The 72,089-nt window shown below is 44.4% G+C and overlaps 1 protein-coding gene and 1 long non-coding RNA gene across 2 annotated transcripts; both read left to right on the forward strand.

The window, feature by feature from the left end:
• Positions 1-6,210: 6,210 nt before the first annotated feature.
• Positions 6,211-9,229, forward strand: CCN2 (cellular communication network factor 2). Its single transcript, XM_075338268.1, has 5 exons — positions 6,211-6,417; positions 6,561-6,780; positions 7,073-7,324; positions 7,519-7,730; positions 7,941-9,229. The coding sequence occupies exons 1-5, from the start codon at positions 6,367-6,369 to the stop codon at positions 8,235-8,237; spliced, it is 1,032 nt and encodes a 343-aa protein (XP_075194383.1). The 5' UTR covers positions 6,211-6,366; the 3' UTR covers positions 8,238-9,229.
• Positions 9,230-32,551: 23,322 nt separating this feature from the next.
• Positions 32,552-33,038, forward strand: LOC142295193 (uncharacterized). The gene is made up of 3 exons (XR_012751393.1): positions 32,552-32,685; positions 32,771-32,821; positions 32,902-33,038. It is a non-coding gene; the product is annotated as an uncharacterized LOC142295193 (long non-coding RNA).
• Positions 33,039-72,089: the final 39,051 nt, after the last annotated feature.

The following is a 72,089-nucleotide window of genomic DNA, read 5'->3' on the forward strand; positions in this document are numbered from 1 at the left end:
TAATGTTATGTAGTACTTACAACATGTACAAGATGAAGTAATTAGAGCCCTATATACCCCCTACAGCCTTGTTCTATACCTTGTAGTTAAGATTTGGTGTCATACAAATGAAAGCTTCAGAGTAACACTGATCCAATGATGACTTGAAAAATATAATACAGGTCATAAGTCTCATTAGTTTACACTGAAGAAGAATTAGTTCTGTATTATATACCGCTGCCATATTACATGATAGGGACAGCAATAGGAAGTAGCACAACTAGTGCATATCATGGGCAATGTCTACTTGTGTATGCCTCTTTCCGATAAACAGTCAATTGCAGACAATAATGGTTTATTCCGCAAACAGCATTTGTCACCTGTCTATATGATAGGCTAAAAATGTATCATCTCTGCATGGCTTGACTGCAGCGAAGACCACCAATTCCAAGTACAGCACTCTGACATCCCCTGATTGAAGGGGGCAGTAGTGCACCAGTGTGACCACTGCTTTAAGAATTTTTGATTAAAGTGGTGGTCACAGAAGCAAAAAAGTTGCTTACATAGACCTACAAAAGGTAAATTATTTTTTGTGTCTCTTCCAATTCTTAATATTGAAATGAAAGTTCTGACATTATGAGTAGTGATGAGCGATCAAAAACCCACCCTTAATAATAAAGACACAATATACAGCTCTGCTTTAGTCCTTCTCTCTTGTCACCAATGTGGACTCTTCAAAGGTATCTTTGGCACCTTCAGCAATGGCTATGTCTCCAATGACATTGTGTTGCCCCTTGCCGCCATGACATGCGGGGCCTTGTCATTTAAGAGACTGCACTGGTAACAGGAGAGAAGGATTGGAGCAGAGCTGTATGTTGTGTCTTTATTATTAAGGGTTGGTGTTAGGTGGTATAGGGAATAGACAATACCCTTGCTATAGAAGAATATACATAGTTGCTGGTAAGACTAAAGGTAATAAGACATGTTGTCTAGTAGAGGGGGCGGCAAAACAGCAACCTCGCAATACCCCTCAAAGGCAACAATCTGACCTTATATGCTACTGGGTCTCCCAGTGCGTTTCGTAAATAGCTTACTCATCAGGGAACACTGGCCAAGAAAGCAAAAGCTTCAGAGTAGTACGGACCTCCACCATAGTATGTCCGGGCATAACATAGCGCTATGTTATGCCCGGACATACTATGGTGGAGGTCCGTACTAATCTGAAGCTTTCGCTTTCTTGGTCAGTGTTCCCTGATGAATAAGCTATTTACATAAGACTAAAGGGGATCATGACTTGTATGTCAGTGGGTATAGGTAAATATGGATCTAATGCTGGGTTTACGTGCCACAATTAGATGTAGATTCAGGATAGGTAAGTGCAGAATATGTATATTTTTTTGTTTTACCGGTATTTATTATACCCTAGAGATTAGAAAGACCTCAGAGCATAATAATGCAAATTCTAGCCATATGGAATAAATTAATTGAATTCCTGGTCAAGAGAATCTGCCAAAAACAAATTTTTCTGAAATTTTCTCATTCCTATTTATTACCTCTCCCATGGATCAGTTACAAAACATCAAGCAGACAGGTGGTTTCAATGTATTAAAGTTATTGTTTAAGACGTGGAAATTATTTATTTCAAATGTTGCTTCTCCTCTTTATTCCAAAAAGAGGATCATGTTAAAGACTGTGAAAAATTGCCTGGCTGGAAATTAGCTTCTTAGCTTAAGTAGGACCTAAATTAGACACCAACGTCTGCGTTCAGGGGGTTAGCTTAATCGGAAGCCTGGAATAAAACACACACTTCATTCAAGACATTGTGAAAACCTTAAGACAGCTAGAAATAGTACCTGGTTCAGCATTTGGGCTATCACGGAGATAAATAGCACACTGTGCAAATTTCCATATAGGGCCAGACTTCCTCTGTCTGTGCATTGCGTACAGCTTTTGGCCAAAGTCTTGCATTCCTTCGGTATGTTTCTCTGGGAGCTTTTGATTTCCGTTTTGAGGGCTGGCACAGACCTTCAATTGCTCTAATAAGAAAATGTCTGTGACTGAAAGCTGAAAATGTGCAAGATTCCTTCTTTAAGTACACAAACACTTCAAGTCTAGCCACTTTCCTGTAGTTTGTCCAGTTTTCGGTACAGTATGTCTGATACCTGATCAAATGACTTAGAAAAAGCAGGAAAAAACTTAAAGGGAAGGAATGTACTAAGATCTCCACCTGTACAATTTACAAGACCCGACTAAACTAACTGCTGCATTTGAAGCAGATGTAAACCTACTGTATATAGCTGTGTAAATATACATGTGCTGCCAGCGGAGCTAAATTCCTCATTTTACCAGAAAAATATGTGCTTGTGAAGGAATTCTTTATATAAACACCTGCAGGAAAGTCAGGAACACTGAACATTAACTCTTACAGGTATATATAATATAACAACACTGTTCCTTTAATAAGGAACCCTAATAAATGGAAATTATTAATTTGGTTTCATTGTACGCTCTAAAATTGTACGATATATGGGAACAATTCTGTGCCTATGGCAGATCTCAGGAGTTTTGGAACTGATGTGTTTGTGCCCATCCAGGATCCCTATAAATTGCCACACGTACATTCAGTAGACTTATTAAGTGCCAGAGATCACCTCTAACTAGAAGAATTTGCTATACAGCAATTAAATAATGGCGTCAGTAGCATTATTATCTGGGTTGTGACATTGGGTTACATCATATTGAACGTTTTCATGGCTTTCCTATTACAGCCCATTTTTATTGTTGGGCAGTGAGAACTTAGACTAATATGTACTTTGTACTAGATGAAATAATACACATTCCATGTGCTCGTCCTTGCTCCCCTCCCTTCAGCAAGAGAACAGCTGTGTATCAATCAATAGCTGGTGGCTATAGAACTAGGACATCCCCGAGTGACCTCTGACTAGTGAATGACATCATACCTATTAGCAGATATTAGGAAAGCTCCTGGCTATGTCAGTAGTATTCTCCTCCTCACACACATTATCCTGCCCATAAATGTATTTATAGAGAAGTATGTGAGAGTTGTAACCTTTTGTGCACCAAACCCACTGAAGCATTCATGGTTAATAGGCAACGAGTCCTCCTATCAAGTGCCTGCGTGAACACTATCTTGACAGAAGTGTAAATATTGGGATAGTCAATCTCATTTTTTTAATCTGGATATCACGTTGGACAATGTTTTGCATAAAAAGTAATTGCAAAACATTAGAAATCACTTTAAGAATTCTAAAATTGGCATTCTATTATATTTAACATATTTTTTAACATAGATGTGACACCTTGTTTCATTATAGTAAGCACGTTGCGTAACTGCATGCGTCCTGTGTCCCCTGCATAATCTATGGAGATTATACAAGGAGACGTGTGCACGTGGCGTATTAGAGCGCAGCGCTTCGGCTGCTGCCCGAAGCGCGCGTTCTAAAAAGTGACATGTCACTTCTTTCGTGTGCTCTGCATGCAGTCCCCGCTCTGTCTATGGGAGGGGCTGGGAGGGGCTATATGCAGAGCGCATGAAATCGGCTTTTGTTTCTGCAGCGATTTGAAGCGCACGTGTGCTGTTCAAATCGCTGCAGAAATTTCTGCAGGACCAGTACGCAACATGCGCACATAGCCTAATACTTATAATGCTTTAGCCAATTCTAGAAAAAATAGAAATAGTGATGCGCGAGCACTATCATACTCGGGTGCTCGGTCCTCGTAAGACCTCTATTGATGAGCGAGCACTATCATGCTTGGGTGCTTGGTCCTCGTAAGACCTCTATTCATGAGCGAGCACTACCATGCTCGGTTGCTCGGTCCTTGTAAGACCTCTATTGATGACTCATTAATAGAGGTCTTACGAGGATCGAGCACCCAAGCATGGTAGTGCTCAATCAGCACTAACGAGCGTGCACTACCATACTCAGGTGCTTGTCCTCTTAAGACCTCTAGTGATGAGTGAACACTACCATGCTCGAGTGTTCAGTACTCGTAACCAGCAGTTGGACGCTTGGATGGGATCGAATCGTATACCAAAGTATAATAGAAGTCAATGGGGGACACAACCATTTTTCTGGAAGATTTCCCCAGTACACGGTTCTAGCCCGCCCCAATGTCCAACCTCCTTATTTCGAGTACTGAGCATTCGAACATGGTAGTGCTAGATCATCAATAAATAGAATGAAAAGCATGTTAGAAAAGTGAAACATGACTTGTCCAAATGTGAAACCCATGATAGGCTACATATCATAGGCATTGTACAATCTATATACAATTAAAATATAAATTCAAATAAATGTACATTCAACACATAAGTTGTTTGTGAATTTAAGGCATTACTTAATATTTACACTAATTTTCCAGTATGTTCTATAATACTGTATACCAGGAGTTTCAAACAGGTAAATGAGCCGCACATAGAGAAACTTTGAAGTTGATGGACCACATTCCTTGATGAATACCATATTTGTTTCTACGCAACTTTTTGATTCCATTTTTTTATGCAGCCATACAACGAAAAAGCCACATTTTTAGCATTCTTTATATATATTTTTTTTTTTTTTTGTTATAAATGTGTTCATCCAGACACGGCAATGGAAGCGCATGTTTTCTTTATTTCCTTTCACTTTTGCATAAAACAGCATTTTTAATGGCAAAATGTTTTTAATTTTTTGTTACTTTTTCATACTTATTTTGAACATTTTTTTTATTTATTTTTTCAAGTTTTTTCCTTTTCTTTTTTTTTGTTCCTTTTTTGCTTAGCCCCTATATGGGACTTTAACTTTAAGTGATGTGCACATGTTAAATATTTGCAGCACGTTTTTGATGCTCTTTTGTTGCCCACTTACGGTGCAGATTTTTCCCCACTTATTAGTATGGGTGAAATCAGCACCAAAAATGCTGAAAGAATTGACATTCCACAGATTTAAATCTACAGCAAATCTGCAAGGAGATAATACTTCAGATTTCAGAATTGTCATTGACTTTGCCAGCATCAGGATTCCCTGCATGTTTTCTGACAAATCTGTATTGAAAAAATGCATCAAATATGAAACCTGTGCACACAGTCACTTGATTGCTGTACTGCATCATATTTGATCTGTCATTTTTATGCTGACACATCACCTGTTAGGCTCTACTTATTAAAAGGCCTTATGTGCCATAGTGCCTAGTTGCCCAAATGTCATTACTTGGTCTAAACTACCTGCACACTGTGGGTTACCGGAAGATTTAAAGAGGGAGCCTCTTCCTCAACCTCTAGATACCGCCATTATAAAAGGATGCAATTGGGGCTAAAGCCAATCGTGGATGCTGCAACAGTGTCAGCTATGATATACAGCAGACACTCGTTGATGATAGTATCGGCTTTGCTGTGCATGCATAGCAGTTTTCATGAACTCACCTACATGCACAAAGAATGTCGGGAATGGGTTAAAAAAAATCCTCCTCTCCATATTCATCTACCACCCGCGAACCAGCAACATGAGAAAGAGACTCCTCCCTAACGCACTATGCTCCTTCATGATGTCATTAAGGGGTGCCGGCATGCCCCCCCTTCAGCCTGCTGTCTATTGTCCTGGAGACATCTTGGGGGCTACAGTGCCCCACAGGCCGCAGATGACAGCCTCAGGTGTTGAATGTGGCCCACGGGCCTTGTATTTGAGACCCCTGTTGTTTACCTATTACATAAAATACTAGTAATACTATAGGTTTCTTACAACATGATACTTCTAAAATTCTTCCTCACATGGCCCCTCCCTTGAGTAGATTGCTTATGAAACAAGAAAGAAGGTATTTTTACATTGTGGTTACATCTCACAGTTAACATGATTATTGTAACATGAAAGTGTACTGGTAAGTCTGTCTGGAACAGGGGTTAGCCATAGAAAAACAGGGCTGAAACATCCTTTTCATATAAAATTATAGAAGGGAGAGTGGAAATTATATAAAAGCAAGGAGAAAATCCTATTTGATGGTGAGGATACAGCACCTTTTTTGTGCTGTGGAGTGTGCCAGTTTTTTCAGACAGAAGGAATGTGGAGTGTCAAGGGGTCAGGATCAATCCGGTGTGAGCTGATGGGGCAGGAAGGTTGGGAGGAATGTAAGGAATGTCCCTGCTTGTGTAGGACTCCATTCAGCTCATTGGCCTGTCTGGACAGCCAGCAGTGTATAAAAGAGCAGCAGTTCCCTGCTAGACTCACACAACAACTCTTCCAGAACCTGAGAGAGGAATCATATTCAGCAAACAGGGGCTGAGGAACGAGGCTTAGAAACTGCAAGAAGGCAAGCAACCTTAAACCAGATCCCACTGAGATCTACACAGAACGACAGAAGGAGACTTTCTTTTGACTTAAAGAACATTGGACAATGGCTTCAGGAAAAGTGACAGCTGTGCTCTTCTTCGCTCTGCTCTCCTGGGTAAGTTAATATCAGAGTCTACTTAATGGGGTCTGTGTAATTTACTGGGGTACCAAGATTTGGACATGTCATAGCTATGTAATTTTTGTACCCTGAGAAGTATAATTTTCAGCTTACTTATGTTTTTTTCTTATGCATTCCAGGTATGTGATGCCCAAGATTGCAGTGGGGAATGCCAGTGCCCACACAGGGTACCTGAATGTGAACCTGGTGTCAGTCTGGTGCAGGATGGATGTGGCTGCTGTAAAGTTTGTGCTAAACAGCTGGGAGAACTTTGCACTGAGAAAGATGTGTGTGACCCCCATAAAGGACTTTTCTGTGATTTTGGGTCAAGATTGAATCGCAAAATTGGAGTTTGCAGTGGTAAGTGTCTAAATATCAGTCATTTTTGCTTTACTATTAGAAATAGATTGTATAGTCATAAGTAAACAGGTGCTATTGATAATATTTGATAAACTATACTACTCTAGTAATACTGCTAGTTTATTAAAAATCCAATATTATATATCTCAACATGACACAATGCTGGTATAGCATAAGGACAGCACTTGTTTCTATATAGTGAATATATTCAGCACTTGATAAACAGTAATTTGCTTGGTGAAACCTCTTAGAACAAGAATGCTAAACTTTATTATTATTATTGTCGTTCTAGCTAAGGAAGGTGCCCCATGTGTATTTGGAGGCATGGTCTACAGAAGTGGAGAGTCTTTCCAAAGCAGCTGCAAGTACCAGTGCACTTGTCTGGATGGAGGAGTGGGCTGCGTTCCCCTGTGCAGCATGGATATCCGTCTCCCTAGCCCTGACTGTCCATACCCAAGAAGGGTTAAGCTGCCCGGAAAATGCTGTGAAGAATGGGTCTGTGATCAGCCTATGGAGAAGACTATGGTTGGACCTGCTCTTCCTGGTAAGTTGTAATTTATGTCAGCTTTTATAACTTTGTGTTACATACTAGCTACCTTGTGTAAAACATAGCTTTGCCATAATTTAATAAAGACGGTAGCATAGATAATAAAGCTACTGTCCATGATTCCTGAGTTAGAGATGTGAATTCATGGTTCTGGATAAAGTTTTAATGTGTCTTTATTTCTTCTTCCTCAGCTTTCAGAATGGAAGAAACCTATGGTCCTGATCCATCTCTGATTCGTGCCAACTGCTTGGTGCAGACCACTGAGTGGAGTGCTTGCTCCAAGACCTGTGGAATGGGAATCTCCACCCGAGTTACCAATGACAATGAGTACTGCAGACTTGAGAAACAAAGCCGACTCTGCATGGTCAGACCTTGTGAGGCCGATCTTGAGGAAAACATTAAGGTGAGAACTGTTTTCAATGTCATAGATGAAAAAAATATCCTATAAAATGGAGCCTTATGTAGGGGTTGATCAAACATGTTCATGATTACTTATCCTACCTAGTAAAGTTACAACACTTCAAGTTAATAAATAGTTAATTGAAGATCGACTTTAGATTAAAAAATGATAACCAGATTTCTAATGTACAAATATTTCATTTCTTCTCAACAGAAAGGAAAGAAATGTATCCGCACTCCAAAGATCTCCAAACCAATCAAGTTTGAGCTTTCTGGCTGCACAAGTGTGAAAACCTACAGAGCCAAGTTTTGTGGGGTCTGCACAGACGGCCGTTGTTGCACCCCTCACAGAACAGCCACCCTTCCAGTAGAGTTCAAGTGTCCTGATGGTGAGGTCATGAAGAAGAAGATGATGTTCATTAAGACATGCGCATGCCATTACAATTGCCCAGGAGACAATGACATCTTTGAGTCCATGTATTACAGAAAAATGTACGGAGACATGGCATAGATCCGTAGGACCACAGCTAAAAGACTGTATAACTTGAAATGACTTTGCATCTCATTGCTAAACATAATTTTATAGCACAAGAACGTATTTAAGATTGTTTTAAAGGAAGGTCTTTGTTTTTAAGACTTGATTGTTGAATGACCCCAGCCATTGGTTTGAAGAAAGCAAGACGAACCAGACAGCCAAAGCTGCCCTGGGTACAATATAATGTCACTGTACATTTGCTGGCATCACGCAGTACTCACTGAGTATGGTGATCTATGTTGTACCCAGTAATGCAACTGGAAAAAGCTCTTACTATTTTTATATCCAATATATAATGAACCAGCACCGTGGCAGTGACAGCTGGAGTTGACGCTCTGGTTCCATTCTGGTGCTAAATACAGTAAGTTTTCCTCGTGGGATGACTCATTTTTAGCAAATCCTAAGTAAATGTATTGAGTGGAATGGAAACTATGTTTGTAACAAGACTGGAAAGTTTGCAGCACGCTGTAAAGTGTGTCGCAATCTTGCTTTTTATAGTGATTGTATATAATGTATATATATTTTTGTACAGTTATCTAAATTAACTTAAAATTGTTTTGTTCCCGTTTTCCATTTTTATAATGCTTAAATATTTTGATAATCTGTTTGTTTGTTTTTTTTAATTATTATTATTATGTCATTGGTTCCCGATAAGTAATTTTGTAATACTTGTCTGAAGAAATACAAAGGTTAAAATAGATAATCAAGTAAAAATGAGATTCAGTTGCAAGGGACTACCTGTGCGAGAGCGGAAAGTAATACAAGTAATGGACATGTTTGGATTAGCCAAGCTTTGATGATCAAAATCTTGAAACTGTTTGTGATTTTCACTAGGATAATCTGTTTTTGACCTTGTTTATGACTGTACTTTTGTTTTCTACATTTTATATTTGTTGGGAAGTGTGACCAAAAGGTACATGTTTGCACTTTTCTAGATGAAAAATAAAATATTTTATTTTTTATAGAAATCCTCTGTCCTTTGCTTTTCTTTCTTTACAAAATGCCACATTATGTGAAGCAAAAATCATTACGTATTTGATATCTTTATAGAAAACAAAGCTTAATATTTGTGTATGGAAAAGTTATACAGTATTTCTATATACTTTCATGTATATAGAAATATTTGTCTTAATCAGTGAGCTGTATATCATGAGATATGGCTACACACATTAGATGGCCATCGGACTAATGATGTTCAGCCAATTGATCAATCAATGGCCATCTCAGCTGACTCTCCCATACACAACTGTGCTCGCTCAGCTGAGCCCTCCTGTGTTGTCTATGAAAAAGCCGCCGGCGGTTGGCAGTCCGGAATCGGAGATGCACAATTGACATCTCTCCTGACTGTCAATCAGCTGGCATCCCTATTGATAATGACAACTTTGGCCAACATTAGTTTAATGTAAATGGGGGCTATACGTTATCATATATTATTGTAATTGGACCAGGACATATTTTATCCACTAGTCCTACTCATATAGGATTACATGACAATTATATGACGCAAGAGGATTCTTAAAAAGACAAGAAAAACACATGAAAATAACATAATTTTTCCTCATACAAAAAATAACATTCATTAGCTAGAAGCATTGATGGGCGAGCACAAAAATGCCACAGTGCTCGTTACTTGAGTTGAGCAGGATGAGCGTTCTGAAGGGCTCAACTAAAGTAATAAGTATAATGGAAGTCAATGACTAGGCAGTCCAGCTCTCAGCCCATCATACACAGCCAGCCATAAACAGAGCATTTCAGGGGGAGGGTGGGCAGGGTTTTTTTTCTTCACACACATAATCCAAACACATTGTTTTTTCCCCCAGTGATAGCTATTCAGGGACTACAAGTGGCTCTCACTGATGTGCCAGCTTCCATCATTCACTGAAGAGAGCCATCATTTTGTGTCCGATCACTCAGGAATGACACATCCGAGCAACCGCAATCCTCGGCGTACCCGAGCACCCCGATACTCAATCAAGTACCAAGCAGTGCCGAAAACACTCGCTCATCATTAATAAAAACCCATAATAATGAAATCATAATTATATTTTACTTTGGATTCTTGTTAGAGGTGACATAATTGTAAGTGATTCACAGATCAAAAACTTGTTTGCAGAATGACATACCACATATCTCAATGAGCAAATACTACTTCCCACTGGTAAACCTAATCCATTGGTCACTGATGGCTTCATATATTTCTTCCTAAAATTGCAGGACACTTTTTTTCAGGGCTGATCCTAAAAACACCAGGAACACCCATAAATTTCTGCCTACTTTCAGGCAAGTCTCTATATATCCACACATTTTGTAAACCATTTTGAGGCTAAACCTGTGAAAAAAAGCTCAAACATGCTAAAAATGGAAGACTTAGTATTATAAGCAAGGTGCTAGTAATGGGGACACTGATATCACCCTGCTTACAATATCAAAGTCGTCTGCTTTTAGTATTGTTTTAAGAACTGTCTTGTAAGCAGAAAAGCAAATCTAAAATAATATGAGCTGCTCATTGGCCAAGTGGGTTATTGGAAGGATAAGAGGATGTGTTCCTTGCTGTGATCCCTAGTTAGAAACTTTTTAAGCTGATCAATCAGACCAGCCATTTTTGCACAGTAAGAAATAAGGCAGAGATGCAACATTGACTTTCTGAGGGTTGTATCTTTTGCTTCTACTCATATCCTTAGGCCTAAAGCTGGTGTCACACTAAGCGACAGCGACAACGACGTCGCTGTTACGTCACCATTTTCGGTGACGTAACAGCGACCTTGTAAGTCGCTGTTATGATCGCTGCTTAGCTGTCAAACACAGCAGAAGCAGCGATCATAACGTCGCTGTGCTGCATGTGCAGAGAGCAGGGAGCCGCGCTTAGCGCTGGCTCCTTGCTCTCCTAGGTACAGTACACATCAGGTTAATTAACCCGATGTGTGCTGCAGCTACATGTCACAGTGCAGAGAGCAGGGAGCCGCGTGCACTGCTTAGCGCTGGCTCCTTGCTCTCCTTGCTACAGTATACATCGGGTTAATTACCCGATGCATACTGCAGCCACATGTCACAGTGCAGAGAGCAAGGAGCCGCGCGCACTGCTTAGCGCTGGCTCCTTGCTCTCCTTGCTACAGTATACATCGGGTTAATTACCCGATGCATACTGCAGCCACATGTCACAGTGCAGGAGCCGGCACTGGCAGCAAGAGCGGAGGCTGGTAACCAGCGTAAACATCGGGTAACTAGGGAAAGGTCTTCCCTTGGTTACCCGATGTTTACGCTGGTTACAGCTTACCGCAGCTGCCAGTGCCGGCTCCTGATCGCTTCATTTCGTCGCTCTCTCGCTGTCACACACAGCGATGTGTGTGTCACAGCGGGAGAGTGACGACCAAAAAATGAAGCTGGACATTCAGCAACGACCGGCGACCTCACAGCAGGGGCCAGGTCGTTGCTGGATGTCACACACAGCGACAGCGACGGGACGTCGCTGCAACGTCACAGAAAATGGTGACGTAGCAGCGACGTCGTTGTCGTCGTCGTTATGTGTGACACCAGCTTAAGCCACAAGGCAAGAAAATTGGAGCCAGTGGAATGTGATAAAACATTGCATTCCACTTGGACCAATATTACCCTATGTGCCAGCACCCATGAGTGATTATTTTCTCAGCCCTAATCGGACTGAGAAAACAGTCGCAGCATGCTGCGGGTGCAATGCAATCCCTGTTTCTCTCACACCCATTCAAGTCTATGGGGCAAGAGAAAAATCGCAGTGCACTCGCATTACACCGGTGTAATGCGAGTGCAGAGCGAGAATAGCAATAGCCGGCAACTGAGGAGAGAGGGAGATAAATCCCTCCCTCTCCTCGTCAGCGCCGGCCCTCCCCTCCTCAGCGCTGGCCCGCCCCTCCTCAGTACCTGCTCGCCCCCTGCAGCTTGGTCCGATCGCACGATCGGACCTCAGTCGCAATGACACTTGCATGACACTCGGCTCCCAATGTGCTGCCAGTGTGAGCCGAGTGTCATGCGAGGATCGCAGTAGCCCCCGTGTTGCCCCGGCCTTAAAGTGGTCATGCAAGGGATAAGAAGACCAGGCTCTGGAAAATATCAGCCAGCTCTGGGCCTCCCTGTGACACGGGTAGAGCATGCACCAGTCAATAAAGCTGCCAATGCATCAGCCCAAAGACTGCACATGAGGGTACAGTGGCTGACATATTCAGGGGGTGAAAGTGGTCAAGTTGTATTTATTGTTCACATCTACTAATTATGTAATATATATTATTGGGAGCACAGTGTTTTGGTTTATATTTGGTTGGTTGGACACAGCCACAATGGTTAAATATACACTCAAGAAAAATATAAATGCAACACTTTTGTTTTTTCTCAAATTTTTCACGAGTTGAACTCTAAGATCTAAACTTTTCTAGGTACAGAAAGGGTCTTTTTCTCTCAAATACAGTTCACAAATTTGTATAAATCAGTGTTATTGAGCACTTCTCCTTTGCTGAGATAATCCATCCACCTCACAGGTGTGACATATCAAGAAGCTGATTAGACAGCATGATTGTTGTACAGGTGTGCCTTAGGCTGGCCATAATAAAAGGCCACTCTACAATGGGTAGTTTTACAGTATTAGGAAGGTCCAAGAGGGGGGGGGCAGAAAATCAGTCAGTATCTGGTTTGACTACCATTTGTCTCTCGCTAGCAACACATATCCTTCTCAAAGAGTTGATCAGGTTGTTGATTGTGATCTGTATAATGTTGTTTCAATGGCTGTGCAAAGTTGCTGGATATTGGCAGGAACTTGAGAACACTCTCATATACGCCAATCCAGAGCATCCCAAACATACTGAATGGGTGACATGTCCAGTGAGTATGCTGGCCATTAAATAATTAGAATGTTTTCAGCTTCCAGGAATTGTGTACAGGCCCTTGCAACTTCAGACAGTGCATTATCATGCTGCAACATGAGATGATGGTCGTGGACGAATGTTATAACAATGGGATGTTGTCACAATGTCTCTGTGCATTCAAACTGGCATCAATAAAATGCAACAAGAAGAAATGATTCAGCTTCCAGATTTCTTTTCTTTATAATAAAATTCCCCTTTATTAGTAACTAGCTGTAGTACCCGGGCGTTGCCCAGGATATTAACTGTCTCTCTGTCTGTCTCCCTGGCTCCGCCTGTCTGTGTCTGTCTGTCTGTGTCTGTCTGTCTGTCTCTGTATGTCTGTCTCTGTCTGTCTCTGTCTGTCTCTGTGTGTCTGTCTCTGTCTGTCTCTGTCTGTGTGTTTGTCTCTGTCTGCCTTTGTCTATCTCTCTGTCTGTCTCTCTTTCTGTCTCTCTGTCTTGGTCTGTCTTTTTCCCTGTTTGTGTGTCTGTCTGTCTGTCACTGTCCCTGTCTGTCTCTGTCTGTGTGTCTGTTTCTATCCATGTATCTCTCTCTATCCATGTCTGTCTGTGTCTATCTCTCTGTCTATCTCTGTATCAATCTCTCTGTCTGTCTCTCTCTATCTCTGTGTCTGTCTGTCTCTCTCTCTGTGTCTGTCTCTCTCTATCTCTGTCTGTCAGTCTCTTTTGCCGTCTTTCTCTTTCCCCATCTGTCTCTTTCTTTATCTATCTCTTTCCTCGTCTGTCTCTTTCCCCATCTGTCTGTCTCTTTCCCTGTCTTTTTCCTTGTCTGTCTCTTTCCCTATCTTTTTCCTTGTCTCTGTCTCTTTCCCTGTTTTTGTCTCTTTCCCTGTCTCTGTCTCTTTCCCTGTCTCTGTCTCTTTCCCTGTCTCTGTCTCTTTCCCTGTCACTTTCCCTGTCTGTCTGTCTCTTTCCCTATCTGTCTTTTTCCTTGTCTCTGTCTGTCTGTTTCCCTGTTTTTGTCTCTTTCCCTGTCTCTGTCTCTTTCCCTGTCACTTTCCCTGTCTGTCTGTCTCTTTCCCTATCTGTCTTTTTCCTTGTCTCTGTCTGTCTCTTTCCCTGTTTTTGTCTCTTTCCCTGTCTCTTTCCCTGTCTCTTTCCTTTTTTTCTGTCTCTTTCCCTGTTTGTCTGTCTCTTTCCCTGTCTGTATGTGTCTGTCTGTGTCTGTCTGCCTCTGTCTGTCTCTTTGACTCTCTGTCTCTCTCTCTGACTCTTTCCCTGCCTGTATGCCTGTCTCTGTCCCTGTCTCCCTCTCTCTCTGTCTGTCTCTTTTTGTCTCTCTCTATCCGTCTCCCCACCGACATCTTATTACCTCACACATAAGATTCTTATACTAACAATTTATTTTGTTCCTACTCACAGCTGCTATTAATAGCCTGTAGCTCCCATCTCCATTCACTTTAATGGAGGCAGATTTCTTGGAGAGTAACTGTAAAGCGCGGGGTTAAATTTTCCGGTCAAAACATAGTCTATGATGTTCCCTAAGTCACATGGGGTGTCTGTGCAAAATTTTGCGATTGTAAATGCAAGGGTGCGGATTCCTTTAGTGGACAGACATACATACATACATACATACATAGACATATACACACACATACATAAACTCAACTTTATATATTAGATTTCTTTAAAATCATCCAAGAAAATATCGCATGATCCGTGATTAATATAGCAGTAATAATCACATTCACCAAGCCGAAGAGTGTTACGCTCAAAACGCGTCTGGTGTGATCCTTACGACTCCTATGGACCTGCTATATTACTCATTGATCTTGCGATATTTTCTTGGATGATTTTAAAGAAATTTAAAAAAAGGATGAATTTTTAGTATAAAGAGAATAAATCTGGAAGCGGGATTATTTTATTTTATTTCACTTGTGCCTGACGTTGAAGCAGCAGCGGGAAACTTTGCTTTCTATTACTGTCAAATCTGAGCAGTCTACGGGTTGAGCTGGATTCTTTTTCTCCCAACTACTTCAATAAAATGCACCTGTGTTCATTGTCCATAATAAATGACTGCCTATAGCATAACCCCACTGCCACCAGGGGGTACTCTATTCACAATGTTGACATCAGCAAACCACACACCCATACGACATCTTACACACAATCTGCCATCTGCCTTCTACGATGAGAACCAGGATTTATCCATGAAGAGAACACCTCTTCAATGTGCCAAAAGCCATAGAATGTGAGCATTTGTCCACACAAGTCGGTTACGACCATCAACTGTAGTCAGATAGAGATCCTAATGAGGATGACAATCATGCACATGAGGTTCCCTGAGATGGTTTCTTACAGCTTTTGAGGAAATTCTTTGGCTATCCAAACCAAATTGTTGCAGCAGCTGTCCAGGTGGCTGTTCTCCAATGATCTTGGAGATGAAGATGCTGAGTGGGCTGGTGCTGGCTACATGTGGTCTTCGTTGTTAGGCTGGTTGGATGTGCTGTTAAATTCTCTGACACACCTTTGTATACGATTTATGGTAGAGAAATGAATATTCAATTCAAGTCTTAAATCTAAAGGGGGCTTTACATGCAATGACATCGCTAACGAGATGTCGTTGGGGTCACGGAATTCGTGACTCACATCCGGCATCGTTAGCGACATCGTTGCATGTGAAACGCACGAACGACAGTTAACGATGATCAAAATGACTCACCTAATCGTTAATCGTTCACACGTCGTTCTAATCCCAAATATCGTTGCTGTTGCAGGACGCAGATTGTTCGTCGTTCCTGCGGCAGCACACATCGCTATGTGTGACACCGGAGGAACGAGGAACAGCACCGTGCCTGCGGCCGCTGGCAATGAGGAAAGAAGAAGGTGGGCAGGATATTCTGGCCACTCATCTCCGCCCCTCTGCTTCTATTGGGCGGCCGCTTAGTGATGCCGCTGTGACGCCGAACAAACCTCCCCCTTAAAGGAGAGATTGTTCGGCGGCCACAGCGATGTCGGTGAAGAGGTAATTGCGTGTGACGCTGCCTTAGCGATATTGTTCGCTACGGCAGCAATCACCCCGTGACGCGGGTGCTATCACTCGCGACATCAATAGCGATGTCGCAGTGTGTAAAGCCCACTTTAGAGTTGATGAAAAAAACAAAAGCATTGCGTTTATATTTTTGTTCAGAGTATATTAAGGAGAAACAACAAAGAGCCAGCACCAATGTGCACTAAGGCATCAAATATTCCAAACTGCATTATAAAAAAATTTTTTTTTGAGATTTTTGGCAAAAAATTGCAATTTCTTGAGCTGCTTCGCCACGTCACGGCAAATCTCATTTGAAGCAGTCCTACACTAAAATATTTTTATAAAATGTGCCATGCGGCCTCACACATGAATAACAGAACTGCTCTCAGCAGCACTCACCTGGTCTATTGCAGTCCCGTACCCATGACTGAGTCACGGTTGTGGGCGGGACAGGTCCAAGCAAATGCTGCATGAAGTATATATATAGCCTGTGGACAAAGCCTGATGACCCAATGTGAACAGTCACCAAACGCCAAAATCTATACAGATGGAATACATCCCAAATTGGGGTGCGTAGCAAGGTGGAGGTCAACCACCGACCAATTCAACAAAGAAACAACAAAGAGCCAGCACCAATGTGCACTAAGGCATCAAATATTCCAAACTGCATTATAAAAAAATTTTTTTGAGATTTTTGGCAAAAAATTGCAATTTCTTGAGCTGCTTCGCCACGTCACGGCAAATCTCATTTGAAGCAGTCCTACACTAAAATATTTTTATAAAATGTGCCATGCGGCCTCACACATGAATAACAGAACTGCTCTCAGCAGCACTCACCTGGTCTATTGCAGTCCCGTACCCATGACTGAGTCACGGTTGTGGGCGGGACAGGTCCAAGCAAATGCTGCATGAAGTATATATATAGCCTGTGGACAAAGCCTGATGACCCAATGTGAACAGTCACCAAACGCCAAAATCTATACAGATGGAATACATCCCAAATTGGGGTGCGTAGCAAGGTGGAGGTCAACCACCGACCAATTCAACAAAGAAACAACAAAGAGCCAGCACCAATGTGCACTAAGGCATCAAATATTCCAAACTGCATTATAAAAAAATTTTTTTGAGATTTTTGGCAAAAAATTGCAATTTCTTGAGCTGCTTCGCCACGTCACGGCAAATCTCATTTGAAGCAGTCCTACACTAAAATATTTTTATAAAATGTGCCATGCGGCCTCACACATGAATAACAGAACTGCTCTCAGCAGCACTCACCTGGTCTATTGCAGTCCCGTACCCATGACTGAGTCACGGTTGTGGGCGGGACAGGTCCAAGCAAATGCTGCATGAAGTATATATATAGCCTGTGGACAAAGCCTGATGACCCAATGTGAACAGTCACCAAACGCCAAAATCTATACAGATGGAATACATCCCAAATTGGGGTGCGTAGCAAGGTGGAGGTCAACCACCGACCAATTCAACAAAGAAACAACAAAGAGCCAGCACCAATGTGCACTAAGGCATCAAATATTCCAAACTGCATTATAAAAAAATTTTTTTGAGATTTTTGGCAAAAAATTGCAATTTCTTGAGCTGCTTCGCCACGTCACGGCAAATCTCATTTGAAGCAGTCCTACACTAAAATATTTTTATAAAATGTGCCATGCGGCCTCACACATGAATAACAGAACTGCTCTCAGCAGCACTCACCTGGTCTATTGCAGTCCCGTACCCATGACTGAGTCACGGTTGTGGGCGGGACAGGTCCAAGCAAATGCTGCATGAAGTATATATATAGCCTGTGGACAAAGCCTGATGACCCAATGTGAACAGTCACCAAACGCCAAAATCTATACAGATGGAATACATCCCAAATTGGGGTGCGTAGCAAGGTGGAGGTCAACCACCGACCAATTCAACAAAGAAACAACAAAGAGCCAGCACCAATGTGCACTAAGGCATCAAATATTCCAAACTGCATTATAAAAAAATTTTTTTTTTGAGATTTTTGGCAAAAAATTGCAATTTCTTGAGCTGCTTCGCCACGTCACGGCAAATCTCATTTGAAGCAGTCCTACACTAAAATATTTTTATAAAATGTGCCATGCGGCCTCACACATGAATAACAGAACTGCTCTCAGCAGCACTCACCTGGTCTATTGCAGTCCCGTACCCATGACTGAGTCACGGTTGTGGGCGGGACAGGTCCAAGCAAATGCTGCATGAAGTATATATATAGCCTGTGGACAAAGCCTGATGACCCAATGTGAACAGTCACCAAACGCCAAAATCTATACAGATGGAATACATCCCAAATTGGGGTGCGTAGCAAGGTGGAGGTCAACCACCGACCAATTCAACAAAGAAACAACAAAGAGCCAGCACCAATGTGCACTAAGGCATCAAATATTCCAAACTGCATTATAAAAAAATTTTTTTGAGATTTTTGGCAAAAAATTGCAATTTCTTGAGCTGCTTCGCCACGTCACGGCAAATCTCATTTGAAGCAGTCCTACACTAAAATATTTTTATAAAATGTGCCATGCGGCCTCACACATGAATAACAGAACTGCTCTCAGCAGCACTCACCTGGTCTATTGCAGTCCCGTACCCATGACTGAGTCACGGTTGTGGGCGGGACAGGTCCAAGCAAATGCTGCATGAAGTATATATATAGCCTGTGGACAAAGCCTGATGACCCAATGTGAACAGTCACCAAACGCCAAAATCTATACAGATGGAATACATCCCAAATTGGGGTGCGTAGCAAGGTGGAGGTCAACCACCGACCAATTCAACAAAGAAACAACAAAGAGCCAGCACCAATGTGCACTAAGGCATCAAATATTCCAAACTGCATTATAAAAAAATTTTTTTGAGATTTTTGGCAAAAAATTGCAATTTCTTGAGCTGCTTCGCCACGTCACGGCAAATCTCATTTGAAGCAGTCCTACACTAAAATATTTTTATAAAATGTGCCATGCGGCCTCACACATGAATAACAGAACTGCTCTCAGCAGCACTCACCTGGTCTATTGCAGTCCCGTACCCATGACTGAGTCACGGTTGTGGGCGGGACAGGTCCAAGCAAATGCTGCATGAAGTATATATATAGCCTGTGGACAAAGCCTGATGACCCAATGTGAACAGTCACCAAACGCCAAAATCTATACAGATGGAATACATCCCAAATTGGGGTGCGTAGCAAGGTGGAGGTCAACCACCGACCAATTCAACAAAGAAACAACAAAGAGCCAGCACCAATGTGCACTAAGGCATCAAATATTCCAAACTGCATTATAAAAAAATTTTTTTGAGATTTTTGGCAAAAAATTGCAATTTCTTGAGCTGCTTCGCCACGTCACGGCAAATCTCATTTGAAGCAGTCCTACACTAAAATATTTTTATAAAATGTGCCATGCGGCCTCACACATGAATAACAGAACTGCTCTCAGCAGCACTCACCTGGTCTATTGCAGTCCCGTACCCATGACTGAGTCACGGTTGTGGGCGGGACAGGTCCAAGCAAATGCTGCATGAAGTATATATATAGCCTGTGGACAAAGCCTGATGACCCAATGTGAACAGTCACCAAACGCCAAAATCTATACAGATGGAATACATCCCAAATTGGGGTGCGTAGCAAGGTGGAGGTCAACCACCGACCAATTCAACAAAGAAACAACAAAGAGCCAGCACCAATGTGCACTAAGGCATCAAATATTCCAAACTGCATTATAAAAAATTTTTTTTGAGATTTTTGGCAAAAAATTGCAATTTCTTGAGCTGCTTCGCCACGTCACGGCAAATCTCATTTGAAGCAGTCCTACACTAAAATATTTTTATAAAATGTGCCATGCGGCCTCACACATGAATAACAGAACTGCTCTCAGCAGCACTCACCTGGTCTATTGCAGTCCCGTACCCATGACTGAGTCACGGTTGTGGGCGGGACAGGTCCAAGCAAATGCTGCATGAAGTATATATATAGCCTGTGGACAAAGCCTGATGACCCAATGTGAACAGTCACCAAACGCCAAAATCTATACAGATGGAATACATCCCAAATTGGGGTGCGTAGCAAGGTGGAGGTCAACCACCGACCAATTCAACAAAGAAACAACAAAGAGCCAGCACCAATGTGCACTAAGGCATCAAATATTCCAAACTGCATTATAAAAAAATTTTTTTGAGATTTTTGGCAAAAAATTGCAATTTCTTGAGCTGCTTCGCCACGTCACGGCAAATCTCATTTGAAGCAGTCCTACACTAAAATATTTTTATAAAATGTGCCATGCGGCCTCACACATGAATAACAGAACTGCTCTCAGCAGCACTCACCTGGTCTATTGCAGTCCCGTACCCATGACTGAGTCACGGTTGTGGGCGGGACAGGTCCAAGCAAATGCTGCATGAAGTATATATATAGCCTGTGGACAAAGCCTGATGACCCAATGTGAACAGTCACCAAACGCCAAAATCTATACAGATGGAATACATCCCAAATTGGGGTGCGTAGCAAGGTGGAGGTCAACCACCGACCAATTCAACAAAGAAACAACAAAGAGCCAGCACCAATGTGCACTAAGGCATCAAATATTCCAAACTGCATTATAAAAAAATTTTTTTGAGATTTTTGGCAAAAAATTGCAATTTCTTGAGCTGCTTCGCCACGTCACGGCAAATCTCATTTGAAGCAGTCCTACACTAAAATATTTTTATAAAATGTGCCATGCGGCCTCACACATGAATAACAGAACTGCTCTCAGCAGCACTCACCTGGTCTATTGCAGTCCCGTACCCATGACTGAGTCACGGTTGTGGGCGGGACAGGTCCAAGCAAATGCTGCATGAAGTATATATATAGCCTGTGGACAAAGCCTGATGACCCAATGTGAACAGTCACCAAACGCCAAAATCTATACAGATGGAATACATCCCAAATTGGGGTGCGTAGCAAGGTGGAGGTCAACCACCGACCAATTCAACAAAGAAACAACAAAGAGCCAGCACCAATGTGCACTAAGGCATCAAATATTCCAAACTGCATTATAAAAAAATTTTTTTGAGATTTTTGGCAAAAAATTGCAATTTCTTGAGCTGCTTCGCCACGTCACGGCAAATCTCATTTGAAGCAGTCCTACACTAAAATATTTTTATAAAATGTGCCATGCGGCCTCACACATGAATAACAGAACTGCTCTCAGCAGCACTCACCTGGTCTATTGCAGTCCCGTACCCATGACTGAGTCACGGTTGTGGGCGGGACAGGTCCAAGCAAATGCTGCATGAAGTATATATATAGCCTGTGGACAATATATATAGCCTGTGGTGCTGGCTCTTTGTTGTTTTGGTCGGTGGTTGACCTCCACCTTGCTATGCACCCCAATTTGGGATGTATTCCATCTGTATAGATTTTGGCGTTTGGTGACTGTTCACATTGGGTCATCAGGCTTTGTCCACAGGCTATATATATACTTCATGCAGCATTTGCTTGGACCTGTCCCGCCCACAGCCATGACTCAGTCATGGGTACGGGACTGCAATAGACCAGGTGAGTGCTGCTGAGAGCAGTTCTGCTATTTATATGTGAGGCCGCATGGCACATTTTATAAAAATATTTTAGTGTAGGACTGCTTCAAATGAGATTTGCCGTGACGTGGCGAAGCAGCTCAAGAAATTGCAATTTTTTGCCAAAAATCTCAAAAAAAAAAAAAAAAAAAATTTTTATAATGCAGTTTGGAATATTTGATGCCTTAGTGCACATTGGTGCTGGCTCTTTGTTGTTTCTTTGTTGAATTGGTCGGTGGTTGACCTCCACCTTGCTATGCACCCCAATTTGGGATGTATTCCATCTGTATAGATTTTGGCGTTTGGTGACTGTTCACATTGGGTCATCAGGCTTTGTCCACAGGCTATATATATACTTCATGCAGCATTTGCTTGGACCTGTCCCGCCCACAGCCATGACTCAGTCATGGGTACGGGACTGCAATAGACCAGGTGAGTGCTGCTGAGAGCAGTTCTGCTATTTATATGTGAGGCCGCATGGCACATTTTATAAAAATATTTTAGTGTAGGACTGCTTCAAATGAGATTTGCCGTGACGTGGCGAAGCAGCTCAAGAAATTGCAATTTTTTGCCAAAAATCTCAAAAAAAAAAAAAAAAAATTTTTATAATGCAGTTTGGAATATTTGATGCCTTAGTGCACATTGGTGCTGGCTCTTTGTTGTTTCTTTATATTAAGGAGAACCCTGGGACTAATTATATTATCAAAGGGCACAAATATTACATTTATATTCAGAGGGGACAGAAGCTAGTAATATATTCAAGGTGACCAAGTAATTAATTATATTTTATGGAAAGGTCATCGGGACTAATTTTGTTGTCAGATGGCACAGTTGCTAATTAGATTTATTTTAGGGAGGCACAGTGGTTAATTCTATATTCAGGGGGCAGAGTGATTAATATTTTCATTTGGCACATTGAATAATTATAAATTGAAGGGAGCTCAGAAACTTACATGTTTAGAGTAAGGGCAGCGTCACACATTACGATATATCGGGCGATATCTCGTCGGGGTCACGGATTCCGTGACGCACATCCGGCATCGTTAGAGATATCGTAGCGTGTGACAGCTACGAACGACTGTGAATGGGTAAAAATACTCACCTTATCGTTGCTCGCTGACACGTCGTTCATTTTCATAAAGTCGTTCCTCCTTCTGCGTGCCGATTGTTCGTCGTTCCCGAGGCAGCACACATCACTCCGTGTGACACCCCGGGAACGACGAACACAGCTTACCTGCATCCTGCTGACAATGTGGAAGGAAGGAGGTGGACGGGATGTTACGTCCCGCTCATCTCCACCCCTCCGCTTTTATTGGGCGGCCGCTGTGTGACGTCGCTGTGACATCGAACGTGCCTCCCCCGTCAGGAAGAGGATGTTCGCCGCCCACAGCGATGTTGTTAGGGAGGTAAGTACGTGTGACGGGGGTTTAACGACTTTGTGCAACACGGGCAATGAATTGCTTGTGACGCACAAACGACGGGGGCGGGTGCGATCGCTCATGCGATCACACGATAAATCGGTGCGTGTAACGCCGCCCTAACACAATGGCTAATTATTTTTAAGGGGGACAAGGTGGATAATTATAGTTTCAGCAGACACAGTTGCTTATCATTTATTGAGAGAGCACAAGGTGGGGTATTTTTTAGGGGCACTTTATAAGGAGCGTTTTATTTGGGGATAACTTCAGGTGCTTTTTATCTGCGGGGTACCTACAATTATAGTATGACACAAATATTTCTGCAAAGGAAGAGTATTTTTTTTTTTAATAACAGTATAGAGGTAATATTTAAGCTCTGCATGGTGGTAGTATTTGGTCCTGGTATAGTAATACTTTATTTGATGACAATATTTATACGATATTTTTTTTTATATTGTTTATTTATTCATTTATTTTTTTTGTGGGGGAGTGTGTATAGGGATATGAAACAAATAATGCCCAGGACAAAATTTTGTCTAAAAATATCCATATGATGAATAAAACAAAAAAGCTTCCTCTCGGGCACTCATGCTCCTTCAGCAATTAAAAATGTCAAAGGTTTACTCTTCCTGATATTTTGTCTTATACTATAATTCTACAATATGCAGCATTGATCTTTACAGTTATTAGCCATTTGCTGCACAGTTGCAGTCATCCAAATGATTGTAATTTGCAGGAAAATAAACTACTACATTTTCAAATATATAAATTAATATTTTTTTAAAGTGTCTCTCCAGTAAAGGAGACAAACTCTAGCACAGCGCCACCTATTGGAAGTAGCGATCCTAAAAGTCACAAGTGGATTTTCGACAATCCTTTGCAATATGACTCAGGATATATAAGCCAGATCAGAATCCCAATTTGCAGACACGGTGTTTCGGGGTGCTTGCCCCTCGTCAGTGCAAAGTATGGGGGTGTCTGATCTGGCTCATGAGAAAGCTATGTGGGGACCACGGGGGAACACTATTCTCCTTAAGGAGACTTTGCAAGCCAGTCTGGCTGCCAGGTAAGGGGACTTATAGCTGCAATGCCCCTAAAATTCCACGGGGGAACACTATTCTCCTTAAGGAGACTTTGCAAGCCAGTCTGGCTGCCAGGTAAGGGGACTTATAGCTGCAATGCCCCTCTGGGAAATATTCAAATTGTCTCTCCAGTAAAGGAGACAAACTCTAGCACAGCGCCACCTATTGGAAGTAGCGATCCTAAAAGTCACAAGTGGATTTTCGACAATCCTTTGCAATATGACTCAGGATATATAAGCCAGATCAGAATCCCAATTTGCAGACACGGTGTTTTCAGTAGGATTAACCATCCTAAGCTTCACTATATGGACATGCAAGTCATAGGAAGCTAAACAAAATGATACCTTGATATCTGCGATCTGATGTCTTATTCCTGAGAAATCCACGTTTTCCTTAATAAGCAAATGACGTTTTAAGATCTATGGGCCGGACACTGATCTCCCTGACAATCTGCCTCCAGAGATTATTCTAAGTGTAAGGGGGCATTACCAATGTGAGACATGTAATGACTGAGATTCTTATAATAACAGCTCTACAATGAGATTAGAACTAACACAGCACAGCAGAGCTGACACAGTGCAGGATAAGTGAAGTGTTTCTCATTATAAAATTATTTGCACTGCAGGTGTCCTATTATAGTGCTTCAGCTTCAATCTCACAGACAGCCAGTGTTGGGGAAGGGCAGGACAGCAGAGATGACAGCCCTATGAGAGGACAACTGCAAATGGGCTTTTTGTTTTGAGACAAAGTTAACTTCTGCCGCACTGTGTTACCTTTGAACCAGTGTGTCAGCTCTGCTGTACTGTGTTAGCCCTGCTGTACTATGTTAGCTCTATTGAACTGTGTTATCTTTGCTGCCCTGTTATCTCTAATCTACTGTGTTACTGCTTCTGTACTATGTGAGCTCTGTTCTATTGTGTTAGCATTGCTATAATGTGTTATCTATGATATTCTGTTAGCTCTACTGTACTGTTATCTCTGCTGTACTGTTTTAGCTCTGCTGTACTGTTAGCTATGCTGCACTGTGTTATCTCTGCTTTACTGTGTTAACCCTGAAGTACTGTGTTAACTCTGCTGCACTGTGTTACTGTACCGCCCCAGCAGCAGTCGAACCGCTCGGATCCGGGTGTCACTGCTTGTAGCTCGAAGGTCTCCAGACCCGGGGGCCCGGGGTCACTCTAAAACATGATGGGGGTTATTTACAGGGGATTAGATAGTTTGTGACACCATCCGTGGTGTGCGGTAATAGGGAGTACCGCCGCTGCCACTGGGAGTACCCGGGGTGATGGAACGGGTGCAGTAATATGACGTTACCCTCCACAGGTAGGGAAGGCCCCAGGACTCTGTATGGTGGGATGGATTGCAGGGAAGCGCAGGCTCGCTGGGGCAGGGGGTAATCAGGTACTCACTTAGAAGGAAAGCAGACGCTGACAAGGTAGTAATCCAAGTCTCTGGGTGCCGCTGCCCTCTTGGGGGAGCTTGTCCGGGTTCCGTTCCCTGCAGTACTGCCTGGTGGTCCGAAGCCTGCCTCCGTGCACAGATTTTAGTAGTGTCCAAGTGGCCCATAAGCTTGAAGCTGTCCAGGCCCCACTCCCCACTTTTGGTGTGAAGGAGCTGTGCTCTCAGGAGCTCATGCTTGGAATTTCAGTGGGCAGCTTTGGTGAAAGCCCTATCCCCCTCGTTGCGCTAGTGCCCCCGATCTCTGAGCTTCATGGGGACAGTCAATAAAGGCCCTATTCTTTGCAGAATAATTGCCGGGTTGCTTGAAGCCTCTCCCCGACCTAGGGTCCAGTACCCTAATGTTCTTTCAGTCCCAGACCGGCTATTGTACTTGCTGCTGGCCGTCCTCCTAGACTAAGCCAGGCACCCAGTCCCAATATCCCGCAACCAGGTCTCCGACTTCTCCGTGTCCAGATAACTGTCTGCAACCCAATCTACTTCTCCCCTGGGAGGTCCAACTCCCATCTTCCTCCTACCTCCTCACTGCTCGAGGGCTACCACTAAACGTCCTTTCACTTTGCTCTGCTGCAGCTGACTGACTTGTCACCTCCCACCTCCCTGCCTGACCCTTGGTGGAGGGCCCTATTCCAGCTTAGCAGCCTACTGGTGTGCCTGACAGGGTGTGGTGTGAGGTGTAATTGGGATTTTTGGATGCTGATGGAGGCAGCACTGCAAGTTGGGAACCCAGAACCAAGAGGGGTTAAGTCCTGCACTAAGAAGAAAGAGCGTGCAGTCCCCTCTGACGCCCTCACTAGTCCAGGGGTGTCACATTACCTCTGCTGCACTGTGTTATCTCAGCTGTACTGTTAACTCCACTGTACTGTGTTATTTCTGTTTTATGTTAGTATTGCTGTACTATGTTAGCTCTGCTGTAGAAAAAAGGAAATGTCCAGCACCAAAAATTCCCATAAAAAATTCTGTCTTATTTATTGAGAAATCACATACATGTTAAAATCAAATATGTCCTATGATGTGGATATAATAAGGCCCTTACCTTATGCATTTTGGAGATGACTCCTTACTCATAGGCACATGATTCCTTACTTATAGGTATGCCTATGTATGTGATTTCTTAATAAATAAGACAGAAATTGTTATGGAAAATGTTGGTGCTGGATCTTTCCTTTTTTCTATTTGACTTGTCAGCCACGTTTATGCACCAGTGGGTCTGCAGAACTAATGGTGAGATTTCTCCACATCTCTGTTTCCTTTGGATTTCATATGTTAGCTTTGCTGTACTGTGTTAGCTGTGCTGCACTGTGTTATCTCTGCAGTACTGTGTTATCTCTCCTCTATTGTGTTAGTATTTCTGCACTGTTATATCTGTTGTACTGTGTTATCTGTGCAGTACTGTGTTATCTCTGCTCTATTGTGTTAAGCCCCCAGTCACATTTAGCAACTTACCAGTGATCCTGAAAACGATGGGACCTGATATGGATCGCTGGTAAGTCACAGGGAGGTTGCTGGTGAGATGTCACACAGTCAGACCTTACCAACGACTCAGTAATGATACAGGTCCCAGTAGCGACCTGTATAACGATCTCAGCAGTCACTGTGACCCTGTCACACAGTGTCAAACACAGGGATGTGTCCTGCCCAGCAGGACATCGCCTTTGAAGAAAATAACCTGGACCATTCGGCAACGACTAGCGATCTCACAGCTGGGGCCTGATCGCTGGTAAGTGTCACACATAACGAGATCGCTAACGGGATCGCTACTGCGTCACAGAAACCGTGACTAAGCAGCGGTCTCGCTAGCGATCTCCTTATGTGTGACAGTACCTTTAGTATTGCTGCACTGTGCAATCTCTGCTGTATTGTGTTATCACTGCAGTACTGTGTTATCTCTTATCTATTGTGTTGGTATTTCTGCACTGTGTTACCTCTGCTGTACTGTGTTATCTCTACAGTACTGTGTTATCTCTGCTCTATAGTGTTAGTATTGCTGTACTGTGTTAGCTCAGCTGTACTGTGTTAGCTCAGCTGTACTGTGTTATCTCTGCTGTACTGTGTTATCTCTGCTGTACTGTTATCTCTGCTCTAGAGTGTTAAGGCCACTTCACACATAACGAGATCGTACAACGAGATCGTTACTACGTCACAGTTTCTGTGACGCAAGAACGACTTCAATTGCGATCTCGTCATGTTTGACACGTACCAACGATTCACCCCCTGCTGCGAAATCGCTGATCGATGCCGAACAGCTTGGGCCATTTTTGGCTCGTTGGAGTCCTGCTGGGCTGCATGAATCTGTATGTTTGACACCCTATTTACGATTTCGTTGACGACCTAGATGAGATGCACGAAGGCGTGTTGTTGCGTCCCCGTTTCCACGCCCCTTCTGCGCCCATTGGTTGGCGCTGAGAACAATAGTGTTTAGTTACGTCGCCATTTCCGCGCCCCCTCTCTGCAACGATTGGTTAGCAATGAGAACACTATTGCGCTCTGATTGGGTATCACTTCATGCTTTGTTCCCTTTTGAGTCTTCTAGGAGCAAACCGGTGACTACACCCAGATTCATTCGTGCTTTGTTCCCGCTTGCTTGGTTTTCGGATCAAAGCTGCATCTTCCCTCATTCATTCCCGAGCGTGTCGCTGTATTACAGATTCATTCGTGCTTTGTTCCCGCTTGCTTGGTTTTCGGATCAAAGCCGCATCTGCACTTGTATATCCCTCATTCGTTCCCGAGCGTGTCGCTGGGAGGATCGAAACTGCGATTATTAATAGATAGCATAGACGGCTGCATTTTCTGGACGTGGTAAGTCATTTTCGTAAAGTCTATGTTACTTGTTCCATGTTTTTGTTATAGTATGGAAAGTATTTGTGTTTATAGATAGTAATTATTTTTGCGGATCATCAAAGTGGTTGGTTGTTATCTGTACACATATGTCCTTTTGTGCGTCCATCGTCCTTTTATGTGTCCTTATGTAGTATTGCTGGTTATTTTGTCTCTCTGATACAGCCGCCATTTTGTTTCTCTGACACAGTTACAGCCGCCATTTTGTTTCTCTGACACAGTTACAGCCGCCATTTTGTTTCTCTGACACAGTTACAGCCGCCATTTTGTTTCTCTGACACAGTTACAGCCGCCATTTTGTTTCTCTGACACAGTTACAGCCGCCATTTGTTTCTCTGACACAGTTAGAAGTGGTGCACTTCTATGGGGGCGGCCATTTTAGTGTCTCTTTTACACCCCCCAAAAAATGTGATTGGTTTATAGCAACTTTTCTCATCTTTACATGTTTTTTTGCAGTGTGGACAACATGAACGACATGCAGCGTGTTGTGCTGGGTGCTGCATTGATGTTTGAGGCCGGTCGGCTACGTGAAGTGGAACAGAGGCGTTCCAAACGAAAGCGCCGCATGTGGACCAGAGAGTGGCTGCAGAAGAGGTACAAATACTCCCACATGCAACTGCTAAGAGAGCTCCAGGAAAATAATCCTCAGGATTTCCGCAATTTTCTGCGGATGTCAGAAGAATCATTTAGCCTTTTACTCGAAAGAGTTACGCCAATTATTCAGCGCAAGAATACAGCGATGCGTGCTGCCATCCCGGCAGATGAAAGATTGGCAGTCACGCTGCGTTTCCTGGCCACCGGACGCTCCCTGCAAGACTTACATTTTTCTTCTGCAATTTCAAGGTCCCTGCTCAGCATTCTTATTCCGGAGACATGTAGAGCAATTTTCCACAGTCTGCGTAACTACATTGAGTTCCCCAAAACTGTGGAGGAATGGCAGAAGATTGCCACCGATTTTGAACACCTTTGGCAGTTCCCAAACTGTGGTGGTGCTTTGGACGGGAAACATGTGCGGATCACTCAACCACTGAACAGCGGCTCCTATTTTTATAACTATAAGGGCTATTTCAGCATCATCCTAATGGCCCTTGTGAATGCCAATTACGAATTTATTGCTGTTGATGTTGGCATGAATGGCAGGGTTTCTGACGGTGGGGTTTTAGAACACACAGGCTTTGGTGAACGTTTGCAAAATGGTGAACTGCATTTGCCCCCCAACTCTGACACTACCGCAAACCTTAACTTTGTATTTGTGGGCGATGAAGCCTTCCCACTTCATCCCAATCTCATGAAACCATTCCCACAGAAAAGTCTAACGGCGGAAAGACAAAGGTTCAATTATAGATTATCAAGGGCACGCAGGGTTGTGGAAAATGCCTTTGGGATAATGGCAAATCGCTTCCGCGTTTTCCACACACCAATTAACCTGAGTCTACCATCAATAGACGCAGTTGTTTTGGCCTGTTGCGCCCTTCACAACTTTCTTCGACGGCGAGATGCTATTACGTACTGTCCAACAGGCTTTGTAGACTCTGATGACTTAAATGGCGAAGTGGTGCTTGGCGAATGGCATTCTGAAGATCCCGCAATCGCAGGACTTCAACCATTGGCGCCCGGCAGAAATACCGATGATGCGAAGGCCTGTCGAGAAAAGTACTGCCAATATTTTAATGGTCCTGGTGCAATTACGTGGCAGCATTAGATAAACTTGTATTGAGCACATTTATTATGCTGAGTTTTATTTTCTTGTATTGATTGGTTTTAGAAACTTCCCTTCTTAATTTTAAAAAATATATGGTTACTTGTATTATGTTCATCACATTTATACTAATTTTAAAATATATGGTTACTTGTATTGTTATGTTCATCACATTTATAATAAAATGTCATTTTTGCAAAATGATTACTTTAATAAACAGTTGTTTTAACTTTCCACAAGATTTGTTTGTCATTCATTCACTATTAAGGGCTACTGTGGGGAGCAGTACCACCATTGCTGCCGTTACATCACCCCCGGAGGCCCCAAATTATGAATATGAAGCCTTATATATTTTCATTTGGGGTTTTTAAACGGGGACGTTTGTGCGTCCCCGAAACCTTCAAACGACATCTCTTTTTCGATTTCTTATAATTGTATGTGCGCTCGCAGTGTGTGATACCACGACCCCTTGACACAGCATTTGCGTCATGGCGCGATCTCATTTCTGCAGCAAAGATCATTCTGATTTGTTAAAAGTGCGTCGCACTTTCACCTTCAAACATAGCATTGTAATATTTCACAAATCAACAATCCCGCCATGGCCGACGGCGGCCATTGGCTGGAGCAGGATCAACAACGTCCACCCCAATCTGATTGGAGCTAGCGTTCACGTGACGCTATCGGTCGAATCAGATGTGAAGAGGCGTTACCGCGGGTGACGCAACTGCGTTTGCTACGTAGACACACCAGCGAACAATGGCGGCACGCAGGAGGGCAACAGCTTGGGGAGAGGCGGAGGTCCGTTACCTAATTAGAGAAGTGGATGCTCGCGATTATGATTGCCGTGAGGCGCAAGAGCATCCACTTCTCCATAAGAAAGCGGTATTGCGCAGGATCCAACGTGGGTTGAGGAGGAGATTTCATTTGGAGCGCACCTGCGCCCAGATCCGAAAAAAATTAGCGGATCTGCGGTACCGCTCCAGTGCCCGGATCTCTGCCATACAAGCAGAGTTACAAAACCAAGGTAGGCGCAGATGAGTGTGCCTTGGCAACGTATAATGGTGTTCTTAAATATATATCTATTTATTTTTATATATATATATATATATATATATATATATATATATATATATATATCTCTATCTATCTATCTATCTATATATATATATGTATATATATATATTTATTCTAAAAATAAATATATAAATATATAATACATATATAAATAATATATATATATATATCATATATATATGTCTATACATATATTTTTAAATTAAATATATATATAATTCATATTAATTATATATAAATATAAATATAAGAAAATATACATATATAATAAGTAATAAATATATTGATTTAAATGTATATATTTATGATATATATATCCTTTTACTTAATTAAAATTATATATATATAATCTATTTTATAGATCGATAGATTATATATATATATATAAAACATATAAAATATATATATATATATATATATATATATATAGATATATAGATACAATTCGAAAAATATATTTAGATATATATAATAATAAAAAAAATATACATAATATATATCTATATATAATTATAAAAATATATCATATATTAATTATATATATATATAATTATAAAAATATATAATATATTAATTATATATATATATAATTATAAAAATAAATATATACAGATAATATTTAAATAATAAATATATATATTTTAATGTATATATATTTATTATATATATATATATATATATATATATATATATATATATATATATATATATATATATATATATATATATATATATTTCCCATGAACTGACAACCCTCTATCAGCACACAGTTTTCATATGTTCTGATATACCTCTTGTCCTTGGCACCCAGCTTCGCCATGCTTGGCAAAACATCATTCCCTCACCACCCAGCTTTTCCCATATCAGAGAGAGCATGGCAAAGCCGGGTGCTGTGGGTAGTGGGTCTTTTTCCCTCAGCACAAAAAAATTCCATCTCCTGCTTGTATTTTTGTACCCCCTCATATCTAGTTCTCCAAATACAATATTGGCCCCCACATAGCCTTCCATATAGTATAAAGGGTTCCACATAACCCTTCAGATATTAGAATGCATCCCATAGTCCTCCATGAACTGTAATGAATTTCCTAGAGTTCTCCATGAAGTTTCATTCACCCCAGAGTTCTCCATATATTATACTGCACCACATATTCCACAATGTGTTCAAATTCACCCCCATAGTCCTTGTATAAGGTAGGCTACGTAGTCCGCCATATATTTCAATGTACCCCCCACAGTCCTATATGTATCATAACGCAACCACATTAAACTTTATATTTTCTTAAGAACCCCCAGAGGAGCAAGGGGCCGCAGAGGAGGGAGAGCATGTGCCCGAGCCCCCGGTGGATCTACAGCCACCAGAGGAGGAGGAGGAGGAGGAGGAGGAGTACCACCCACAGGGGCCACCGGCCGGATCGCCCCCCGGTAATTTTTTAATATAACATTAACGCCATATAAAGTACAAAACAAAAAGCTGTTGAGTACTATAAAGTGTTTTTTGTTATCATAGATGCTAGTCCAGGCTCCATAAGTGAGTCTGTATCGGACGAGGGGGATAACCGTAAGTCATGAATCTCCTACTTTGTAATAATAAGCAGAAATAAAAATTATGATTTATTAATTTTACCATTCCCTCCATAGGCATACCCACTTTGGCCGAAATCATGTCCTCCCAAAGAAGGATTTTGTCGGCCCACAGGAGGCTGATGGCCAGAGTGGAGCGGCATGCGGCGCTGCTGGCCCGTTATGTGGCTGGACAAGGGGAGGGCAGCAGCAACTAACGTTTTGTTTTTTTTGTTATTGTATCCATATTCATGTGTTATAAAAAATTTGAAATTGATATCTGCTGTTTGGTATGTCTCATTGCATAAAGCAAGTTAACAGCTATCACCACTCACAAACTCACCACTCACAAACATCATATTACATGTAGGCATCTGTATAGATGCACCAATCCCATTATCCACGAGGGGGGTGACTAGGCTTTACTGGTTGTTTGCTGTACATGAGTGTGTGGGTTGTGTGGTGGTATGCCAATGAGGGTGGAGTATGGTACAATCTCTGTAACTACCGTGTTTTGCCAGGGCATCACAACCATATGCTGAATTAAGTAACGCAGGCAGCAAGATTGAAACAACATTATTACAATGAAAATATAACAATCAATTGAAATTAATTTCAAATAACAAAACAACAACAATAACAAAATTTAGTGGCCGTCTTCATATTGGTGGACATATTCAGGCCGGGTGGGAGATGACAGTTGGCTTAAAAATGAATCATTTGAATACCTGGGATAATGTGGGGGGGGGAAACTGTGGGGGGGGATACTGTGGGGGGGGATACTGTGGGGGGTGGTCAAGCTGCAAGCGTGGTGGATGCATCCTGTTCGGTGTACTTTGCAGGGGCTGGCGAGGAATCCATGTATTAGAATCATGGGACTGGTTCTTCTTGCATATCGTGTCATTGTCATCCAGTTCTCCTCGGCCTGCCTTTCTTAGGACTTCCAACATCAGTCTTTCGGCTTGCTCCCTCTGTGTGGAATCCAATTTGCAGAGTCTGTCCGATGCAAATGCGGCAAAGCTATCGACTGGGGTGCTTTTTGGCTGTGATAGCAGTTGGGTTGCCAAAGAATAAAATTCAGCCGATGTCACAGGGGTGTTGGCCTTCTTTTTGCGTAACTGTCTTCGCCGCATTTCACCAGAGGGTGCAGGTGCCTCATTATCCTCCACAATAGGCTCGCTCGATGTGGTGGGGTTCTCATTCAATTGGGGCCTCACCATATCTGTCTGAGGGTTCTGCGGGAACAGAAAAATAAATGTTAATTAAAAGTCATACATTAATAGTTAGTAAATTTAATTAAAGTGTGACAAAATTGTATTGGAGTGTACTTATCTGAACTGGAAGGGATAACATTTCCAAACTGCACAATAAATCATGGCAACAATAAGTTACTATTTTGTGTTCCTCAATGGCATGTACATAAAAAGTTTGAATACTATGTAACGTGAAGCAAATAAGGTACTTACATCTACAACAGCGGAGGTGTTGTCATCGATCGGGATGTCATCGTTTTCAATGTCTGCTTCCAGGTCTACGTTTCTTTGGTAGGAGCTTTCCATCATTCGTGGTAGCTCCTGGTCCCTTGTGAATTCCAGGAGATTGAAATACCACAAGGGAGAAACATATACCTGGTCAGTGCCGGCCCCTGACTTTTTTGATTTGTCCACCTTATTTGCTTCTTTCTTATATACAGTGCTCAAGCCTTGGATCTTCTTTTTTACTACTTTGACATCCACCGCCTCGCCTCCACTGTGTTTTTTAAAAAGATCCACCAGTTGGGCATAGGCGGCTTGTTTTTTTATTCTGTCTGAATATTCTGTGGATTTGATTCTCCACAAGCAGGGCAGTGATTGATACAAATCCAACAGCTCACGCACAAAGTCTTCTTTGTTATAATAAGCCATCTGAAATAAAGAATGAAAAATTTATATGTAAACATAAAAGAAGTTGCAATAAACCGATCACAATTTTGGGTTATGGTGTGGCAGAGACTAAAATGGCCGCCCCTATGTGTGGCAGAAACACAAAATGGCGGCTGTAGCTGAGAGACAAAAGATGAAAAAAATCCAGCACTCAAAGCATTCAACTGAAATTGTTTTATATTTTATTCATGGATCTGTGTAATTATTAAAGACGTTTCGGTCATCCGACCTTCATCAGTTTACACAGAAAAGGTTCTGTAGACAGTATGTGACATTGACTGCAGACCGGGACGGGCAGCTTTTTCCTCTGGTCCAGCTTTTTCATATATTTCTACAGAACCTTTTATGCGTAAACTGATGAAGGTCGGATGACGGAAACGTCTTTAATAATTACACAGATCCATGAATAAAATATAAAACAATTTCAGTTAAATGCTTTGAGTGCTGGATTTTTTTCATTTTTTGATCTGGGGTGGGACCCTATCCAAGCACCAGCGACTATAGAAGGAGTGCCACATTTCTATATTTTATTTAATGAGAGACAAAAGAGCCAGCAATGCTAGGATAGGACACATTACAAACAGCACTATGGAGAGACCCCTCTTTAAAAGGCATTATACACGCACAGATAAAAGCCAGCAACTTTAATTAACTCACATAATAACTATTAACATATATCTAACAGCAATCAACTCACATAATAAATATTAACATATATCTTAACAGCAAGAACATTATTCAAAAAAAAGCCCACCCCCCCAACAAGAAAAAAGACCTACCTTTTCAAAGAAGTGTATATCAATGTAGAATCCAAGCGGAATCGCAAATACGATCTCACCGACACTCGACAGCACTGCAAGGATACTCCAGGTGCAACTGCGGCTTCGATCCGAAAAACACACCAACAAAGCGACCGGGTACAATGGACGAAGGAATCAGGGTGGAGACGCAGGTTCTATCTCAAAGCAAAGCGCAAAAGAAGTGACAAAGGGTGGACGCGATCCAAAATTTAACCGCTAGATACGCCCCCTGCATGCCCAATCAGAACGCAGTATTGGCCGCCAATGAAAGCGGAGGGGGGTATGGAAAAGGCGACGCAAATGTGACTCACTGCATAATGGGATTGGAATCGTTAACATAGTAGCTGTGTGACAGGGTCCTTATCAATCAGAGCGGAGGGGGTGGAAAAGGCGACGCCCGCCCGGCCGCCCAATCAGAACGCAGTATTGGCCGCCAAAGAAAGCGGAGGAGGGTATGGAAAAGGCGACGCAAATGCACGCCTACGTGACTCACTGCATAATGGGATTGGAATCGTTAACATAGTAGCTGTGTGACAGGGTCCTTATCAATCAGAGCGGAGGGGGTGGAAAAGGCGACGCCCGCCCGGCCGCCCAATCAGAACGCAGTATTGGCCGCCAATGAAAGCGGAAAAGGCGACACAAATGCACGCCTACGTGACTCACTGCATTTTACTACGCCCCTAATGGGATTGGAATCGTTAACATAGTAGCTGTGTGACAGGGTCCCAGCGATTTCAAAGATCGTTATACGGGACGCATGCTCGTTCATAAACTCGTTATGTGTGACACCCAACATGCGATTTCAACAACGACTCATAAACGATCCAGAAAGTGTGACGTAGTAGCGATCTCGTTCACGATCTCGTTATGTGTGACTGGACCTTTAGTATTGGTGTACTGTGTTATCTCTGCTCTAGAGTGTTAGTATTGGTGCACTGTTATCTCTGCTGTACTGTGTTAGTGCTCTTGAGACATGCCAGCTCTTTTGTACTGTGTTAGCTCTCCAGTACTGTATTAGTTCTGATCTCACTAAAAATCTGTGTGTGATTATGGGAAGAAAGTAAAGTATAGAAGCACGGTCTGATAGAGCGCTAAGGAGGCCACAGTATTAGATTAATTTTTTTTAGAATTTATTGTTTTCTATCAGCCACAACGCGTTTCGATATACACAATATCTTCATCAGGTGGATCCTTTTCTTCTCCCCACTGCTATCTCCCAGAACCTTCACATGCGCTCCCTTGTTTAATTTTTATATGGGAAGAAAGTGTCAGTCTCACATTGGTAATTCCCCCTTTTATAAAATATATTTTATTCAGGTCAGGTGATTGGCTGGGCCATTCTAGTAGCTTTATTTTCTTTCTTTGAAACCAATTGAAGTTTTCTTGTCTGTGTGTTTGGAATTTTTGGCTTGCTGAAATTTCCACACACTTTTTATCTTCATCAGCATGGTAGAGGCAGAAGATTTTTATTAAGAATGTCTTGGTACATTTGTCCATTTCATCCTTCCTTCAATTATATGAAGTTTGCTAGTGCTGTATGTGGAAAAACAGCCCCTCATCATGATGTTCCCATGCCCAAATTTTACTGTTGGTATGGTGTTTTTGGTGTAATATGCAGCTGTTTTTGGCCTCCAAACATGGTGTTTTATGGCATCCAAAGACTTAAATTTTGGTCTCATCTGACCACACTATATTCTCCCAGTATTTCACAGTCTTGTCTAAATGTCTTTGAGCAAACTTGAAACATGCTTGAAAAATGTTTTTTGTTCAGCCATGGAGTCTTGCATAGTGAGCGTACATACAGGCCATTGAGGTTGAATGAATTACTAGTTTTCTTTGAAACAATTGTACTTGTTGATTCCAGGTGCAAGTCTGTAGCTCTCCAAAGGTAGTTTTTGGCTCTTGAACAACTGTTCTGATAATTCTTTTCACTCCTCACTTGCAGGGGCCAGTTTATGATGAAATGATGTTCTTTCCACTTTTGGATTACAGATCCAACAGTACTCACTGGAACATTCAGTAGCTAAGAAATTCTTCTGTAGCCGATGCCTTCAGTATGTTTTGTAAAATAAAGTTGCGGAGATCTTAAGACAGCTCACTGGTTTTACCCATCATGAGATGTTTGTTTTGTAAAACCTTGGCAATGGCACACTTTTTACAGGCCATCAGTTGAACTAGCTGAAATCTAGCAGGATTGCTTTCTAATTACTGATAGATTTCAGCTGGTATCATGACTTTCCATGGCTTTTTGCACCTCTCTTCTTCATGTGTTCAATGCTTCTTTTTTGTGTCTCATTATTACACATTACTAAATTTATGGACATCTATGGTTTGGTTTCTTTGCCTGTGAGGATTGGATGGGTTGTTACCAACATCTGATGAGAAATTCATGTCAATAGCACCGTTAGAAATACAGCAAGGAAAATTAGTGTTTCAAACACCGCCAATTTTTTCCACCTACCCACCTTTTCCCGAAGTTTTCCCACCTACAAAGAATGGAGAGGTCTGTAATTTTTATCGTCGGTACACTTCAACTATGACACATAGAATAAAAAAATCCTGAAAAATCACATGCTATTATTTTTAAATAATTAATTTGCATATTGCATGCAATAACTACTTAATCACTTACCAATCAGCAAGATTTCAGGCTCTTACATACCTGTTATTTTTTCTTCAAGAAGCCCTCCTACTCTGCACTTATTACCTGTATTAGTTGCACCTGTTTGAACTCATTACCTGTATAAAAGCCACCTTCCCACACACTCAGTCAATCATACTCTAACCTCTCCACCAAGGCCATGACCATAGAGCTGTCTAAAAACACGAGAGATAAAATTGTAGACCTGCACAAGGCTCTCATGGACTTCAGGACATTAGGCAAGCAGCTTCATGAGAAGGCAGCAGATATTGATGCAATTATTAAAAAATGGAAGAAACACATAATGACTGTCAATAATGTCTACAAAATCCCGCCTCGTAAAGTAAGGATGATTCTGCGAAAGGCCAAATATCAGCCCAGAACTACATGAGAGGACCTGGTCAATGACCTGAAGAGAGCTTTGACCATATTCTCAAAGATAACCATTAGTAACACACTCAGCCATCATGGATTAAAATCCTGAACTGCATGCAAGGTCCACCTGCTCATGCCAGCACATGTCCATGCCTATTTGAAGTTTGCCAATGATGGTGGATTCAGAGGAGGCATGGGTGAATGTCATGTAGTCAGATGAGACCAAAATAGAACTTTTTGGTATCAACTCAACTCGCTGTGTTTGGAGGAAGAAAAAGAATGAGTACAACCTCAAGAACACCATCCCAACTGTGAAGCATGGGTGTGGAAACATACTATACTTTGGGGGTGATTTTCTGCAAAGGGTGTAGAATGACTGCACCCTATTGAAGGGAGGAAGGATGGGGTCATGTTTGAGCTTTTGGCAACAACCTCCTTCCCTCAGTAAGAGCATTGAAGATGGGTCCTGACTGGGTCTTCCAGCATGACAATGAACTGAAACACAAAGCTAGGGCAACTAAGGAGTTGCTCCATAAGAATCATTTCAAGGTCCTGGAGCTAGACCTGAACCCAATAACAAATCTTTGGAAGGAGCGAAAATTCAATGTTGCCCAACGACAGCCCCAAAACCTGAAATATCTGGAGAAGATCTGTATGGAGAAGTGGGACTAAATCCCTGCTGCAGTGTGTGCAAACTTGGTTAAGAACATCTGACCTCTGTAATTGCAAACAAAGGCTTCTATACCAAATATTAAGTTCTGTTTTTCTATGTATCAAATACTTATTTCATGCAAAAAAAATATGCATATTAATTATTTAAAAATCATACTATGTGATTTTCTGGAATTTTAGGGGGTTCTTTTGGACTCTGTCAGTCACAGTTGAAGTATACCTACGATACAAATTACAGACCACTCCATTCTTTGTAGGTGGAATAGGTTACAAAATCAGCAGTGTATCAAATACTTATTTTGTCCACTGTATATTTCCTTAGAAAACTGATGGCATGTTCAATACTTATTTCATACACTGTATACCTCACTCATGCCGTTAGGCTAAACCTTCAGATTACTTTTATAACTTGTTTTCATTAATTAAATTTAGAAATAATTTGATATATTTTATGGTTAACTGGAATTTCACTATTTAGAATCTCCTTGTCACCAGTCTTCCTGCTGAGTTTTCCCTTCACAGTTCTAACCAGTATTGAATTTGGAAGCAATTATTTCTGCTCGTTGTGTGGTATTTCCATCTCTTTTCGCTGGAACAGTTTTAAAGATCACAAATATTTATGCTACATTTCGGTAAACAGCTTCGTTGTCCAGGTGAACGATTCTGACGACCCTCCTGCAGCGAGGATCACATGACCTGTGTACAGGCTCATTAGTTTAAAATGTCGTCTTACCTCATCAAGGGCTAACATAACATTTTCCCTGGTAACCAGCAAAATATTGATTTCATGGGAAACTATTAATATGACATCGCCACCTATGACACTTGTCACTCCGGCTGAAAAAGAAATGTTTATGGTAGGACTGAATACCTTTTTCCCTCATTGGGAGTTTTCCCTATTTACAAATAGATTTGAATACGAGTTGCCATAGTTTGGTGTCTAAAAAAATAAAAACTTGAAAAAGTCAATAAAAAAGATCCTTATCTATTTAAGGAATAATATACATATTCAATTACTTTAATAAGTAATATCACTGAATGCAACAATACAGCTTTCAGGCGTGCATGGAGATCTAAAACTATGCTTATACATGAATTGGATGGATAACAGTGGCATAAGTAAGACCCTGTTGACTTACAAAGGGATCTATCAAGTTCAATTGTGGACTATTATTTTGGTAGGAAGAGTTTGCATACACTTGATTAGTGATGAGTGAGTGTGCTCGCCACTGCTTGTTACTTGAACGAGTATCGAGCATTGGAATTTAAAAATGCTCCCGTTTCCCATTGACTTCCATTATACTAGGTACTCGATTCACACCCAAGAACCCCGATACTCGATCGAGTAACGAGCAGCGCTGATCACGCTTGCACATCACTACACCTGATACATAGACAGGATCGATGATCTCTAATATATACAGTCTTGTAATGAATAATATGTCACGAACCACCAGGGAGGGTCACTCAGAAATCCCCCGAGCTGGCTACCAGTACGTCACAATCGGGGGGTAACAAGTGGGGGTCAACCCTCCTTTATACCTCCCGACCGACAGACAGAGCACGTGACGCGCTCTCTAGCGCCCCTCTTATAGTCAGGCCAATTATGGAATTGCCCGACAATAAGCAAGGAGGCCGCTATACTACTTATGCCGATTATTGAAGGGTCCCCGGTGAGAGTAGGGTATATATTCCCCCGACCTCCGCGGGCGGAATATATAAAATCTCCCCGAATCTCACTGGCCTCCCCACAATACTCCTTGGCACAACTCGCTGCCACCAACCGATTTACGGTAACTATTAGCCGAACACACGGACGTGGGATTCAAGATCGAGATAACAGAACAGCCCAAGATTAATTATATAATTTAATCAGCCTAAAGCACACTAGAACTACAATATATACAATAGGGAATCTACAGAATATACAGTTATGTCAGAGTACAGTTACAATCAAAGCATGGTTTACAAACAGGCATACACAGTTCCAGCAGTTACCTTGTGCGTCTGGCCACAGGGGGGCGCCGTGGACCAGGTTTTCAGGATCTCCCTCACAGGTCTTCCCTGACCAGACCCCCGAGCAAAAAAACGGGCGGCACGGTGGCTCAGTGGTTAGCACTGCAGCCTTGCAGTGCTGGGGTCCTGGGTTCGAATCCTACCAAGGACACCATCTGCAAGGAGTTTGTATGTTCTCCCCGTGTTTGCGTGGGTTTCCTCCGGGTACTCCGGTTTCCTCCCACACTCCAAAAACATTCTGATAGGGAATTTAGATTGTGAGCCCCAATGGGGACAGTGTTCCTGATGTATGTAAAGCGCTGCGGAATATGATAGCACTATATAAAAATAAAGATTTATTTATTTTATTTATTTGAATAGTTTTCAGAGAGCCATTGTAATAATAGGACAAATAGTGCAGCTACACTCCCGTGCCATTAGTGTTGACAGTATTGGGGTAATAACTCCTAAGACCACATTTCCTATTCTTCTAATCACTAGTAATGCTAGTGCTAAGTATTAATAACGAGCAGTTTGATGCTCGGACGGGCTCAAGTCGATGGGAAACTTGAGCATTTTTCCAGAAGAAAATGTGTTGTGCAACTTTTTTTGAGTACACAAATACCTCATATGTGGTCCGAAACTTTTGTTTAGGCCCATGGCAGGGTTTGGAAGGGAAGGAGCATTATTTGATTTTGGAGTGCAAATTATCAAATTTGCAGAGCCACCGAGGTTCCAAAAAAGCAGAAATCCCAAAAAAGTGACACTATTTTGGAAACAATGCCCCTCAAGAAATTAATCTAGGGGTGTTGTGAGCATCTTGAACCCATTGATGCTTCACACAATATTGGGCCATAAAATCAAAATTATACTGAAGGCACACATTTTTAATTTTTGCATGGGTAACAGGAGAAAATGGACCATAAAATGTGACACAAAATTTCTCCTGAGTAGTGACGCCAAATGCCAGAAGAGCAGACACCTCCTTCAAGTGACCCTAAATGGGAAATTACACTCCTTTGGGAATTCATCTATGGGTGCAGAGATGATATTAACTCCATAGCTGTTTTTCAAGGAGAAATGGATGTTGCAAAGTGAACAAGGAAATCAGCCCTTGTTGTGCCCAGAACATTGCAGTGCCTGTATATCGTGCCCAGCTTGAGCTTCTGGAAACCTGCACCCCTGGTTACAAAAATACCAAACGAGGATGCTTAGTGGTTTAAGAACACTGCTGGGCTCAAAAGAAAGGGAGCATTTGGATTTGAGAGCCCATATTTTGCTGGATTTCTTTTGGGGGGGCCAGGATACATAGCGCTTTTCCAGAGCCTTTGTGCTACCAGTAGCATGGAAACCCCTATATTTCTAACAGATGACAAGCCTGAGTGAGCACTTGTTTCTTGTGGGTTGAGTAGAAGCTTTCATTGGTACGTAGCATTTTGGGATCCAGAACATGTTGTATTAGTTCACATTTATCCTGTCCTCAACACTAAGTGCTTACATCAGGGTTTCCAACTAAATCTACAAAATCTTTGATTCAGATTAAACACACAACGGATGCATTCACTATTGAGACAGCAGATTTGGATTCTTCATGGCTTCTATTTGGCGGTGTTCAGCTTTTAACATGTGCACAAAACTTTGGTCGACTGCACTTTTTTGGATGACCAATAAAATGGGGGTGACTAAAGCATAGGACAGAAAGAGTCCAAGGTGACTCCATCTGCATCATTATAGTGAATGTTCAATAGGGAGTTTTGCTTGATTCTCGTATTTCAGAGATCTACAGGGAAACCTCAGTGAAAGCGCTCAGCGTAGAGCACAGGATAAATGTGAGCCAAGCCCAAGCCTTATTGCGATCTGTTGGGAGACAGAAAGAACAAATCAACAGCAGGACAAGAATTCCTTTTATTTACTTTTTAGGCTGTTTACCATGTGGTATAAATGATTAGATGGCTTAATTCTTTGGGTTGCTGTGATTGCAGTACTACTAGATTTATAATTTTTTTTATGTTTGGCTACTATCACTAAAAAACACTTTTTTTGATCATCATATTTGGAGAGCTATAATTTTTCATATAAAAAAGTAAAAAGTAGTTTTTTTGTGGGATGAGTTGATGTTTTTATTCATACCATTTTCTGGCAAGTAATATCTTTTATCTCTTTCTAGTTAATGATAGGCAAATGTGTTTGCCACTGCTATGTACTCAATTGAGCATCGAGGTGTTCGGGTTACTCCTAGGGCTGGTGGTAATGGCAGCTATAGTGGTAGACCCTCCACAGTCTTTCGCCGTTAATAAGGGAGGCCACACAGTGGGTTGTGCTTAACAGTCTCTACTCACTCTTGACCCTTGGACGGCTGGTTCAGGTCCCTGTAGTTCCAGTGCCAGTTGATGACTCGGTTGCTCTGTCCCCGGCACCCTTAGTGTTGTTGGGTTCCCGTAGCTTGGAGCTGGTTTGGGGGTCGACTGTCCTTTTTGCCAGTCTCCTTGTCCGTACGGCGGGCAGTGTGGACCCTATAGGACTGGTCCAAGTCCCGAACCCTGATCCTCCCGTTACCTCTGAAGCCCCCATATCTGTGGGTCAGTGAGGTCCTTGAAGGTCCCCTCACTGTGCAGGTAATTGCCAGACCGCATAAAGCTGATGCCTGACCTAAGGCCCTGTGCCCAATTGGTGCTCTGGTCCCGGGTGTACCTAACCTGGCGACCCCTCTCCTGTGCCCCGGGTCACCGTTACACGACCCAGCTCTAGCCACGACTTTCTACTTGACTCTCTACTCTTGACTGCTTACAGTCCCCTCCCACCAGGCTATCTAGTCCCCTGGACTAGCTCCGCCCTCTAGGTGGCCATCCCTTTAGTGTCTGACTAACCAATTACCCCTGGTGGGGAGTGGAAACTGGGATTTTGATGTGTGCAGATGTAACTGGCACTGGTGTTCCAGGTCCCTGGGGGTAGGCCCTGCATCCTGGTGAGGATGCAGTACCTAGTAGTGACCTGAGTGGTTCAGGGGTGCTACATAGGCACCACATCTTTCACAAAATATAGCCTCCATGGATGGTCACAAACCATAGTGTAACCCAACTTACTGGTCTAAATGTCTTTCCTACTCACTATACACACCTCCTCCCAACAAACTGTTAATCATCCACTAAATTAGTTGTCACCACATACTGGAAAAATCTGAACAACTACATATCAATGAAGTTACAAATTTGGTGAACATCACCTGCATGCACAATAAAATGTTGCATCTATAGCATCATTCATTTTTTTCTAACAGCAAAGACAGATTTGTATGACGTGGGTCCATCTCTCTGCTCCTGCTCTCCTGTCTGTCTATTTTCACTTGACGAGCTTCTGTTCATGGGAGACAAGCTATTATACCATGGAAGCACACAATGCAAGTGTTGCTATGAAGTTAGTGAGAAGTTCCAGTACATAAAGTGGTGAAAGAATCCAGATGAAACTGTAATGCCCATTCAAACAGAGTTGATAATGGCAAATGATAGAATATGAGAATTGAGAGAGTTCATTAACCGTCAATAAAAGAAGTTTAAACATGAAGGGAACAAGATCATACTTTCCACAGGTTTCGTGTGAAAAGATAGGTCTGTAGCGGTAATATCCTCTGTTAAATGTTGATGAAAGAGGTATAAGCCTATGTTTTTATATGACTTAACTTAAAGGGGTTGTCCAAATATTAATGAGCTATCCTTAGAATAAGTCATCAATGTTAGATTGGTGGGGATCCAACAGCTATGTACAGTGTATGGAGCTTTGCTGTTCTGGCTCTGGCAAACACCAGATGGAAGAGGGCACCTGTCCAAGAACAGTATATGGGCCCTTTGCAATCTAATACTCATATTGCACAATTAGCTGGTTTGAAGGTTGTACTAGTAATAACCTCTATACCTATGTTGCTCCTATGTGGCAGCACAGGTAGCACCAATGACATATCCGCCCTTGATACTGTGTATTTCCAGAGGTGGTAGGAATAATGTCGGTGTCACACGGTACGATATATCTGGTGATATGTTGTCGGGGTCACGTCGTTAGTGACGCACATCCGGCATCGTCAGAGATATTGTACCGTGTGAAACCTATGAACGAGCAGAAATACTCATCTTATCGTTCATTGTTGACACGTCGCTCATTTTCATAATCTTGTTCATCCTTCTGTGCTCCGGTTGTTCGTCGCTCCCGTTGCAGCACACATCGCTCGGTGTGACACTCCGGGAGCGACGAACACAGCTTACCTGTGTCCCGCCGGCAATGCGGAAGAAGGAGGTGGGCGGGATGTTTACGTCCCGCTCATCTCCGCCCCTCCGCTTCTATTAGCCGGCTGCCATGTGACATCGCTGTGACGCCGAACGTCCCTCCCCCTTCAGGAAGAGGATGTTTGTCGCCCACAGAGATGTCGCCGGGGAGGTAAGTACGTGTGACGGGGGTTAACGACTTTGTGCACCACGGGCAACTAATTGCCCGTGACGCACAAACAACGGGGGCGGGTGCGATCGCTTATGCGATCGCACGATTTATCGACCCGTGTGACGCCCGCATAAGTAACAGCAGGTTATTGGGTGTCAGAAGCCCACCTATCCTATGGATGTTAGTTTTAACCCATCCTATATGGTCCATAAGCTTCTTTATCATTACCAGATGTGAAGAAAACTGAATTATAATTATTTTATCCCAAGTAAGGAAAAATTATCCAGAAGGAATTTTGATAGATTTGTTGCAACTTGCAAAGATAAAAAGACACAAGTAAAGGAAACATTTCTCTCCAAAAATGAGCCCCTGTTAATGATCTGAAACCACATAGACGTTAGCCATCTGAATGTATTCCAGTTCCTTTTTACTTACAGAGACAGGGATTTAATAAAGCTATTGGCTTCCTGACACACTCCCAGAAATAATAAACTGGAGCTAGCTTTCTTGCATTCCTTTTAACGGGCAGAACTGTATTCTTGTTATTGCTTTAATAATGTACTGTCAGCTAGAAAGTACTGGCAAGGGATTCTAGAAGTTCCTACTTAACTCACCCATACTTGTAATGTTATGATTCTGTCTTATTGCACTTTCTTTCAAATGGTTTATAGTGTGGTTACTGTTCCACAAAGTAAATGTGGCTTTTCATTAAACTGCAGCAGCAAAATTGCTCTGTACTTATATATGAACATTTGACCTTATTGCTGCATTATATGGTCATCAAGACCGGGTATTTACTTTTATAGACATCATATATGTATGTATTATACTGCTTATTAGATTATCACCTATAGGATAGTAGGGGAGTGAGCGGACTCCTGCCAGCCTCCCTGAAGACCTGTGATCTTACATTGTGTGCTTTTATATTGTGGCTGTGTATTACTGTGCTATTGGTATGATATATTGGGTATGTCACAGTTCCACCAGCCACCACAAGATGGCGCTTCCCTTGTTAGAGGCAGGAGTATCAAGTACAAAGGGATAGTGGTAGGGTTCCTAGGGCAGGAGAAATTGGCTCGCCTACGGTTACAGAAAAAGGAGGAGGGGAGGAAAAGGGACTGTTACTTGTAGTGCGAAGAAGATGAAGGAAGCAGAGCAGTTCCTGGGAGCCAGTGAAGCGCGTTCCTGTGGCTAAGGGGGCAGGCGGAACATGCACGCTACGCAGAAAGCGTGGGGCTAAGACTTAGGGGCAGCTGCCGTGACCATGGATTTTAGGGACTCCTGAAGTGGGAATCACCCTAGCCAGAATGTCCAAACCCGCAATGAGAGGGGTCGGTGATCCAGGAAGCCGGTGGGACTCTGTGACTGCCAAAATGATGAAAATGATATGGAAATGTGCGTCCCGTCCTGGAGAGAAGTTGTGCCTCTTTTATCAGGAAGAAGTTTTATCTGAATGTGTGACCTGTAGTAAAGTTCAAGTGTTGGAAGAAAGCACAGCGTCTGTCTTTGATTTATGGGAACGAAGATCGATCGCAAAAGCAGTGGAACAGCTTATGATTAAGGACTGGTTTTAACTCACCTTCTCCGTCCGAAACGCGTCAAGCCACATGGCATTTTTTCTGGATGACCTGTGATCGTTTTAACTTTTGAAACTAAAGATTCCAAGTTTTATTATACAGGATTGGTGCTGAGTCCCATCCCTCCTTTCCTACTATTGCAGTGGAACAGCAATGCCTGAGAGTGTGTCCTCCCACTACCTATATTTCACATTCAATCTCTTCTTCATGTAGCGCCTCGGCCGGGGACACGACTACAATCCCAAGCCTCGGCTGAACCCACAACCGACCCTACAAAATAACAGTCATAATATATAAACAACCCATAGAAAAATGAGGAGGTCAGAAGCATGATATTGTCTGCAGTATTGGCGAAGAGGATCTGAAACTTCTGGAGAGGAACCAAGAGCAAGAACGTTGACTAATATTGGGAATGATCTAATATTGTACTCCATCTGATAACAGATGATTTTTAGAGAATCTGTCACCAGGTTTTTGCTTCTCCATCTGAGAGCAGCATAATGTAGAGACAGAGACCCTGATTCCAGCGATGTGTCACTTACTGGGTTACATGCTATCATTTTGATAAAACCACTGCAGATATAGTAGATCTCTGTATAATGAGCTCTGCATATCTCTGCCTCCAACACTGATTAGCAGCTTTCTGCCCATGTACAGTGTACACAGAAAGCTGCCAATCAGTGTTGTGGGCTATTGAATATGGAGGACTACATGACAGCAGTTATACTAGTCCTCAAGGGATACTCTACTATGATTTTATCAAAACTACAGTAAAGCAGCCCAGTAAGTGACTCATTGTAGGGATCAGGGTCTCTGCCTCTACATTATGCTGCTCTCAGGTGAGCTAACAAAAACCTGGTGACAGATTATCTTTAAAAGAAAAAAAGCAAGATGTCAGTAGCTCCTTCACATGTTGGGTCTGCATTCTTGTGCACATTAGTTGAGGAAAAAATGCATTATCTACAGTATTAGCCCAGGGCTGCAAGGTTTGAGATTTTTAAAGACAGGTACAGATGACATATGGATAACTTGCCCGTAGCTAGTAATCAGGTTCCACCTTTCAGTGTTCTGAGGCCATTGTAAGAATATGCTGTACCTAACTGATTGCTATGGGCAAATTCTCCATTTTTCATTTGAGCCAGTTATCACGCATCTTTCCTACTGATTGAGGCCCAGAGTAGCTCCAACATTTTCACAATACTTGAAGCTAATGGGAACAGCTGACGTCGTAATCCATGTCAGACTGTTATTTTGAGGGTCCACCCTCCATCTATACAGAACATGTGCACATCCCCTTTACACTACCGAAGAAATCCAAAGATTTTGAGGGTCCACCTGCCATCTATACAGAACATGGGCACATCCCCTTTACACTACCAAAGGACTCCAAAGATTTTGAGGGTCCACCCGCCATCTATACATAACATGGGCACGTCCCATTTACACTACTGAAGGACTCCAAAGCTGTTGAGGACAAGACTAGCACAACATGCAGGGTAATTATTGCAATTACAATTCTGCCCAAATCATAAGTCAATGGAACCGCACCGTGTCACTGCTTTCGGAACTCAGTGAGAAATGGAGTCCTATTAGACAAGGCAAGAGATAATATAGCAGGCTGACAAGGAAGTAGTGATGAGTAATGATTAATGGCGAGCGTGCTCAATACTGGATTGACCATTGGGGTGCTTGGGTACTTGAGTTGCTCGGCTGAGTATCGTAGGTGCTCGGATGTGTCATTCGTGATACATCGAACACAAAGCGCAGGTTACTTCACTGAATGATGGGAGCTGGCACCCCAATGAGAGGCACTTGCAGTTTCTCAATGGCACTCACTGGGGGTGAAAACAACATTTTCGGATGCAGTGTCCCCCCCCCAAAAAATGCCCTCTCTCCCCCAGAAATGCTCTGTTCATGGCTGACTGTATCTGCGCATGAGCACTAAAGCATGGTAGTGTTCACTCATCATTATGAGTACTGAGCATGGTAGCGTTCACTCACCATTACGAGTACCTAGCACCGAGCATGGTAGTGTTCACTCACCATTATGAGTACCGAGCATGGTAGTGTTCGCTCATCATTACGACTACCGACCATGGTAGTGTTCACTAATCATTATGAGTACCGAGCACTCTCCATGGTAGTGTTCATTTATCATTACGTGTACCAAGCACCAACCATGGTAGCATTTACTCATCATTACGAGTACCGAGCACCGAGCATGGTAGTGTTCACTCATCACTACGAGTACCGAGTACCCTCTATGGTAGTGTTCACTTATCATTATGAGTACCAAGCACCAACCATGGTAGTATTCACTCATCATTACGAGTACTGAGCACCATCCATGATAGTGTTCATTCATCATTACGAGTACTGAGCACCAACGATGGTAGTATTCACTCATCATTACGAGTACCGAGCATCAATCATGGTAGTGTTCACTCATCATTTTGAGTACCGAACACCAACTAGGGTAGTGTTCACTCATCATTACGAATACCGAGCACCCTACATTGTAGTGTTCATTCATCATTACGAGTACTGAGCACCAAACATGGTAGTGTTCACTTATCATTATGAGTATCAAGCACCAAGCATTGCACTGCTCGCTCATCACTAGTGATGAGTAATTATGGGCGAGTGTGCTCACCACTGCTTGATATTCATTCGAGTAGCTGGGTGGTCAGGTACTCGTGGTGATCGAATGAGTATCACAGGTGCTCAGATATTTCATCCATGAAACAACAAACACAAAGCACAGGCTCCCTTCACTGAATGATGGCAGCCGGCACATCAGTGAGAGCCATTTTCAGTCTCTTAATAGCTCTGACTGAGGGTAAAAACAACATTTTCAGATGTAGTGTGTCAAAGGAAAAAACGAAACCTCCCTGAGCATTTTAGTGCTCGTCCATCTATAGTGACCATTAATGATAGGTGAGCGTGCTACCACAGCAATGACGGTGGTCTTCAGAATGTCCTCGGCTGCCATGATAACATGTCTACATCCCACAATTGTGTCACAGTAGGTCTGATAGATGCAACCAAGACTGAAAGCTGCATTATTTTGATACACCTTGCTATACCACCAATGTCTTTTGTTCGCTTCTGTTTTTTAAAAGGTGAACAACATTGCATTTGGTTATTCTTAATCACCCAGGTGTTTACAAGACTAACAAGTGTATGCACTTTTTGATTTACCTAAATACTCTGTACACATTTTCTGATACTATATTTTCTTTACAGTTACGCAAGTGTACATGGCTCACTCTGCATTCAGAAGTTAGAAAATATTGACACCCAGTGGCCAGTACCAGAACCTGAAAAATAATTAAAAGTCAATTTGTGTATTTATGAAAACTACCCCAAAAAAAACCTTTTGTTGCCCATAGCAACCAATTACAGTGTATTTTTTTCAACAGACTGGTTTACGCAATGAGTGCTGAGATTTCATTGCTATGGACAACAGAGAAAGTTTTTCTTTTAGACTTTTTTTATTTACAAATGAAAAACAAAAATCAACATTTGTGAAATGGGAATTTTGAACCTGGAGAAACGTTTTTAAAATATATGGTGGTAGCCTGACAATAGAGGCCTGGTAACAGATTAATGTGCGTTAGATCTGTATGTATGGTTTACTGAGTAGTATATAAAAAAAAATGTTGTATGATGTTTTGATAGAAAAGGTTCTTTGTGTGGTTAAAAGTTGACCAGAATGTACTGTTAGGCCTTTGGTCCAATTTATACCAGAATTCTGGTGTGAAATATTTTTAAAGATTTTATAATAATTTTAACATTTGGTATAGTCATTATAATCTATGGGGTGCTTCACACATAGCGAGATCGCTACCGAAATCGCTGCTACGTCACGGTTTTGGTGACGCAACAGTGACCTCATTAGCGATCTTGCTGTGTGTGACACTGAGCAGCGATCTGGCCCCTGCTGTGAGATCGCTGCTCGTTACACACAGCCCTGGTTCGTTTTCTTCAAAGGCGCTCTCCCGCTGTGACGCACAGATCGCTGTGTGTGACAGCGAGAGAGCGACGAAATGAAGCGAGCAGGGAGCAGGAGCCGGCATCTGGCAGCTGCGGTAAGCTGTAACCAAGGTAAACATCGGGTAACCAAGGGAAGCCCTTTCCCTGGTTACCCGATATTTACCTTCGTTACCAGCCTCCGCCGCTCTCGCTGCCAGTGCCGGCTCCCTGCTCGCTGCACATGTAGCTGCAGTACACATTGGGTTAATTAACCCGATGTGTACTGTAGCTAGGAGAGCAAGGAGCCAGTGCTAAGCAGTGTGCGCGGCTCCCTGCTCTCTGCACATGTAGCGACGTTATGAGTGCTGCTGCGTCGCTGTGTTTGACAGCTAAGCAACGATCATAACAGCGACTTACAAGGTCGCTGTTACGTCACAGAAAAGGGTGACGTAACAGCGATGTCGTTGTCGCTGTCGCTATGTGTGAACCCAGCCTATCTCTAAGTTGCTTTTCTATGCATGTTTTTCCATGTTTGAAGCAATTTGGCCAATGTCTAGATAACTCATGCATGGCTCAAGATAAAAAAACCGTTGATTAAGATCAGATGAGAGTGGAACAACAGAGCTGGCAGCTAGAATCATTCCTATATGTCTACACTACTGTTAATAAATAACAGGGTAGAAAAACAATTCGTTTGTGCTGGTTTTTGCTATATCAGGATAATTATATAGTCAGTTGTAGATGTATAAAGGGCAGACACTCCTCCTGCCATCTATGTAGAGTGTGCCTGTCTTCGTGTATTCAAGCAATAAACCTTGCTGCAAACTCAGATGTCTCTGGTCATCCATTAGGCCGATGTCATACTTGCGAGTGCCTCGCATGTATCTCTCGCGAGTCTCGCTGCGCATCACCCATTACGGACTCACACTTTCCTCACAGGAAAGGGTCGGTTGCGTAGAGATGCATGCAGCTGACCCGCTCCTGTGAGACGAGTGTGAGTCCGTGACGGGTGATGCACCGCGAGACTCGTGCGAGATACACGCGAGGCACTCGCAAGTATGACATCGGCCTTAACAGAAGAAAATTTTTCTGGCAAAAGGTCATAAAAATTTTACACAATGAGACATTGCACAAATATTTGGCAACGTTTGGTGTTTTTACACAAGTACTAGCCAGCGTTACCAAAATGGGTGGACCTGAGGGAAGCACAGAGTTTGACTTACTCCATCTATTAGATTGATTAAAATTACTCTGGTGGACTAAATTTATCCAGAAATGTACTCCAGTCACTAACTGGAGTATATTTCTTGTGGTAGTGCACTTGAAAGATGCACTGAATTAATTAAGTCACCACTGCAGCATTTTTCTATTTCACCACTGAAGTGGTGCTTTAAATCTAACTCCCGTGCCCCCTATGTTATACTCACCTTCTGGTGTCTTCATCTACTTTCACCGATGCTCCAGTTGGACTCCAGCACTTTTTGACTGTCTGACATTGCCAGTGTTTCATGGTGAGCGCCAGAGGTCAGAAACCAAAACAACTCTATGAGAGGCTCATTCTGACTCATAGACTTGCATTGAGCACTTGTGATGTAACTTTTGACTTTCTGCCAGTCAGAAGTTACAGGTACAAGCTGGCGCAGCAGGACTGAACCTGCATTGAAAAAGGATGGCAACTGGCCAGGGGACTTAAGTTTAAAGCTTCACTCCAGCACTGAAAAAAAAGCTAGAGAAGTGGCATGCACCTCAATGTATTAGGCAAATCCGACTCCACAATGCCCCTTCATTAAGACTTTCATTCACAATGGAGGAATCAGGCCCAACATTGCACTGAGCTTATAAAAATGTTTTCAATTTTCATGCAGAAAAGAATGGACAATTTTTAATCTGTATTGTTATTTGTATGGCATTCGTTTTCTGGCAAAAGCAGTGAATTAAATTTACAAGACCAAATACAATTTCTTATGTTAACAATGGCAATGTATCTGCAATAATCAGATGCTATACAGATCCATATGGGATCTGATTTTTTTGCGCACTCATAGACTTCAATGGATTATTCAGTCCTTCTGTATACAGAAGAGAATAATGCATGTTGCAATTTTGCCCAATTGAATGGTATTGGTCCTAGTGCACGGACAGCGCTTGGACTGAAAATACAGTCATGTGATTTTTGCCAACTGGCAAGTAAAAGTACAGAAGCAAGTAACTGTATTTTATCCGCATGCTGCATAAGCTTTATATAGCAAGCAGTGAAATCCTCAGAAAATCCTTCCAAAATGTGTGTTACATATGCTGAGTTTCTACTGAAAATGGCAGATTAGCGGAAAGTGTTTTAATGTGTTTTATTTTGCATTTTTATTCCAAATTACTGTGGATGTTATATTAAAGTTTGATATATGTCTACTTGTATAACAATCCAAAAGGCAACATGCTGTAGGAATATCAGTGCTCGAGTGCTCAGTAAAGGGTGCTTTACACGCTGCGACATCGCTAACGATATATCGCCGGGCCCACGGTGTTTGTGACGCACATCCGGCGTCGTTAGCGACATCGCAGCGAGTGACAGCTAGGAGCGACGATCAACGATCGCAAAAACGTCAAAAATCGTTGATCGTTGACACGTCGCTCCTTTTCATAATATCGTTGCTGCTGCAGGTACGATGTTGTTTGTCGTTCCTGCGGCACCACACATCGCTATGTGTGACACCGCAAGAACGATGAACATCTCCTACCTGCGTCCACCGGAAAAGAAAGAAGGAGGTGGGCGGGATCTTCCGCCCGCTCATCTCCGCCCCTCCACTTCTATTGGACGGCTGCCGTCTGACGTCACTGTGACGCCACACGAACAGCCCCCTTGGAAAAGAGGTGGATAGCCGGCCAGAGCGACGTCGCAGGGAAGGGAAGTCCGTGTGATGGGTGTATGCGATGTTGTGCGCCACGGGGCAGCGATTTGCCCGTGTCACACAACAGACGGGGGCGGGTATGCTAGCTAGTGATCTTGCTAGCGAGATCGCAGCATGTAAAGTGCCCTTAAGCCTAGCGAGCATCTTGATGCCCGATTGCTTAGTACTTGATTGCAAAGTGTAATGGAAGTCAGTGGGGAACTCGCCCATTTTTCTGGAAGATTTTGAAGCTTGTTAGGCTTATTGGAGCAACAGAGCACCAAGCAGTTTGCTAATCCCTAATGTTTAAATGTGTTACCCAGGACTTTACAGATGATGAATAATGATGGGTGAGTGTGCTCGGCACTGCTCTGTGCCCGACCGAGTATCGGGGTGCTCGGTTACTCACTGTGCTCAGCCAAGTAACGTGGGTGCTTGGACATCGAGCCCATCCCAGCATCTGACCATCTCGACTTGAGTAATGAGCACTCAAGCAATGTAATGCTCACTCATCCTTATGAGCACTGTACACTTTAGTGTTTGCTCATCACTATTCATCTCCCATTACTGTCTTTTTTTTTTTTTTCAAACACAGGTTTTAAATATAATTTCTTTTGCCACTTTTCTTTTTTAACAGAAATTCAAGAAAACTTGTTACCGATATGATATGGATTTTGATGTGGATCTACTTCAAATTCCTTGTCAAAAAAACTCTGTAAACTTATCTTTAGTAAGTGGACCGTACCCGACACCGGGTGTTCAGGGCTCAACCTATAACAAGAACTGCTAAAAAAAAGTATGTGTTCGAGTTTGGAGATCGCGTTCTGTTCATATGCTAATAAAGTTTGTTGAAAAGCTGCAGTGCAGGCAATCAACAAGCTTTGTTGCATGCAGAAGATGACTGTATGCTACTGTGAAAAATAATGATTAAAAAAATAATGATGTGGACTCCCACCTATTTTTAATAAACAGACATTTGCTGGCTGCAACCCTCAGCTGTCTGTTTTACCTTGGCTGGTTTTCAAAAACCCCATACCTTTTTTTCTATTAATTTAAGTTATTTAAAAAAAATTTGGTGTTGAGTCCCCTCCTATTTTTGATTACCAGCTAAGGTGAAGCAAACAGCTGAGGGTTGCAGCCAGCTGATGTCTGCTTTAGCTGCGCTGCTTATCAAAAATAGGTGGGAGTCCACATCATTTTTTTTTAATCTTTATTGGTAGCAGCAGTGTAGAGTCATCTTCTACATGCAATAAAGCTTGTTAATTGGCTGTGCTGCAGATGGTTGTTGGGCCCTTCCCAGTCTTAAAATAGCAGCCTGCAGCCACCCCAGAAGTGGTGCATCTATTAGACATGCCATTGTTTATTGGCAATTGGGATAGTACTTGTAGGGTTGATATCAGCTGTGAATATGTGACGCCCCTGGACTATCAGGTCGTCACAGGGTACTGCACAAGCTGCCCTTCCGTGCAGCATTCCGCCTCCCTCTTGGTTCTGGGTCCCTATCTACAGTAAATGGTGTTGCTGAGCCGCCCCCGCGACAGCTGATGGGCTGCTCGGATCCGGATCCGCAGTGGCTCGAGGGGTCTCCAGACCCGAGGCGGGGTCACGCGGGCACTCAAATGAAAAGGGGGTTATTTACAAGGGGTGAAAAATAAAGTTCGTGACGCCACCCATGGGTCGTGGTAATGTGGGATACCACCGCTGCTGCGTTTTGGGGGGGGGTGTGCCCGGGAGCGATGGGATGGCAGCTTGTGATGTTAACTTCTCCGTGGGCAGGGGAAGGTGTCCCGGGGCTCGGTAGTGGAAGGATGGGGACCCGTCGGGAGGAAAGGGGCACAACATACTAACACAGTCCAGAAATTCTGACACCGACAACGGGTAAACAAAAGTCCTGAATACCCTGCAGATGCTGTTGGAGCACGCTGGGTCCGTGCCCTTTTGGCATTGCTGGTTGGTCTGAAGCCTTGTCCCTTGACATTGTGTTTACTCTTTGTGGATCCCTTTTACCTGAAGCTACTCAGGTCCCGCTCACCCGTGTGGCTAACGGAGTGAGCTCGCTCTCAGGGTTCACGCTTAGGATTTTCTGGACGGTTTTGGGAAGTCCTATCCCCCTCGTTGCACTAGTTCCCCGATTTTGGAGCTGGTGGAGAACGGCTCGTGAAGACTCCGTCCTCGTCGGGTAAATTACTGGGCTGCATGAAGCTACTTCCCAGCCTAGGGTCCGTGTACCTCGTCGTGCCCTGGCCCCTGCCCGGTTGTAGCACAAGGCCGCCGAACTGCCCTCCATGGCAGTACCGTGCCCCTTGCCTCTACCCCCTGAGACCGGGGTTCCAGCTCCTTTCAGGCCAGGCCAACGTCAGGCACCTGGGACAGGTACAGGAGCCCAGCTCCGCAGTGTGACCTCTCACTGTCACTGCTGCACTCGAACTCTCCTACTCACACTGACACTTCTGGCCCTCCTTCTACCATCCCTCCATCTGGGCGGCCCTATTCCCCTCAGGCTGCCCAATGGGTGTCTGGTGGGTGTGGTGCAGAGTGTTCCTCGGGATTTGTGTATATGTCACGCTCCCCGGGTCCTTGGCTCCCCTCCCCGGGTCCTCTCCTCCGCTCCCCGGGTCCTCAGCCCCGCTCCCCGGCTCACCTGCCACGCTCCCCGGGTCCTTGGCTCCGGTGCCCGTCCTTCCCAGGCCCCCTGGTCTCCGATCGCGCTGCCCGACGGCTTCCCAGGCCCTGGCCGGCTCCCCTGCGTCCTCTTCTCAGCCTCCTTCCCTGGCTTCTGGCACCCGGGCTGCGCGCATGCGCATTAGGGCGCGCGCGCGGTCACTGACCCTTTCTTAAAGGGCCAGCGTCCATTAACAGGAAATGAGGCTAAACAGGTACAGGGTATAAAGGGGTGTATTGTCCAAGAGGGCGGGGCCTGATCTTCGTGTTTTCCAAGCTAGGAGTCAGGTCTCCTTGTGTCTTCGTGCCATACTCACGTATCTCTCTTCTAGAGCTGATCCTGCCTCGCCATCCGGTCCTGCTGAATCCCGAACCCCGCACGCTGTCCGTCTGCCATCTGACAGTCCGTACCATCTCGGATCCCTGCGGTGACCCGTCATCTCGCTCCAAAGGTTCCGGACCCCGCCTGACATCACCTCGGCTTCCGAACCTGAGCTACGTCACCCGGACTACCATCTGTGACTCCGTGGTCCCAGGGACTTCTTCGTTACACTCACTGGCACGGACTATTCTACTGCCCATAGTGCTTCAGCTACCGGACTCCTTACCACCATCTTAGAGTTCGGCCCAGTGGATCCACCTCCTGGGTCTGCCCGACCGCCTGGCCCTGACAGTATACCTGTTCTTAGCAACACCAAAGGGACAGGACCCGTAACCAAGGAGGAGCAGGTACTATGCAGAAGGGCAGGTTGCATAGCTCCCTTGTGATGACCTGATAGTCCAGGGCATTACATTGCCTCCAACAGCAAATCAAATCCTAGATACACCCTACACCACACCCACCAGACACAACAGTGGACGGCTTGAGAGGAATAGAGTCACCTGCCTGGGGGGTCAAGGAGGGGAAGTGAGGAGTGTAGTGAGTCGGTCAGAGAGTTGAAGGAGCTTGGTTGGGAAGTAGCCCTCGAGCTGTGAGGAGGTCAGAGGAAGCCGGGAGCAGTAACTCCTGAAGGAACTGTCTAGGTTGCAGACAGTGGTCTGGGCCTAGAGGAGTCGGACCCCCAGTCATAGGGGATCGTGGCAAGGTGCCTGGACCTGTCGAGGAGGACAGCAGGCAGCCTTGCACAATCACCGGTCCGGGGCCGAAGGCATGACGGGGTACACAGACCCTAGGTCGGGGGGTAGCTTCAGGCAACCTGACAATTCACCTGAGGAGAATGGAGCCTTTATGGTTCCCACCCGCTCCAGAATCAGTGCATTAGTGCAACGAGGGGGATAGGACTTTCCAATCCAAATCAGTCCAGAAAATCCCAAGCATGAGCCCTGAGAGCAAGCTCCCATACTTTGCCATAGTAGCGAGCGGGGCCTGACTAGTTCCATACTACCGGGCCACCAGGTTGAAGTCAAACTAAGTGCCAGGAGGTAGGTCACAGATCATCAGGCAACACTATTGGGGATGGGACCCGGACGAGCTCCCCTCAGCGGCAGCGGTACCCAGAGACTTGGTTTACACGGTTGTCAGTGTATGAACTGAGTGAGTACGAGAATGACTCCTGCACCCCACGGCACCCCACACCGAGTCCCGCGGCATTCCCCTACCCGTGGAGGGCTATGACACCTTGCTGCCCCACTTCATCACCCCGGGTACTCCCAACGGCAGCGGCGGTACTCCCCCAAATTACCGTACACCACGGGTGGTGTCATGAACTACATATCAACTCCCCTGTCAATACCCCCTTTCATTTGAGTGGCCGCACGACCCCCGGGTCCGGGGACTCTCGAGCCACAGCGAACCCGGATCCCAGCAGCTCAACTGCTTCCACGGGGGCGGCACAAATACATTCGTTCCCCAAGACCCACTGTAAAACAAAAGTACTATATGTTTCTTTGCAGTAACTCTTTGTATAGGATAATGCAGTCTGCTGCACTTTCCTGTACAAATTGAGGCCGAAAGAACACACTTTTGTCTTCTCTATGGTGAATGAGGGTCTATGGCAACGCTACAGTATATGTCAGGAAAATCTCCCAACATACTGTATACTGTAGACACAGTGGGCACCTAGCCTAAAGCCTGCTTTACATGTTGCAATTTCACATACGATGTCGTATGCGATTTGCAACGCCCCATCGTATGTGTGGCACGTTCAATTTGTTGAACGTGCCGCACAAACAATTAACCCCCGTCACACGTACTTACCTTCCATACGACCTCGATCTGGCCGGCGAATGTCCACTTCCTGGAGTGGGAGGGACGTCACATCGATGTCACGCGGCAGCCGGCCAATAGAAGCAGAGGTGCGGAGCTGAGTGGGACGTAAACATCCCGCCCACCTCCTTCCTTCCGCATTGTGGGCCGGGAGCCACGGAAGGCAGGTAAGATCTGTTCATCGTTCCCTGCAATGTGTGCTACCCCGGGTACGATGAACAATCTGATGTGCAATTCTAGAGAAAGGTATGATGTGTATGCGATGAACGTTTTAACGTTCAATCGCAATCGCACGTAACTGTCACACACTGCAATGTAACTTACAACGCCAGATGTGCGTCACTTACGACGTGACCCCGCGGACACATTGTAAGATACATTGCAGCGTGTAAAGCGGGCTTTAGAGAGCCTAAACATCTCAACCATGTTAAATAATGGAATGGAGACAGACTTACCTAATTGAATTATTTCCATATATATTTTCACATCTCATATACATACGCACTTATTAATTTATACCATTCATTCCCATATCTTTTCTCTTTTTGCATTATGTTTCATTTTCATTATATCTTTTCTGTTCACTCCATCCCTTTTTAGACATATGCATCAGGCTCCCTCTCCTGGTATAATCAAGAACTGAAGTCTTCTCCCTATTATATCACTGAGATCAGCTTGGTCTATCACGACTCTTCTATCTCTTCAGTGTAGGAGGAGAAAAAGGGGTTAAACCCGCGCAATCCGCCAAATAAGATGTAGAGATGTTGATAGTTTAATCACTCTTTTATTCCATAGGTCTACGCGTTTCAAGGTGCAGGGACCTCTTCCTCAGGACCAGAAAATCAACATATGTTGATTTTCTGGTCCTGAGGAAGAGGTCCCTGCACCTTGAAACGCGTAGACCTATGGAATAAAAGAGTGATTAAACTATCAACATCTCTACATCTTATTTGGCGGATTGCGCAGGTTTAACCCCTTTTTCTCCTCCTACACTGAAGACTTCTGCACGTGGGGCCGCGGCAGCCGCCATTATCCTATGCTATCTACGGTGGTTGTGACCCTTCACAACCATTTTTGGTGAGTGTATTTATCTATATACTAACCTGTACTTATCTGGTAAAACCCTATCAGCGCTTCTGTTTTTTAGCATTACGGACTCTTCTATCTCAGCATCATAGTGCCGAGCCATGCCTTCTCGTCGATAATTTATGCAGCATCATCATCACCACAATGTATAGTAGCATCACATGATTTATCACGTGACCAAATTCTTTTTCTGAGCAACTACGAAGTGTTAAGGCTGCAACGCTATACGCAACCATCACATGATAGGTCAGGTGCTTACACATGTGACCAGGGCCGGTCAGTACCCGGCACACCCGGGCAAATGCCGGGACCCTGGAGAGCTGGGGGGGTCCACTCGGCATCATCAGTTCTGCTACCCCTGGGCCGGAGCCCACTCTTCTTAGTCAGTTCTGCTGCCCCCGGGCTGAGTTCCCGGGACCGCAGTCCTCGGCAGGAATCTGCGGCTACCATCCCTTTAAGGCACGCAGACAACAGCGTCCTCCAGGTTTGAACTTCATCTGTGGGCGGAGCTATCTCTAGGGCCCACCTTTTTTCATCTTTTCACCTTCTCGATCCACCTTTTATTGAACTATTCCTAATCAACTTTGATATACTCTGCACCAGGTCTTGGCTTTTAATGCAGTGTTTTGTATTTTGAATTTCTTCTTTTTCACTTTTTGTATCTTAAAGTGTATTTAATAAAACCTAATTTTTTAGCCCAATACTTTGGTGTTCTCATGTGTTTTCATATGCATTTAGTTTGATAGGCTATGTACTCTATTTACAAGGTTCTGTGTATACTGTCTGTATGTATGCAGCAGAGCTGTGTGTGTCTGTATGCATGTATGATGTGTATCTATGTATGTCAGTGTATATGACTGTATAGATTTGTCTGTTTATATGTATGTTTGTGAGTTTGTCTTTAAATATGTATATGTACGTGTACGTATCTTTGTATGTGTCTGCGTGTGGATGGGGCCCATTGGGACTCTTCTGCCCGGGGCCCACAAAAACCTGGAGCCGGCCCTGCATGTGACCTCATTAGACACATCTCCTGGCATCCAGCACCATCTTGGACTCAGATGTTCTATTACTGAGTGCTTCAAAAATGAGTGAGTTTTTGCCAATGGTTCAACTTTGAAAAAAGGTCATGCATTAATTTTTTATACCCCCTCTGAAGAAGCGCACAGTGCGAAATATGAGTCAGATTTGCCGAGCACATGGATACTCCTTCGCCATGTTTGATACTATGCACCTGACCATGCTGCAAGCACTGTCTACAGTACCTCTTGGTGCACCTCTTTGTTCTTTTACATGTAATTTTATGTATGTTAATCTGCATCCTCTAGGGTATCCATCTGCATTGGGCCATCTGTTATGGTTGGTGTTTCTGTCAGCTTGGCTGTTGCTGGTTGTTAAGAGGTTAGGCTGCTTTCACACATCCGGTTTTTGCAGTGCGGCTCAATCTGGTTCAAAAACTTATGCAATGGAGGCGGCGAAAAAAACTGATCCGTTACATAAGTTTTTCCATGCGGCCCGTCCGATTTTTGACAGATGCGGCTTGATACTGAGCATGCGAAGTGCAAAAAAATGCGGCCGGATGCGGTTTTTGCCGCAGGACGCCGCATCCGGCGTCCATAGGCTTGCATTGTAAATCGCGCCGCATTGCACCGGATCAAAAAAACGTGTCAGGCAACGTTCCATCCGGCCGCCGCATGGGCTAAATATGCCGCATCGGAAACACCGCACGCAACGCAAGGCCATGCGGCACAATACGGCGCTAATGCAAGTCTATGCGGAAAAAAACGCAACCGGCGGCAAAAAACAACGGTTGCGTTTTTTCTGCAAAACGCCGTATTGTGCCGCTCAGCAAAAACGGATGTGTGAAAGCAGCCTTAAGATTATTCCTGAGGATGCTTCTGGGTTCCCTCTAGTGGCCAGTACTGGAAGTGTGTCAGGTCCTATGCTTGTCACTAAGACAGGTGCAGAGCCTGGCTCTAATCCCAGTGGGCCAATCATGTCCAGCCTTTGTGTATAAAGGAATGGATTCTGCCTCACACTGACTCTGGTGATATTGTTTCCTGTGTCAATCTAGCTCCAGTGAACATGTCTTGAACACCTGGTCCTCCTATCATGTCGGCCGTGTGCCTGTGACCTGCCAGATATTTCTCCAGTGTGCTCCAGCTTGTTTTTTTTTCCCTTGGGATCTCCAGTGCTGTCTGCTGAAGTTTGTCTGTTTTATGGATGCAAGTGTTGCCATTTTCCTAGTCATCTTGATCTCGCATTTTGGAGCCTGGGATAAGTACTTTGTCTTCTTTCCTGTGATTGAATGGGTTTCATGAACTTCTCTTGTGTGCGATGCTTATTTGATTTTGTTTCAATTCCTTTTTGAAATGCCATGGAAACAGTTCATTTTCAGTTAAAAAATGCACAGTGAAGTTTTTTCTCTCTGTCTGAACATTGTTCTGCGTTTTTTCACTTAAATATGCATTTGTTTCATTGTGTTCCCAATGATGATCTTTATCAAAAGGACATTGCTGAGGATCCAGTGAAGGCTTTTTTTCCCACCTTTTTTGCATATTCAATATGTTGTATTTAGTATTCCCCTTCTATGTACTGCTCACTATTAGTTGTGTTGGACATTGAATATTTTTCTGCCTATGGCAGTTGCTCCTTACCTGATTTTTGAGACAACCTCTCTTCGATGCCATTCCTGTCTGGTGTTTTGCACAAGAGTTCCCTGATGTAGTGGGTCATGTGGTCCTAAGGGAAATTTGATCATCAGGAGTTGGCATATATTTTTTTGCTCGCTGCACCCAGTAATCTTTCCTATCCTTTGTGTCTTAGTTAGCAGGGCCTCTCTGTGCTCAAGTCTATTCCTAACCAATTCTGTATTGTTTGCTTCTTATATCATCATCAATATATGTTGGGTGCTTTAACTATCCCTTTGGGGCTTCTCTGATGCAAGTGAAGATTCCTTTCTTCATCTTTGAGGCTAGCTAGTTTTTTAGGCAGTGACGAGGCATCTAGGTAGAGTAGGCATGCTCCACCGCTATTTCTAGTTGCGTATATATAGTCAGGAGGTTGCTGCCAGTTAGTTTTCAACCACTCTTGTGCTCTATTTTTGAGGTTTACCTGTTTTTTTCGTCCCAGACTATTGGGGTAGCAGTTCATAGTTTTTGGGTTGCCCCTATCCCTGGATTGGGAAGGAGTTTACCCTTGATGGGGATCTTTATGGGAATATCAGTGGTCTCCTGACCATAACAGCCATCTTCTGGAGTATCCATCTGCATTGGGCCATCCACTGGAGTATCCATCTGCATTGGGCCATCCTCTGGAGTATCCAACTGCCCTGCCCCTTGTTCTTTTTTCCTGGTTTCTCACCTTGTATGCATTTTAACACTGTTGGAATATAGTATGGCTTTTGTAATGCTATTTCTTAGGGTCTTTATGGTGCCAGGATTTCTAATTGCTACTTTTGTTTCTGAACAAGTCTATTAGCACAAATCAAAAAAAACAAAAATATTTGATAAATATGATAAGCAATAATCTTTATCAAATAATTGACTGTTTACTTGCTACCTAAGAGCTCTTCCAGAGATTCGATCTCTGATCGCAATGTACGGACTGGCAGCGTCTCTCTCAACCCAAGCGTGACAGCTTCATACATTTCTATGCAGCTGTCATGCTTGGGTTTGGAGACACGCACCCAGTCTGCATTTCTAGCTGAGATTGGGCCAATTATAATGGATGTGTGAAAGAGCCCTAAGATAGACTGGGCGATGAAAATAAACCAATTTTCCGGTGTCTGGTTGGCACAGAATAATCAAAACTGTCTTTGATGCCCATAGCAAGCTTACGGCTTAGCTTTAAATTTAACAGAGCCGTTTGAGAAATGAATGGGGCTCATTGTTTCCCTCCCTGCCAGTTGAGTAGTATTCTATGGAGGACAGCAATGTTGTGATAGTAGAGGCTTATGTATGCAAATGCTTTGTCACTGAAACACAGGATTGTTATGATGGCCAGTTACATGTTTCTTTTCAGAAGTGGCAAAACACAGGATTTTATATGGTGCAAAAAAAAAAATTGTAAATCACATGATCGGGCACCTGTCATGGTTACAGACATCTAGAAGACAATAATGTCCAAGGAAATAGAATGGAAAATTTTCCCAGCAGCACAGGACAGCGAAACAAAATGTGCAAAATTTGCTTGACCTAAAGCCACGTCAAGTGTCAGTTGTGCACGGGATAAAGGAGTGGCATAAACCAAACTGAAATTTGCTACAATCGCAAACACCCATTTGGACTCACTGCAGGACATAGTGTCTGATAAAGGTCAGTTCCATTTAACTGTGTTAATTCACAGAACAATACGTATTGGCAAAATAGAACATTTTTACTATCTGCACCAATGGCCATTTCAAGATGCAAAAATCTGCAATTGTGTGGTGCAGGTATGTGAATTATGAGTCTAATATTCTTCAACAAAAACATAAACACAATATCTTTATCAATTATCTGTGTATAGAATTGCTCAAAGACAGGGAATATTGTTTCTTTCAGCAAGACAGGGTGACATGCCAAAATACTGTATATGTCCATTTATAGAGTGGCACAGGGTGGTAATTGTGGGTGAGGGATTGAGTCTAAACGTTCTGGCAGGCTACATATAAGATATGGTCCTAGCTGGCTGTGGATATGCGGCCTGGGGTTATGTGGGCTGTACGCCCATGTAGGCCGAATGGTACCATTGGTTTGGCTTTCCGGGACCAGATGATGACTTGTTCCCACAAGGAGACCATCAATTCAGTTTAAACAAAAACTCTTTACTTAATGGGTTTTCCATAACAGCTTTACACACAAGATAGCCGACACATAGCGTCCATCATGTTTCAGTTATACAAAGTATATTCAGACACACTTTCTGTTCCCACTGGGTTGTTCATTCTTACTTGTTCTGTGAGTCCCAGAACAAACCAACCTAGCACTACAGTCCAATTCATGACAGTCACTTTCCCTTCTTTCCCTTTCTGCGGCTTCACGTAGACAGAGTAGAGCGTTGTGCTTCCAGATGCTTCAGAATCGACATCTCTTCTCCTTGAAGACAAGGGGTTAAGGTAAGGGTGTAGCTTGTAGTGTCAGAGCAGAGCCTTGCGCTCTCGGATGCTTGAGAAAACTCCACCTGGGAAAATTGATTCTATTCACCTACCAGTCTGTCTCATCCCATTACTTTTTAGGCTTGGGACCTTATCAATGAAGTCCCATCCTATGGACCCTTCTGCCTGGGTCCACTTCATTATGAAGTCGATCTCTAGCCTCAGCATGGTCTCATGTTATGTGTCTCAGTCAGCACTTCAGGATCACGCTTTTTGAATCCGGTATCCTTTCTCCTGCCACAGGTCACCCACTGCATTCAGCCTTGAAAACCCTCAGACTATACATGTGCTCCTGTCACACACTGGGTCTTCACTAACTTTCTAAAAGGAAAACCTCTCTTTCCCTATGAGCTAATCCCTCATATTATGGGTTAGTCCCAACACTTAACGCTAACTATCCCCAGTGTGTGTTTCTGGGCAGAACTCAACTCCCTAACAGGACAGTATGTGGTGGCATGCACGGGGCAGGCAGCGATCATAGTTGTGGTAGCTGGAGACAACAGACTGCAGCACAGCCATCCGTTAACTTTTCACCTCCCCGTCGCCTCACCACACAGAGAAGAACTCCGCAAGCATTCAGGCGACACCATTTTCTCTCTCTCAGTAAATAAAGTCCAGGCATATTTTCGTCTTCCAAACAGATGAGGTTCTCTCAGACCGGGATACTGCATCTTCTCACCAACGAGCGGGGAGAGAAAAGGCACAAGAGTTATTTTGCCGATTACGCAAAAATGTGGTAGAGGGTACGGGTCAGGCAATGGTTGTAGTTGTGGTAGCAGGGAACAACAGGTTGCAGTGTGTCGCCCTGGGCAAGCCAGGGGACACAGGTCACACACCACCACACCCTACATCCCAGTTAGGAACACCAAAGCTAACCAAAAATCCTTGTTGCCTTCCTCCAGAGGCTGATGATGCACACCAGGGGGTGGGCCAGGCAGTTGGCTCCGCCCACCAAGGAGTACACAGCTCTGGAGGCGGGAAGAACCAGGCAGATAAGCTAGGGAAGTGAAGGAGTAAACAGCTAAGAGAAGTTAAGGAAGTGAAAGTAGAAGGAAGTAAAGTGGTCAAGGAGGAAAGCAAGAGTGGTGACAGAGAGAAAGCCTGAAGTAGTCCAGCTGTGTGCAGGACAGGTCAGCAAGGTCAGCAACGGCGGTGACTGTCTGGAGGGGGACCGTGTGGAAGTTCCTGGAAGGACCGCGGATGGGTAGTGGCCCGGCGGTCTGGAGCAGTGTACCGAAGGACAGTCAGCACCAGGGCAGGGGCCTCTCGGACCCTGGCAAGGCTAGGAGTTGCCATAATTTGCCAAATCCGTCAGTGAAGGGGACGTAGATCCCCCAACAACCAAGTCCCGATTGAAGGCAACAGCCCAACCAGAGTAGGAGAGACACCGCCACCGCCAAGGCACCAGTCTCTCAGGGCCAGCGCCTGCGGGCAAAGAGTAGAGCTCCTCCGGTCCAGCTTGAAGCCGGGGAGCGGGTTACCGGTGGGGACCCATCGCTACCAACAAGTAAACAAAGGTGCAAGGAAGAGGGTCATCACCGTCACCAACTGGGAGAGCAAGTGCAGCCGTCCGTGGGAACCGTCTTTCCAGCCATGTGGTTTACCGTAAAACTGTGTCAACGTCTCAGGCTGAGTGAGTACCACAGTGCCGCAAGGCACAGTGCTGCCCCCACGTCCCTGCGCCCACCAGGCCCTGCATCTCCCAAACCATCACCGGGCCCCGGGATCACCAACCCCTACCCACGGAGGGGCAACACAACACCTGGCTGCTCCGCATCACCATCCCCGGGATCCCCATATTGAGCAGCGGTGGTGAAATCACCACAACCGTGGGTGGCGTAACGGACAATAAACAATTCCCACACCCAACAAACCCCTTTCACTCACGGGCGAGGAGTGCCGCTCGAGAAACCCCCGGGATCCGGCCCACCGCTCGAGCCACCACTGAGCAGCAGCCGCCGGACCCGAGCAGAAGGGGTGAGCGTAGTGTGCTGACACCCTCCTCCCCGCCCGCGACAACTTGGCGTCACGAACAGGATCTTACCGCTCTGCCGTCTGGTAGAGGTGCGCCTTGTTACCGCCGGAGGTATCCGGCAGAAAAATTTCAGAAGCCGCCATCTTTGGCGCGAAAAGTTCCCACTCGAGCGTCTTCTCGAGTAGTAGATTCGCGAAGGCCAAAACCCCGCCCCAAGAGAGGAGGGGCCGGAAAGAGCTAAGGGGGACGCGATGGCGGCTGGACGCATGTAGCTGCAGCTATAAAAGCAGAGATGCCAGGACTCTGCAGCAATACTGGGTTCCTGGAAGGCACGATTGCCAAGATGTACGATCCAACTCCCAACGAGGAAGCCCCCGCGCCCGGCACGGCGACGTGGTTGAGGGACCGGACCGTCCCGCTGAGTAACCGTCTGCAGGCTCATATGCAACTCCTCCTGGAGGAGTGGGAGACCAACATGGCGGACTTGGTGGCTGCTATGTGGAGACGCGAGGCAGAAGAGGATTTGGAGGAGCGGGTAAGCGACCCACGCCCCTGTATTCCTGAGGGATCGGCCGTTGGAGCTGAGGGGCCCGGCCGGCTTCCGCTCACCCTACCTCTCTCTCTGCTACCCGTAATAGCTGCTGCCGCCCCACCATTAGGCCCGCTACCTGCCCAACCGGTAGCGATACCCTGCCCAGCCGCTCCGGCGGACCAGCCGGCTGCAGACGTCCGGGACGTCCCTGAAGTACACCAGGGGGAACCGCTGGAACCGCGGCCCCTTAACAGCATGGTGCCAGAAGTCCCAGCAGTGACTGTGCCAGACCCTGAGCCTTGAACCGTGGCCTGGATGAAGGCCCGGGTGATTCAATTCCACCGGCGTCAGCAGGAGCAGATCTTCCGGATGATGGAGCAGTGGACCAACGAGGTGGAGTAGCTGATTACAACTGCCCCGATGTACGGAGGGGAAATGGATGTAGCAGAGTCGACTGGTGACCCACGTCCCTATGTCCTACCTGGACCGGCCGCTGCGGCTGAGGGGCCCGGCCTAGTCTCGGCCTATGCATCACCCTTGCCGTTACTTATGGGGCGCCTCAGTGTAGGCTCGCCTGATCTGCTGCTCCATGCTACCGCAGAAGGGTCTGAAATGCTGGATGCTGGAGGCCAGGAGGCTGCGACAGCTGGCGGCAACCCGCCTGACGCAGGAACACGAGATGACGACTCCGGCCCTAGTCCCGGGTCTGCTGCTGAGTTTGAAGAGGCAAGTGAGCGTTCCCGCTATGTAGGAGACCCCGTGGTTGTTCATACCCCGCGTACCGGTGGAAATGGGTACCGGGTGCCCCTGTCACCGCAGGCATGTCAGTGCATGTTTGATGTGCTGGTGGCAGAGGATGGGTCCGCCTCAGCAGAAAAGTACGAGTAGGGCAGTGGATGCCCGTTGCACCGTCCCCGTTGGGACCACCATTTTGTTGTTTAAAAGTTTGAAAGAATGATAAGGAAATGATTACCGAACAGTAACCAGATTATCTTTGTGATTTGCAACCGGCCGGAGCCGGCACCGTTGTCCCCGTGGGGACCGTTTAAAAGTTTTGCATGGAGGACTTTCCATGGACAAGCCCGTGAACTTGCAGGGCAACCACAAACGTTAGTGGCTTGTAAATAAGTTGTTTGCCGTTACCGTTTTCCGCAATGCCGCCTCTGGAGAGGCAGGTTGGAGGGAGGGCCCTGAGCAGAGCAGGCTGGGGCCCAGCCACCAAAGGAACCGGTGGCTACCCTCTGGAGGGAAGGACAGATCCCGCTCGGGTACCGTGTGCTGGACTGTGGGTCAAGGGGTGCTGCCTGGGCTTTAGGGGCAGCATCAGGGCCAGGTTGCTTGGGTGGGAGAGAGCGGAAACCGTAACCGTAAACCGTTATGCAACATTTAAGAAATGTGCCTCCCGTTAAGGGAAGATTTATTAAAAATGTACATATGTTATTTTACCATGTTATCTTTTGCAGAAAAATAAAACCGGTGTTGTACGGCAGCCCGCGGACGGTCTGCATTTTGCTAAGGGGGAATGTGACGCCCTGGGCAAGCCAGGGGACACAGGTCACACACCACCACACCCTACATCCCAGTTAGGAACACCAAAGCTAACCAAAAATCCTTGTTGCCTTCCTCCAGAGGCTGATGATGCACACCAGGGGGTGGGCCAGGCGGTTGGCTCCGCCCACCGAGGAGTACACAGCTCTGGAGGCGGGAAGAACCAGGCAGATAAGCTAGGGAAGTGAAGGAGTAAACAGCTAAGAGAAGTTAAGGAAGTGAAAGTAGAAGGAAGTAAAGTGGTCAAGGAGGAAAGCAAGAGTGGTGACAGAGAGAAAGCCTGAAGTAGTCCAGCTGAGTGCAGGACAGGTCAGCAAGGTCAGCAACGGCGGTGACTGTCTGGAGGGGGACTGTGTGGAAGTTCCTGGAAGGACCGCGGACGGGTAGTGGCCCGGCGGTCTGGAGCAGTGTACTGAAGGACAGTCAGCACCAGGGCAGGGGCCTCTCGGACCCTGGCAAGGCTAGGAGTCCCCATAATTTGCCAAATCCGTCAGTGAAGGGGACGTAGATCCCCCAACAACCAAGTCCCGATTGAAGGCAACAGCCCAACCAGAGTAGGAGAGACACCGCCACCGCCAAGGCACCAGTCTCTCAGGGCCAGCGCCTGCTGGCAAAGAGTAGAGCTCCTCCGGTCCAGCTTGAAGCCGGGGAGCGGGTTACCGGTGGGGACCCATCGCTACCAACAAGTAAACAAAGGTGCAAGGAAGAGGGACATCACCGTCACCAACTGGGAGAGCAAGTGCAGCCGTCCGTGGGAACCGTCTTTCCAGCCGTGTGGTTTACCGTAAAACTGTGTCAACGTCTCAGGCTGAGTGAGTACCACAGTGCCGCAAGGCACAGCGCTGCCCCCGCGTCCCTGCGCCCACCAGGCCCTGCATCTCCCAAACCATCACCGGGCTCCGGGATCACCAACCCCTACCCACGGAGGGGCAACACAACACCTGGCTGCTCCGCATCACCATCCCCGGGATCCCCATATTGAGCAGCGGTGGTGAAATCACCACAACCGTGGGTGGCGTCACGGACAATAAACAATTCCCACACCCAACAAACCCCTTTCACTCACGGGCGAGGAGTGCCGCTCGAGAAACCCCCGGGATCCGGCCCACCGCTTGAGCCACCACTGAGCAGCAGCCGCCGGACCCGAGCAGAAGGGGTGAGCGTAGTGTGCTGACACCCTCCTCCCCACCCGCGACAGCAGCACAGCCGTCCGTTAACCCCTCGCCTCCTCGTCGCCTCACCACACACAGGAGAACTTCTCAACCATTCAGGCGACACCATTTTCTCTCTCTCTCTCAGTAAATAAAGTCCAGGCATAATTTTTTTTTTCTTCCAAACAGATTAGCTTTATTATTTTTCTACTCTGGTATTATGTCCGTCCGCGTTCCACCGGCACCATAACAAATCCCATGGGGGTGCCTTCCACACTTCCATTTAATATACAATTTAGCAGCTGTCTGTACTTCAGGGACCTGGGTTCTGACACCTCTAGGTCTCTCATTCTTCCACCCCACTTCATGCTGGCACTGACCGGTTCATTAAGTCTGTTGGGCCACCTCACCCCACTCACAGGGGATGCTAACACATATGAAGGACAGCAACCGACAGTGCTCTCCCATCCATGCCCAGGCCAGGATTCAGCCATACTCTACTCCTTGAGGTCGTACTGTCCTTCAGTTGGGTGAAGAAATCTTTGAGTATTCCGAGCCAGACAATACGGACTCCAGACCCCGACCATCAGGACTAAATCCCTCTTCTTGGGGAAGAAGTTAATCAATTCGAAACGGATCCCACGCGTCACAGCTCTTAGGGTCAGAATCTTCAAATAGGCTATTGTCACTACTTCTCCACAGGGACTCCCCTGAACCCTCCTTCCTGTCTTTCCCTATTATATCCACTACTCTCCTCCCTGCCCACCCAGGTGCCAGGACAGCCGTGCCATTAAACTGCCCCTTGGTTGCTATTACAGAGTACACACATCACAATATAATACATTTACCGTGGCTGACCCGTGTGCCTGCTAATTCTGTAGGGGTGGACCTAGTCCTCACCCTCCCTACAAGTGAACAACATTTTACAGGAGGACATTATGATACATCACAATCCACATAGCACAATATTTACAAAAGACACAGAGCACAATTCACATTACACTACGTGCCACTGCCATTACAATAACGCAATTGGTGATTTCAGGGAATGGAATGCAACAGAAATCAGTCCACTTCCTTACACATTTACCAAGTTCATGCAATATTCATTGAAGATTGGTAAGAAAAGGGTTTTTGTGGTCTCTATATCATAAGTGTGGTATTACAGAATTTGATCCTGAAGATGGGCATAACTGGACAGCAGATGTTGAGAACTAATTCCAGCATGTCCTATCATGGTTAACATTTGAATTCTTATATGAAGATGCACAAACTACAACCAGCAAACAGTTTTATTTTCTGTTGCGATATAACACATCCTTCAAAAGGTGCCATTGTTGTAATGACATAACCAATGTTGTCCAATTCATCAGTTAGTGTTTTTATTGCTAAAATGGATTAGTGTACTTGTATGTATCTGGAGAGAAAATCCCTTTGCATATATGTGACGCCCTGGACCCCAGGGGTCACAGTACACTAACATCACACACCCCTTCCCCTGGGTAGGTGACATAAGTCAATCAAATCCTTGTTGCCACCCTCCAGGCTTGATGTCCACACCAGGTGGGGCGGAGCCAGGCGGTTGACCCCACCAACCGAGGAGTTCACAGACCTGGAGGCGGGAAAAGACAGAAGAGTTTGGGGTAGGCAGTGAAGGCGAGAGGAGCAAAGACTGTTGGTGTCTGGGTTGGAGCCCAGGCACG

The sequence above is a fragment of the Anomaloglossus baeobatrachus genome, chromosome 3 (assembly GCF_048569485.1).
Source record: "Anomaloglossus baeobatrachus isolate aAnoBae1 chromosome 3, aAnoBae1.hap1, whole genome shotgun sequence".
In the NCBI taxonomy this organism is placed as follows: domain Eukaryota; kingdom Metazoa; phylum Chordata; class Amphibia; order Anura; family Aromobatidae; genus Anomaloglossus; species Anomaloglossus baeobatrachus.

Coding starts and splice junctions, on each gene's coding strand:
- CCN2 (XM_075338268.1), top strand. CDS start 6,367: ATGGCTTCAGGAAAAGTGACAGCTGTGCTCTTCTTCGCTCTGCTCTCC. Junction 6,418..6,560: donor TCTTCGCTCTGCTCTCCTGG/GTAAGTTAATAT, acceptor TATGCATTCCAG/GTATGTGATGCCCAAGATTG. Junction 6,781..7,072: donor CAAAATTGGAGTTTGCAGTG/GTAAGTGTCTAA, acceptor TTGTCGTTCTAG/CTAAGGAAGGTGCCCCATGT.